General features: G+C 39.9%; 2 protein-coding genes across 8 annotated transcripts; one reads left to right on the top strand and one right to left on the bottom strand.

The window, feature by feature from the left end:
• Positions 1-11,135: 11,135 nt before the first annotated feature.
• rassf9 (Ras association domain family member 9) lies at positions 11,136-51,957 on the bottom strand. Of its 7 annotated transcripts, none has more exons than XM_061924737.1 (5): positions 51,894-51,957; positions 49,363-49,437; positions 26,841-26,938; positions 24,419-24,526; positions 11,136-12,443 (listed from the first exon to the last, which is right to left on the bottom strand). In XM_061924737.1, exons 4-5 carry the CDS (start codon positions 24,463-24,465, stop codon positions 11,279-11,281), a joined length of 1,212 nt encoding a protein of 403 aa, XP_061780721.1. In that variant the 5' UTR covers positions 24,466-24,526; positions 26,841-26,938; positions 49,363-49,437; positions 51,894-51,957; the 3' UTR covers positions 11,136-11,278. The 7 variants fall into 7 exon arrangements, with proteins under 7 accessions (XP_061780721.1, XP_061780724.1, XP_061780722.1 ...); XM_061924740.1 differs by lacking the exon at positions 51,894-51,957 and adding an exon at positions 26,994-27,083 and having other exon boundaries at positions 49,363-49,427; XM_061924738.1 differs by lacking the exon at positions 51,894-51,957 and adding an exon at positions 28,667-28,833 and having other exon boundaries at positions 26,841-27,083; positions 49,363-49,418.
• On the top strand, positions 28,423-40,573 carry nts (neurotensin). The gene is made up of 4 exons (XM_061924742.1): positions 28,423-28,782; positions 29,925-29,992; positions 36,961-37,185; positions 39,588-40,573. Exons 1-4 carry the CDS (start codon positions 28,722-28,724, stop codon positions 39,729-39,731), a joined length of 498 nt encoding a protein of 165 aa, XP_061780726.1. The 5' UTR covers positions 28,423-28,721; the 3' UTR covers positions 39,732-40,573.
• Positions 51,958-72,089: the final 20,132 nt, after the last annotated feature.

A 72,089-nucleotide genomic window follows, 5' to 3' on the forward strand; every position in this document is an offset into this window, starting at 1 on the left:
GGACCTCAGCACCGAGCAAACGAGATGTCACCAATCTACCGTATTTTTCGGAGTATAAGTCGCACCGGCCGAAAATGCATAATAAAGAAGGAAAAAAACAAATATAAGTCGCACTTGAGTATAAGTCGCATTTTGTGGGGAAATGTATTTGATAAAAACCAACACCAAGAATAGACATTTGAAAGGCAATTTAAAATAAATAAAGAATAGTGAACATTATATGACGCATAAATAACCAACTGAGAACGTGCCTGGTATGTTAACGTAACATATTATGGTAAGAGTCATTCAAATAACTATAACATATAGAACATGCTATACGTTTACCAAACAATCTTGTCACTCCCGATCGCTAAATCCCATGAAATCTTATACGTCTAGTCTCTTACGTGAATTAGCTAAATAATATTATTTGATATTTTACGGTAATGTGTTAATAATTTCACACAGAAGTCGCTCCTGAGTATAAGTCGCACCCCCGGCCAAACTGTGAAAAAAACTGCGACTTATAGTCCGAAAAATAGGGTAAGTATGTGGACATGAAGACTACTCGATGAGCGACAAACATCTTCTAAGACAAACTGAACAGTCCGGTTGCAATCGATTGAATGTCCTAAGAACAAAATGTAAAACCAAAACCTGGGCCCAAACATTCATTTATTTATGAGTTGTATTTATACATGCATGAACACACACACACACATACATACATACATACATACAAACATACACACATACAGTACATACGTACACACATGCATACATACAAACTTACATACATTCAAACATACATACATACACACATAAGTACATACGTACATACTGTATATACATGCATACATACAAACATACGTACGTACGTACATACATACATACATACATACATACACAAATAGAAACATACGTATATACAAACATATGCGTACATACATACATACAAACATATGTACATACATGCACACATACATACTGTACAAACATACGTACATACATAAATACATACATACATACATACACAAATAGAAACATACGTACATACAAACATACGTACATACATACACACATACAAACATACATACATACAAACATATGTACATACATACACGCATACATACATACATACAAACATACATACATACGTATATACACAAATAGAAACATACATACATGTGTACATATATACATACATTCAAACGTGCATACACAAATAGAAACATACGGACATACACAAATAGAAACATACGTACATACTGTACACAAATAGAAACGTACGTACATACATACACGCATACAAACATACATACAAACATATGTACGTACATACACGCATACAAACATACATACATACAAACATATGTACATACTTACACGCATACATACATACAAACATACATACATACATACATACGTATATACACAAATAGAAACATGCATGTGTACATGTATACATACATACATACGTACATACACAAATAGAAACATACGTACATACACAAATAGAAACCTAAGTATATTCACAAATAGAAACATACGTACATACATACATAGAAACATACATACACGCATACAAACATACATACAAACATATGTACATAGATACACACATACATACATACATACATACATACATACATACATACATACGTATATACACAAATAGAAACATACGTACATACATACATACATAGAAACATACGTACATACATACACGCATACAAACATACATACAAACATATGTACATACATACAAACATACTTGCGTACATACATACATACATACATACGTACATACACAAATAGAAACATACACACGTGTACATATATACATACATACATACATACATACATACACAAATGGAAACATACATACATACACAAATAGAAACATACGTACATACATACATAGAAACATACATACATACACAAATTAAAAAACATACATAAAAACATACGTACATACAAACATACATACAAACATATGTACATACATACAAACATACGTACGTACGTACATACATACATACGTACATACACAAATAGAAACATACACATGTGTACATATATACATACATACATACACAAATAGAAACATACATACATAAACAAATAGAAACATACGTACATACATACATAGAAACATACATACATACACAAATAGAAACATACATACATAGAAACATACGTACATACAAACATATGGTGAATATGTTGACACTCACTGATCCCTCAGGTCAATAACCACCACAACTCCTGAGTTTGCCTTCTCAAAGAATGTTTGCCTTACTGGGCTAATGAACCCTCTCTGACCAGAGACCACAGGGGGGTCACCTTGGTCCGGGTACGTGGACGTTTTCCTAAAACACAACTTGGGTTCTGGCCTTTTGTTCAATCTGGTGAACTCTTTGCAAGACGAAATCGTGACCCCCGCCATGCGAATAGTTCACGCTGAAGAGACACGTCTACCTAAGTGTCTCATCATCAGCATCTGGCGCTAACGACAGTCTCAACTTGACTCACTAAGCTGTTTTGAAAATGGCTTTCCTTCAAATTGCTGCTGTAAGAGCCACCTCCGGCGCTCTGAGATCCTGGAGTGTTTCCATCACGAAACCAAACCTCCGACTGCACAACACGTTTACATTTAGACTTGGTTTGCTAAGTGAGGTGGGTGAAAATGTCATTTTGATTGTTGTAGTCCACTAAAGTGACCCAGCAGACCACCTACTGGTCTGGGGTGGAACAGCATCGTTTAGTGTTCTGGGGACCGAATCAGGCGTACATGTTTTGTAGGGCTGTAAATTTTTGGGTACCACATGGTTCGATTGGGTAAACGATTAAATTCTCGGTTTAAAAACAATACTTTTAGTAACATTGGGTGCCAGTTCTATGATGAACTACATGCCTCCATTAAATAGATAAACAGCCCTGATACATTTCTATATTACTTCAAAGAAAACTGGTTTGGTTTAACAAAATTCTACCTAGAATTTTTAGAATCTATTAAGAATCGTTCCAAATAAGAATCGCGATTGATTCGGACTTGACGCAGGTTTGCAGTGATGTGCATGATGAGTATTTTTGGACGGATACGTATTTTGCAATGTAAGGCACACATTTTGTGTTTGATGAAATGACTCTTGGAAGTGCTGCCAAATAGCCCGCAGGCTCTCGAACGTGCCTCAGCTTGTGCCGCTCTGTGAGACGCGTCTTCATGCTCGGCAACCATCGGACGTCTTGGCGGGTCCTGTCGGACAGGAGCTGTGCTGACGGACGACCACGAGGTTTCCCGCTGCTGGCGTGCAAAGTCATGTTTTTGCTGACCCACGACTGACCCTCCACAATAAGAGCGTCAGCCTCCTAACAGTTACCGGTGTAAGAGCTTTGAGGATCTTCACCGCCGCCGAGAGGAGGAGGAGGAAGAAGAAGGGGGTTAAGATATTTTCATCCCGTGAAATTGATACCTTCCCCCAGCGTGGCCCCCCGTCTGCCCGCAGCACAAAGACCAGTCTGTCAGTCGCGCGTTTGACAAGAAGACAACACTTTGGGAGTTAAAATGCCTTCAATAATCATTCATGAAAAGAACACTTGCCTCACATTATCACTTTTATTTTGGTTTCGTTGTTTCAATTACGTCTAAATTACAAGCTAAATCGGAGTCAGAATAAGGTAAAAAAAGGTCAATAATAGATAAGAGAAGGTAAAAAAGGGAAAAGAAGGTGAATGAATGTTAAAAAAAGTAAACTGAAGGTGATTAAAATGTAATAAAAAGTGAATAAAAGGGAAAAGAAGGTAAATGGAAGGTTGAAAAAGGTAAATAGAATGTAAACCTTTACAAAAAACTAAGAAAAAAAAAGTTAAAACAAGGTAAACAAAAGTAAATTAATGGTAAAACAAGGTAAATGGAAGGCAAATAAAAAGGTAAAATAGGGTTGATATAAAGTAAAGAAAAGGTAAAGAAAGTTAAATAGAAGCTCAAGTAATGCAAATAGAAGGTAAAAGAAGGCAATTAAAAGGTAAATAAAAAGCAAATAGAAAGTACAGGAAGGTAAAATAGATAAATAGGAGGTACACATTTACAAAAAGGAAAAAGAAGGCGAATAAAATGTAAAAAAGTTAAAATAGGGTAAATAAAAAGGCAAATAGTAGGTTAGGGATTCGAAATAGAAAGTAAATAAAAGGTAAAATTATTTAAAGTAGAAACTAAATATATAAGGTTGATATAAAGTAAAGAAAGGGTAAAGAAAATTAAATAGAAGCTAAAGTAATGTAAATAGAAGGTAAAGGAAGGTGAATAAAAGGTAAAAGAAGGCAAGTAAAAGGTAAATAGAAGGTAGAGGAAGGTAAAATAGATAAATAGAAGATACACATTTGCAAAAAGGAAAAAGAAGGTGATTAAACGTTTAAAAAAAGTCAAAATAAGGTAAATAAAAGGCAAATAGAAGGTTAGGGAGTCTGAACATAAGGTAAATAAAAGGTAATAGAAGGTAAAATAATATAAAACAGAAACTAAATTTATAAGGTTGATATAAAGTAAAGAAAAGGTAAACAAAGTTAAATAGAAGCTAAAGTAATGTAAATAGAAGGTAAATGAAGGTGAATAACATGTAAAAGAAGGCAAGTAAAAGGTAAATAAAAAGTAAATAGAAGGTACAGGAAGGCAAAATAAATAAATAGAAGGTACACATTTACAAAAAGGTAAAAGGTGAATAAAAGTTAAAATAGGGTAAATAAAAGGCAAATAGAAGGTTAAGGAGTCTGAATAAAAGGTAATATAAGGTAAATAAATGGTAAATGGAAGGTAAATATAAAAGGTAAATAGAATGTAAGGGAGTTTATGAATTATCTTCCATCCATCCATCCATCTTCTTCCGCTTATCTGAGGTCGGGTCACGGGGGCAGCAGCTTAAGCAGGGAAGCCCAGACTTCCCTCTCCCCAGCCACTTCGTCCAGCTCCTCCCGGGGGATCCCGAGGCGTTCCCAGGCCAGCCGGGAGAGATAGTCTTCCCAGCGTGTCCTGGGTCTTCCCCGTGGCCTCCTACCGGTCGGACGTGCCCGAAACACCTTCCTAGGGAGGCGTTCGGGTGGCATCCTGACCAGATGCCCGAACCACCTCATCTGGCTCCTCTCGATGTGGAGGAGCAGCGGCTTTACTTTGAGCTCCTCCCGAATGACAGAGCTTCTCACCCTATCTCTAAGGGAGAGCCCCGCCACTCGGCGGAGGAAACTCATTTCGGCCGCTTGTACCCGTGATCTTGTCCTTTCGGTCATGACCCAAAGCTCATGACCATAGGTGAGGATGGGAACGTAGATCGACCGGTAAATCGAGAGCTTTGCCTTCCGGCTCAGCTCCTTCTTCACCACAACGGATGAATTATCTTTGTTTTAACTATTTTCTTTAAAACACACATTGAGATTAAAAGTGTTTTATTTGATCTCTCAATCGAACAAACTAATCGATAGATTACTAAAATAATTGTTAGCTGCAGCCTTATACTGTATGTATCTTATTTATATGACGTTTTGCCAACGTATACATTAATGTTGATCTTAATTAATTTTTATATTTGTCAAACTTAACTTTTAGAGTTTTTTGGGGGGGAAATCTTACTTTACTTTCTTGCCTTTTCAACTTGTCACCAACTCAATACAAAGTTTACCAACTTAAAAAACCCAAAAACAAAGATCACAAAACTTAATTGGAAAATGTTGCTTAATTTAATTATTTTTAAACAGTGTGCACCCTATTTATTAGACGCACCTGTCTCACACCTTGTGTGTTGGCAGTGATGCATCAAACAACGCGCTTCCAAAATATCAAAAATGACCCTTAAGCGCCTCCTTGATAAGTAAAACAAAAATTAGCCCCTCCCACCAGATTCACGTGTCGTCACAAAAACCGGTGGAGACGTCCTTAATGACAGGACGCACGTAAAAGCCCCAAGGACCCATATTTGAAAACAAACAGGAAGTCGGCCATTTTCAGGCCAAAAAACAGAGTCGTACTTAAACGAGCTCCTCCAAGGGACTTGGTTTAAATGAACCGCGATTAAAACGACAGATACTAAACGGATAGGCCATGATAAACTGCGAAATAATTTAGCCTATAACACAGGATGTGGGCGTGGCTTTGGCGCCAAACTTTGATCTGATGGTTCGCCACGAAACTTTTAACATTTCTAACTCAGCTCCACAAGTTCCGATCTTAAAAATAATTGGTACAAATGATAAGGATGACACATTGAAGTTCTAGATGGCTCAGCACATATTCGTACCCATTCGCAGTGGGCAGAGCCTGGCGGGGAAAAATCTAACCATCAGCCATCAATTGTCATTACTTGACTGATATACAACTTTTTTATCGTCGGGAACTGATCATGACTAGCATTGTTATGTTTTTAAAGGGGAACATTATCACAATTTCAGAATGGTTTATTATATTTTTCAAAGTTTTTTTCAAAATGTTACCCATCACGCAATATCCCTAAAAAAAGCTTCAAAGTGCCTGATTTTAACCATCGTTATAAACACCCGTCCATTTTCCTGTGACGTCACATAGTGAAGCCAACACAAACAAACATGGCGGAAAGAACAGCAAGCTATAGCGACATTAGCTCGGATTCAGACTCGGATTTCAGCGGCTTAAGCGATTCAACAGATTATGCATGTATTGAAACGGATGGTTGTAGTGTGGAGGCAGGTAGTGAAAACGAAATTGAAGAAGAAACTGAAGCTATTGAGCCATATCGGTTTGAACCGTATGCAAGCGAAAACGACGAAAACGACACGACAGCCAGCGACACGGGAGAAAGCGAGGACGAATTCGGCGATCGCCTTCTAACCAACGATTGGTATGTGTTTGTTTGGCATTAAAGGAAACTAACAACTATGAACTAGGTTTACAGCATATGAAATACAATTGGCAACAACATGCACTTTGAGAGTGCAGACAGCCCAATTTTCATCAATTAATATATTCTGTAGACATACCCTCATCCGTGCTCTTTTCCTGAAAGCTGATCTGTCCAGTTTTGGAGTTGATGTCAGCAGGCCAGGGAAGCTAGGGTCAATATTCTTCTCTTGATCATCTTGGGACGGTGTGAGCCAAGATATCCAGGGGGTTTAGCTCGCTCGTCTGCGGGAACAAACTGCCGCCATTGCTTGCCGTGCTACCGAGGTCCGGCAGATTCAATGGGGGTCTGGCGGCAGATTTCTTTGACTTTATCGTTGAAAATGCATCTGCTTTGAGTGTCGCAGGATATCCACACATTCTTGCCATCTCTGTCGGAGCATAGCTTTCGTCGGTAAAGTGTGCGGAACAAACGTCCAATTTCTTGCCACTTTCGCATCTTTAGGCCACTGGTGCAACTTGAATCCGTCCCTGTTCGTGTTGTTACACCCTCCGACAACACACCGACGAGGCATGATGTCTCCAAGGTACGGAAAACAGTCGAAAAAAACGGAAAATAACAGAGCTGATTTGACTCGGTGTTTGAGAAAATGGCGGATTGCTTCCCGATGTGACGTCATCGCTCCGAGAGCGAATATTAGAAAGGCGTTTAATTCGCCAAAATTCACCCATTTAGAGTTCGGAAATCGGTTAAAAAAATATATGGTCTTTTTTCTGCAACATCAAGGTATATATTGACGCTTACATAGGTCTGGTGAGAATGTTCCCCTTTAAGTAGAACTTCAAAAATAAGAAATAGGAGATAGAAACGTTTTGAGCAGGCACTTTATTGACAATAACGGTCTGATAGCAGAAGGTAGAACAAACCTTCCAGAAATGAGAGGGTTGGTGGTCCCAACCCCACTTTCTCAGTCCCAGTGACTGCTGTTGTGTCCTTGGGCAAGACTTCTTGATGTGTGAATGTGAATGAATATTCAGTGGTGGTCAGAAAGGCCATTGGTGCAAAATGGCAGCTATGTTTTCGTCAGTGTCTTCCAGGGCGGCCGTGGTTACAAATATATCTTACCATCAATGTGTGTATTTTATTATTATTTATGGAGGGCCCATAGGATCTATATCTTAACTTTTTGTCAAGATACTGCGTCCAACTTCAGCTTTTGATTCACAAGCAGGCCCATAATAATAATACATAAAGAATAAGTATGAGGAATAATAAGATGGGCCGCATTGATTTGCATACGCCAGCAGGCCCATAAAAATACAGTTTTTTTTTTTTTTTACAAAAGTAGTAAAAAATGCAAAATATAAATGGCATGTAATATAAACATGTAGGGATGTAACACACTTAGTTTTAAGTTTTACAAAAATACATAAATACAATAAATTAATAGCCACACAAAATACTTTCTTGGCAGAAGAAATATTTCACATAATAATATTGTCTACTTAAGAACCATTTTATTTTCATTTGAGTGTTTGAATTAGTTTATCTTCCTCGAGGGGTGCACAAGCAAACTTGATTCACATTCGAATCGCGATTTATTTTCATCCCAACTCCATGAATTGATTAACGTGGACCCCGACTTAAACAAGTTGAAAAACTTATTCGGGTGTTACCATTTAGTGGAATATGTACTGTACTGTGCAATCAACTAATAAAAGTCTCAATCAATCAATCATAATTTAAAAAAAAATCGATATATATATTTTTAAATATATATATATATATATATATATAGGTAATTATTATTAATACTTTCTTTTAAAGAATAATAAAAACAATTTAAAGCCGTTTTGAGGCCATTTTCATGCAACCAGAAGCTTTTCTTACCTGTAACCTGTTTTAAAAAAAAAATTGCATTACAACTGTAACCAAATTATCATAACAAAATAATGCATTGCGAAAATCGGTTTAAAATCGAGAATATATTCTGAATCGAATCATTACAAAAAAACCCTAATTTTTTAATGATACATAAACAAACGTGTGTTGGGTGCATAACATCCGGTTTATGTGACGTCACGCAGATTCACTTCCCGTTGTCGTATTGCTTCGAGTATCGATCAATGTCTATGTCTAAGAGCAAAGGTTGTAGGTTTAATGTACACAATTCAACATCATAGTTACTCAGACTGTAATGTTTTTTACACGTTTATATGCGGGTACGTCCATACTTGCCAACCTTGAGACCTCAGATTTCGGGAGGTGGGGGGGCGTGGTTAAGAGGAGAGGAGTATATTTACAGCTAGAATTCACCAAGTCAAGTATTTCATATATATATATATATATATATATATATATATATATATATATATATATATATATATATATATATATATATGAAATACTTGACTTTCAGTGAATTTTAGCTATATATACAAGTATATATATATTTATTTTATATATATATATATATATATATATATATATATATATATATATATATATATATATATATATATATAAATAAGAGAAATACTTGAATTTCAGTGTCCATTTATTTACACATATACACACACATAACACTCATCTACTCATTGTTGAGTTAAGGTTTGAATTGTCCATCCTTGTTCTATTCTCTGTCACTATTTTTCTAACCATGCTGAACACCCTCTCTGATGATGCATTCTGCTTCGTCTCCTTGTTGTGTGCTGCACTCTCTAAAAGCCTTAGATGTAATTGTCACATATGCATGTACACTAGATGGCAGTATTGCCCTGTTTAAGAGTGTCACAACATTGCTGTTTACGGCAGGCGAACTGCTTTACGGTAGATGAAAACGTGACTGCTGTTGTTGTGTGTTGTTGCCGCGCTGGGAGGACATTAATGAAACTGCCTAACAATAAACCCACATAAGAAACCAAGAACTCGCCCTCAATCATTCTACAGTTATAACGTGATTGGGCAGGCACGCTGTTTATATTGTGGGAAAGCAGACGTGAAAACAGGCTGTCGACACGTCACTCAGGTCCGCCTGAATTTCGGGAGATTTTTGGGAGAAAATTTGTCCCGGGAGGTTTTCGGGAGAGGCGCTGAATTTCGGGAGTCTCCCGGGAGGGTTGGCAAGTATGGGTATGTCGTTTTTTTTAATGAAGAATTACGTTAACATCTCTTGTTTTCGTGTCAGTATTGAAGATAGCTAGCGCTAGCTTGCTTCTCCAGGAAATGAGCAGAGTTTATATAAAAGTTTTATCAAATATGATTTTACGATCATTTTGATTTAAAACGGTAATATTAACCGTTTAACATAATACAGTTTATCGTTAAAACCCTAGTGCTATCCATCTGGTGGTCATCTATAACGATATATTTGTTGTATATTTACAAACATATAAATAGTGAGTTTTAATATAAAACACTTCATAAGTAAAGTAACCAAGATTGTGATTTCGAGTGCTAATATTGCATATTTCAAGGATACAAAATTGTTCAAAACTGGTGATTAATTAGTGACTGTTCTTCTCCTGACTCAATGTTCTTTAAAGGGGTCATGTTATATTTTTTTCTACATTTAAGACACTTCCTTGTGGTCCACATACAATGTAATGGTGATTCTTTGGTCCAAATGTTGCGTAGATCATCTTCAAGCATTTGTGGGCCGTCTTATTTACGTGCCAAAGTCCTCCTCCAGGCCACACCCACTCACTGCGTCTCCACCCCGTCAGCCATGTTGTAGATGTTGGTATTTCCATATGGAGTCTACTGACATATATAAGTTAGAACTATACGCTACTTTGTATTAGAAATGGCAACAGCTGAGTCTAGCCCCATCCTACCTTGCTGATTGTATTGTACCATATGTCCTGGACAGAAATCTGCGTTCTAAGAACTGCGGCTTATTAGTGATTCCCAGAGCCCCAAAAAAGTCTGCGGGCTATAGAGCGTTTTCGATACTCCAGTACTCTGGAATGTTCTAGCGGTAACAGTTGGAGATGCTACCTCAGTAGAAGCATTTAAGTCCCATTTTATCAATGAATGTTGTCATTCATCCAGGTCTTTGTAATCTCAACTGGACTGTTTGGTTTGTCTTAGAAGACGTTTCGCCTCTCATCGGAGTAGTCTTGATTAAGCCCTTAATCACTCGTGATCAAGGGCTATAAAAATAACCTCTGATTGATTGATTGATGTACGAGCCAGTCTGCCCCTTCAAGAGGATTGAGGAACAAGTAGGAGCTTATTGACTACAATGTTAGACTACAACCGGATAAAATATCCGACGAATCTCCATGGTTTGATTTAACATTTTCAGGATTTAATGCGGATTCCAAATACACACAAACAGGAACCAACAGGTAAGAAAAGTTGGTTTTGCACAATATGACCCCTTCAATGTTTGTTTTGCATAGAGTCGAAAACGCTGTCAAGTCCTTTTGTCAGACGTCCGTGTCCAGTGGAGGATGAAAGTTTTGGCCGGGTGACAGCGAGTCCTGACTGTGTGTGGAACTAATGCCAGTGTCAGAGTCCGTGTCCGTCACGTCGGCGAGGGACAAGCCCTGCTTGACCATTGCCGCCCGAGTCTCCATTTTCACGGCAACAGGCGCCTCCTCTGCGGCTTCGCCCATTTGCAGCGAGCCGAGCTGAGTGGCCAGCTGCCGGCACTCCTGATCTCTGGAGAGCAGAGAGGTCTCGGACCGATGAAGCTGCTTATCCACTTCCGCCGCTTGCCCACAAAGGGCCAAGCCCGCCAAGACGCTGCGTCTCAGCTCCGCCTGCATCCTCTCCAGATCGGCCAGCAGAGACTGGTCGGTCTCACGGTAGGTCCAGGAAGAAGCCTTCGCTTCTTCCCGCTCGCCTGCCATCCTCAGCTCTGCATCGATGTCGTGACTCAGCTGCGTGATGACGGCCTGGTGCCTCTGAAGCTGAAGCTCCAGCTGGTGGACGTCTTCACTGGCGTGCAGGAGCTCATCAAGCTGCTCTGGGTTTAAAGTGGATCCACAGTCCTCAAAAAACTCTTCTCCTTCTTTCTGCACCTGAAGCTGCGTTGTCTGAAAATCCAGATCCCTCATTCGCTGGATCTGCTCCTGGATGGTGTGGTCCTGGTCCAGAATGATCTGCACCATGTCCTGGATCTCCACTTTGCCGTCCTTGTGAATCTTCTCCAGCTTCCTGAAGACTTTCTTCACCACACGCTTCTGCTTGTCCACAGGCAGCGTCTGAAGGTTCTTCACGCTTCTCACAGCCTTGCTGCTGCTTCTGCTCTTTGGACCCTTCATGGCCCGCGTGGGCACGAAGTCGCTGGTTTTGACCAGAACAAATTGGATGAAGGGTCTCTGGTCGCCCCAAGCGTTCCACAGCCTCAGAATCCTGGTGAGTGGCGGCAAGGCTCTTTCGAAACCCTTCCAGCGCTCTAGCAGACAGAAGTCTTTGGACTCTCCATGCAGGAGCCGCTTGCTCTCTGCAATGGATCTGTGATCGTCTAGTAATGCCTGAATGATGTCAGCACAGGTGGTGTGTTTGGTCACCCCACAGACGACCTTCTCTTCCTTGCAGACCGTCACCTGAATCTCCTTCCCCGTCACGACCTCGCAGTCTTTGGTCCTGAAACACCAGAACGTGAAACATCAAAGTCTACATACAGTTTTACCTCCCTCAAGGAGGTTTGTCAGGAACTTTTACAGGCTACAGACATTTTCTTCTACATTGCATTGACCTTCACTTCTACTAAGACGTTGGTCCAAGAGGTCATCGAGCAGGAAACGACCTTCCCTCATTGCGTCTCGACATTATTACATTCTTACTCATCAGTGATGACCGCCGCATGCGGTTTAAACCCCGAGAACATCATTACCTTTTTCATCTGGACCATCAAAACCGACCAATATCCATTTTTCCCCACGAGCCTAATAGAGCAGCGCTAATGTCGCCGAGCTAATACACGCTAATCCAATAAGCAGATGACATTTGCAGACACTTCAACTATTGTTTGCTAGCGACACAAAAGACAAAATGTTTCTTAGGCCGCGGTTAACCTCCTTTAAATGTCAGACGATGACAGACTTTCATTTTAGGCTCTAATTAATACGAGAGAAAAAAACAACATTTTATTAAATGCATGATACACATTTTTGTACAATATCAAAACAAGTAAAAGTGATCTTTTGCTATAGTGTGCACTTGGTAGTGCACTATACAGAGAAATGTGTATTATTATGCAAACAAAACAAACAAGATCTGGAACAAAACCCCCCCAAAACTAATGGATTTGAATTTTATTTCAATATTTTTCTGGTTCTAAATCTTTTTTGGGGGTTTCAAATCTTTTTCTGAAATGCAATTTTTTGGGAGCGTTGAAAATCCTTTTTTGATTGCAAAATTTTTGGGGGGGTTGAAAATATTTTTGGTGGGGTTGCAAATCTTTATTTGGATTGCACATTTTTAAGGGGGGGTTGCAAATCTTTATGTGGGTTGTAAATCTTTTTTTTGGATTGCAAAACTATTCTTTTTGGTTAAAATTTTTTTCTTGGTTTCAAATTCTTTTGAGGGATGGGGGTTGCAAATTCTTTTTGAGGTTACGAATCGCTTTTTTCTGGGGTTGTAAACCTTTTTTTGTGAAGGGGTTGCAAAACATTTCTTGTTTGCAAATCTTTTTTGGGGGGGTTGCAAATCTTTTTCTGGATTGCAATTTTTTGGGGGCGTTGAACATCTTTTTATGGATTGCAAATATTTTTTCGGGTTTCAAATCTTTTTGGTGGAGTTGCAAATATTTTTTCTAGGCGGTTGCTAAATTGGCCCTAGTGTGTGAATGTGAGTGTGAATGTTGTCTGTCTATCTGTGTTGGCCCTGCGATTAGGTGGCGACTTGTCCAGGGTGTACACCGCCTTCCGCCCGATTGTAGCTGAGATAGGCTCCAGCGCCCCCCGCGACCCCAAAGGGAATAAGTGGTAGAAAATGGATGGATGGATGGGTTGCAAATCTTTTTGGGGTTGCAAAACTCTTTAGTTTAAAATTTGTTCTTGATTTCAAATCTTTTTGGAAGTGGCAAATCGTTTTTTTTTTCAGGTTGCAAATGTTTTTTTGGAGGGTTGCAAATTTTTTTGGCAGAATTTTTTTTTTACAGGGGTTGTAAAATATTTTTGGGGATTTAAAAAAAATGTTTTAGTCACAAATGTGTTGGGTTGTAAAATCTATTTTGGGGGTTGCAAAACTTTTTTGGTCGCAACTTTTTTTTTTTTGGGTTGTAAATAACGTATTTTTCGGATTATAAATCGCACCGGCCGAAAATGCATAATAAAGAAGGAAAACAACATATATAAATCACACTAGAGTATAAGTCGCATTTTTTGGGGAAATTTATTTGATAAAATCCAACACCAAGAATAGACATTTGAAAGGCAATTTAAATAAATAAAGAATAGTGAACATTGGGCTGTTAAGTGTACGTTATATGACGCAAATTAATTTATATTCATCTCCTTGTTAACTACCTGGGCGTAATTTCACACATAAATCGCTCCAGAGTATAAATCACACCCCCGGCCAAACTATGAAAAAAACTGCGATTTATAATCGAAAAATACGGTACTTTGTTTGGGTTAGTGTACTCCAGTAAATCAGCAATATCAGTGGTCCGTTAATTTATCAAAGTGCGGTTAACTTTAAACAGGCATGTCCGATATCAGCAATAAAGGAAATATATTTCGAATATCAGCTTTAATCTAATATTTTCGATATAATGTCCGAAAAAAGCATTCCTGTAATCTATTTACTTGTGCAAACCTGAACAGTCAATAAGCACACAATTTGTTCCATTTTACGAAAGTCATTTACAAAAAAGTAGACATGCTACGAACTAACAGCTACACAACAGCTAAGCACACACTATCACACAAGATAGACATATCTATACATCTAAATAGTACAATTCAATGTAGTACTATTGTAGTAGCACACACATAGTAGTAGTTAGTGAGTACATAGTCAGTTGTGTGCTGTTTGGCCTAACATAAATCACGATTATAGATTAATACAAGTTAATTTGAATCTACTTTCCATAAAGTATTCATCATATTATATTCATGTCTTATCAGGCTCCAGTGTTGCTTGTTTTTACGTTAAAGCCTTTATCCCATCAGAATTCAGCAAGCTTGTTGCCAGCGCTGTATGAATTCTGCCGGATAGACAGTTGATAGACAGTTGCGATAGCCAATCAGATCACGAGTTGTTGACAGTAGCCCATCTAGGTAGCCTTACGCTAAACATGACTGTGATCGATATTTTCACTTGTCACTCCCAAGTGAGAATCCAATCACAAGTTCTCATAGTCATTCACATCGACGTCCCACTGGGGTGAGTTTTTCCTTGCCCTTACGTGGGCTCTGTACCGAGGATGTCGTTGTGGCTTGTGCAGCCCTTTGAGACACTTGTGATTCAGGGCTATATAAATAAACATTGATTGATTGACAAGTTGCAATTTGCGAAAAGCAGGAAGGGGCAACGGAGCCACACCCGGCCAACAGGGAAATCATCGGTTCTCACTCTCAAATATTACATTTTTTTATTTTTCCACATGTAATATGTTCTTTACAATTATTTTAATTCTGACAGTACCACGTAAGGTATGTTTTAAATGCTGATTCATTGATTTTTAAATGTGCCGAATAATGGTATGTAGTACACTGTTGAGGTAATTCAATGTCCAGTAGTCCACAAGTCTGTTTCTGTATAGTATTTCTCCAGCCGTGGTCATGTGCTGACATAAATGATGGTATTTTGAGGGGTATTTATTAAAGTCGGACTAAGTAGGACATCACAGAAGGCCTAGGTGGGAAAACCACAGCCCGCCACTGTACATAGTTGATTTACTAAGAACTAGGAATGTAATACTATTTAACTGCTAAGCTAGGTCGCATGCACACAGAACTAATTAAATGTACATATTTGTAATATGTACGTGACGTGTATGTCGTTCTCACACGTGTAAGTTCCAGACAAGTCAACTTAAAGGTAACTTTACTGTAAATAAATGTAGTATTCATTGAAGTGTTTCTAGAATCAGACAACCACAGACGACTATTTATCTTGGAGGCGCCGTGTGCGTGTGTGTGTGTGTGTGTGTGTGTTCACTTGTTAGGATGAAACACAACCAACCCTCTGAAGTGTTCAGTTTCCCACATGGACGCAAAGCAAAGTGGTGAACAAGTGGTGAGGAATGTCACGGGGAAACAACGATGTCCGTTAATGATTACGCGGAGCCTCAAAAGTGAGATCAGCCAAGTAAAAAGTGGAGATAAACTCTCCACAAACAAATGATGCACGACTCGGACGTTCAGCAACACCAACAAGGGGACTTTAAGAACTTTTCACAAGGCTTAGAAAAGCAGTGAAAAGAAATTTCTAGTTATTATGAACAGTCTAAATTTGTCTTATTCTACTTTATTCCTTTTCTTTAGACACAGCGATGAATAAACCCAGCAACATCCATTTTTAATGATACACGTTTTGTGGAGTAATCATAAATAGATAATATTTTTGCACTAACAAGGAGTGAAGAAAGAAAATAATATATACTGTATATTTTTTTGTTTACACGTTTCTCCCTTTTGGCACTTAGGGGCACGGCCCAGCAACTCGCCTCCTTTCTGATTGGTCCCTTTAACGGGAGATAGGATGCACTTACCGTGCCAAAGACGCAAAAAAATGCATACTTCAAGGAGTATTTTCATATATGAGATATTTGTTAATATATATTATAAATAAAAAAACATTAAAAATAACGCCGGCAGATGAAAAGTCGCAATTCAATTTGATCAGCCCCTTAAGTCATCCAGCAGCTCTAAAACTATAAAAGGGTGTTGCTGAAAAGACAATGTGTCTAATATTTTGAATGTGCTGATAGACACAGAAAATTCTCTGTCAATCGTGTGTCAATTTGCGCGTACTCCTCAGATATGCTAAATACAACGCTAAATAGTGAGGAGTGTTGATAAATCATATTGCGCGTGCTAAATATTTATATTTGCATTTTCTCCTCCCAGTATGGTGTGGGCGTTTTGAAGATCAGCAATCCACTTTGCACATGGCGAGTAGATCCGCTTTGCAAGTGTTTTTTTTTTTTTTGTGTCCTGTCCAGCTTCTCAGGCAAATCATATAGTTGATGTAGATGCCCATGTCGGCTGTTCAGATTTACTTTACAAAAGAGAAGTGTAGGATACTTCTCTTGTTGCCTTATTTGTATTTGACTTTATTAAATGTATTTATATTATCATTTATTGCAGCCGGGCCGGAGCAGGAGGGGATAGAAAGAGAGAAAAAAAGAAGACAGAGGGGGAAATTGTGGGGACAAGAGGGGGATTAGACAGAGAGACAAAAACAACAACAGCAAACAACAACAACAACAACAATAGAGCAACATCAGCAAATATGACATGTACAAATATGATGGTAAAAGTAATAGCAAATAAGCAGTTAGCGAAAAATAAAAAATAATACAGAAATGACAATGAGCATTATTACACTACAAATGGATCAATACAAATACCAATAGAAATAGCGCTATTGATAATGAACAATACCAATAATTTACCTTTATTATCAACAATACAGTTGTTTAAATGCAACAATACATATACGTAATGATAACTTGAGATACGAAAGAATGCAGAAAAATGGAGGGGGAGAAAGAGAAGCAACCTACATTAACCTTGTAGATTGTTATAGTCACAATAGGTTAAGCTTTGTCAGTGTGCCATGTGTTACACCCAGTTTACCCTAGGGCAACAACGTTAATATATGTTTGATGAAACGTGATTATGTGCATGAGTGTAAGTATGCATATGTACTTGTATATGTACAGAATGTGTATATGTGTTTGTACAATGAATGTATATGTACAGAATGTGTATATGTGTTTGTACAGTGAATGTATATGTACAGTATGTGTATGTGTATGTTTGTATATTGAATGTGCGTGTGGATGTACGAACATTAGGTAGGTAAATATGTACTGTATTTGTGTATGCATGTGGGAGCGTAGGTACCTATGTACGTATGTGAGCATATGTGAATTTGCATGTACAATACATTCGACTCCCAGAGTGCGTGGGAGCCAGAGCACGGCCCCATCATCTTTGCAAGTGTTTTAGTACACGTCTTTAAATTGGCCGGCGAGACCCGCGGGAGGATAGCGTTCATTTTAAAAGTCTTATCACTTTGTCGCCACCTAGTGTGTGCGCGAAATGAGTCCGCGCGCGCAGATAGGTGACAGTTTTTACGTGCGAATATATGGACATAATAGGTTTATTAACCACTGTTACATTTTTATAAATAAGCATTTATGCAAATTAATGTGCAGCTGTTACTCCTTCTGTCTTATTTATGCGCTAATTTATTTAAGTTTCAGCGTTTTTCCAGTCACTCTGCACTGCAGATGGCTTAATTGTGTTACAATTATTTCAAATTAATGGTCATGTTGGATTTATCCGCATTAAAGCGTTCATTTTGACAGCACTAATTTTGTGATATTAATATCCGGGTTGATTTGTTCCTTTTTCTTCGAGATGTCCGATAATGGCTTTTTTGACGATATCCGATATTCCGATATTGTCCAACTCTTAATTACCGATTCCGATAACCATATCGATACCGATATATACAGTCGTGGAATTAACACATTATTATGCCTAATTTTGTTGTGAAGCCCCGCTGGATGGCATTCATAATAATAATAATAATAATGGATTAGATTTTATATTGCGCTTTTCTAATATTAGATACTCAAAGCGCTCACAGAAACAATGTAACAAGGTTTTCCAAAATAAATCAACTCAAGTTATGGAAAAAAATGCCAACATGGCACTACCATATTTATTATTGAAGTCACAAAGTGCATTCTTTTTTTTAACATGCCTCAAAACAGCAGCTTGGAATTTGGGACATGCTCTCCCTGAGAGAGCATGAGGAGGTTGAGGTGGGTGGGGTTGGGGGGCGGGGTTGAGTTGGGTTGGTAAGGGGCAGCGGGGGGTGTATATTGTAGCATCCCGGAAGAGTTACTGCTGCAAGGGGTTCTGGGTATTTGTTCTGTTGTGTTTATGTTGTGTTACGGTGCGGATGTTCTCCCGAAATGTGCTTGCCATTCTTGTTTGGTGTGGGCTCACAGTGTGGCGCATATTTGTAACAGTGTTAAAGTTGTTTATATGGCCACCCTCAGTGTGACCTGTATGGCTGTTGACCAAGTATGCATTGCATTCACTTGTGTGTGTGAAAAGCCGTAGATATTATGTGACTGGGCCGGCACGCAAAGGCAGTGCCTTTAAGGTTTATTGGCGCTCTGTACTTCTCACTACGTCCGTGTACACAGCAGCGTTTTAAAAAGTCATAAATTTTACTTTTTGAAACCGATACCGATAATTTCCGATATTACATTTTAAATCATTTAACATACCTACTTTTTCTGCATCAGCAGGTCATGAGCACGTTGGCCCCAAGATTAGAGAGCCGAAACATGAGCGGTGTCTCCAACATTATAAATCAGGAGTGTCCAAACTTTTTGACTTGGGGGGGCCGAACTGGGCCACAAAAATGTGGTCTACCTATACATATATATGTGTACAATACATATATGTATATTAATACAATTAGATATATAATTAATGTAACTGGATTTAAAGAGTATGTGAAAGTTCGACTCCGACCTTGTTTACTTCCGTGACGACCTTCTTAAAGTTTTGTAAACAATCAGAAATATCAAGCAGCTAAAATGTACCAAACATGAGTATATGTGAAGAGTGTTTTGCATTTTTCCCATCATGCATTGTAATGATGTAATGAGTGTAATTTAGAATTTTTTTTTTATGGTGAATGGGTGTTTTTTTTAAAAATACGTCATGTCTGTTGACATTTTGTGTTGGTTGGATTTTTATTTTCTTTTTTTTTCTCGCACAATGACTAGGGGAGGTTGTTTGTATTTGGGTCATATAAGTCAATGCTGCACACCACAATGTTCAGAGTATAATTAGAAAAAACCTAATACCAGCATTAAAATAATTAAAAGTTAAAGTACCACTGATTGTCACACACACACTGGGAGGTGAGGGGAGCAGTGGGCAGCAGCGGTGGCCGCGCCTGGGAATCATTTTTGGTGATTTAACCCCCAATTCCAACCTTTGAACTTGAACTTTTTAATGAATAAAATCTCCCTGCGGGCAAGATACCTTATGACTCATGACGTCTGGCGGGCTAATTTGAATATGTCGTTCATTTGAATATGTCAGCGGCCCGCACTTGTAAAAAGCATAACAATAATAATGATCAGGGTTGGGCGATAAAATGATATCAGTATATATCAAGACAGGCACGCAATAGATAACAAAAAACGTATTTGATAAAACGTTCGATCATTTTTTTTCTTCGTCACAGGAAACTAGAAGTTGCGTAGCCACACAGTACCGCACCTCCTTAGCTGCGCTTACCCTTTAGAGTACAGCTGTGACTTCCTGGCAGTAAACCTGCAGGAAATAGTTCTTATCAGCATTCTTTTTGTTTACATTTTCACACTTTATTAAGCATTTCTTACATATTCCTTATTTTTGCACCTTCATTTTAAGATGTTATTGTTAAGTGTTCAATGATATTTTACTATTTTGTTGACAATGTTTGTTTCCCATGCTTGTGTTGACATTTCCTTTCCGCCTTGATAGCTGAGGGCATTATAATCAAGGAAGGTTATGCTTCAAATAAAATATATTTTCCCCCTGGTCCTTATTTTCCACCGGTCATAAAACATGTCAATAAATATCTTTATGGACCGATACAAAACACTTTTATCGTGATACGGATTTCAGCCATATTGCCCAGCCCTAATAATAATAATAACATATAGTAGGCAGCTGATCAGGAAGAGAGTACAGTGAGTGAGGGAAACACCTGTGTTTGTCCTCCCATCACAATCACCAACATCCTGTAGCACATAATCACACACACTGGTCCGAGGGAAGCGAGACAGGAAGTAGAAGAATGTCCCTCACTCTGGGCGTCCACCTATTTGTTCTTCATTCTAATTGCGACGTGTACTTTACTTTACATATAATGAGTAGAAACAAAGGCTTTCAAACAGCAATTTGAATCAAGACTATTTGCTTCTTCCTACTCCTTTTTCAGATAGGAACTGAAATGCAATGTGATGTTCCTTGAAGTAACTTGATAAGACGATAAAACGCTACGAACACATAAAAATGCCACGAAGACTGACTAACTTCCATTTTGTACCATGAACTTGCAGCGTTTTCCTGTTGCATTTGTTTTGAAGGCGTTTGTGGTTATTATTAGTGCACCCAGATTATTTTGTTCGAAGGCTGTCAAACATGATGAGAGGTGACTAAAATTGAAGTTTTATAACTTATTCGACAAAACAAGAGTACTGTTTTTCCAGACTATAGAGCGCACCGGTATATACACTGCAAAAACTGAAATCTAAGTAAGATTAAATATCTCAAATAAGGGTGATATTTGCTTATTTTCTGTCTAATAAGATCATTCTTTCCACTAAGCAGATTTTATGTCAGTCTTTTACTTGTTTTAAGGGTTTTGGTCCTAAATTATCTCAGTAAGATATTACAGCTTGTTGCTGAGATTGTATGACCTATATTGAGTAAAAAAATGCTTGAAACTAGAATATCAACTGTTGCAAAGCTGTGTCATCAACACTCACAAGTATAAGTTAAAATTAAAGTACCAATGATTGTCACACACACTAGGTGTGGTGAAATTTGTCCTCTGCATTTGGCCCATCCCCTTGTTGAACCCCTGGGAGGTGAGGGGAGCAGTGGGCAGCAGCGGTGCCGCGCCCGGGAATAATTTTTGGTGATTTAACCCCCAATTCCAACCTTTGATGCTGAGTGCCAAGCAGGGAGGTAATGGGTTCCATTTTTATAGTCTTTGGTATGACACGGCCGGGGTTTGAACTCACAACCTACCGATCTGAGGTCGGACACTCTAACCACTAGGCCACTGAGTAGAAAATAAACCTACTTTTTTAAAGTAATAATTTCTTATTTCAAGCATGAAAAAAAAAATCATGATTTTGACACAATTGTGTCTCATAATTAAGACAGATGACAGTCAAATGGACTTTGCTGTTTTATTTTCAATGAAACAATAGAAGATATGTACTTATATAGTAGTACAGTTGGCACTGTACAATAAACTGACAGTTAATATTTAAACATTTAACATTTCAAACAATTTTGAACAGAAATAGTTCATGCACATTCAGATAAATTCCTCAAAATTACAATTAAAAACATTTTGCCGGTGGCCGGGCTGTATTATATGCGCACTAATTGACTTAAAGAGCACGCACTTGGCGCGATGGTGTCATGTTGTTGATGGAAAAATGCATTTTTAGACAATATGATTTGCCTGAGCGGCTTGTAGACCCCGAGAGTAACAAGCTTGTTGCCTTTCCATTAAGAACAATAAATTAGTTTTTACTATAAGTTTGCTGGTTTCAAGAAATGTAATGCCGAGCGCATATCATTATGTCAAGATAATGGCACTAGCATTTACTTAATATAAGAATATTTTTCAACATGTTGAGCAAAAATGTCTCTTTTTTTTTTTTTCTACCAAGAAAAGTGCACTTTGTGCACACAGTGAGAGAATACTTATTTTAAGGTATTTTTGGGTTCATTGAGGTTAGCTAAATTGACTTGTTTTGGAAATTCTTGACAAGCCAAATTTTGTTTTTCTATTGGCAGTTAATTTTGCTTAGTTCAAATAAAATACCCCTAATTTTTGTATTTATTTTTCTTGTTTTTAAACACTGACTTTTTGCAGTGTATGTAAATATTTTTCTATATATTAGCCGCGACGGACTATAAGGCGCAGATAATATAAATTAGTTATTTACACAGAATAATTATTTACATACCTTAATTGTTTCCAGGCGGTGTGTGTGTAACACGGCAGTAAAACGGCTCATCAAACAAAACAGAAGTCATCGTCATGGACCCGCTAGCTCTCCAATCAGCTAAACAGACTCAATAACTCCACGGTGACGTTTTGGTGAACTTACTGAGGAATTTGTGAAATTGAAACAATACAAAAAAGAACGCAGTTGTAAGTTAATAATACTAACACAGACACTTGTAAACTTCTTGGCGTATTAGCTAACGCTAATGACGCTAGCTGCTTGACATTAAGATAACACGTACAAATATGCTCGAAAACACTCCTACAGACGTCACACATGGGACGGTTCAGTAAGTATGCATTGTTTTAGTTATATTGTAAAACTTACACGACGAGTAGAGACACTATGGATGGTTATAGTTCCGGTTCAAGGCACATTTTTAACCCGCAGCACCTGCAGTGAGCGAACTCGGCCAAAAAGTGGCGCCATAGCACAAACATCGGTGTCGGTGTTAAACACAAAACATTATGATTGTTGGTGAAGAAAAATCCTTAAATTAGCCGCACTGTTTTATAAGCCAGAGGGTTCAAAGCCTAAGAAAAATGTAGCGGTCTACAGTCCGGAATTTACGGTAGTTCCACAGCGCCAAATATGATATAATAACCTTTATTATTGAAAATGGATGTTGCTGGGTTTATTCCTTTTATCCATTAAAAATAAATAAAGTAAAGACATATTGATTCATAACTAAAAAAAAAAAAAAAATCCCTGGAATTTGAGGCTAGAAAATACCGTCCGTACAAACAATCCCAGCGCTGAAAGGAGAGCCAAGCTATCTAAATGTAAATGGTCGCCCCTATTCTCATGCATTTGTCCACTTTGGTTGAGTGTTCTTGGCAGTGATTGAAACTGAAAGTTAACTTGCCATTCTCCACCACTCTTACTTCATGACATCATTAGTAATAACTCGTGTGTGTTTGTGTGAGCTCATCGTGTGTGTGTGTGTGTGTTTCTCTTTAAGCAGAACATAGGCCGAAGTTAGTCATCACTAAAAAGTTCCTATCCTGCCAAATAGGACGAAAACATTCCTTTAACATTTTTGAACCATTTCTGCATTCATCATATCTTCTGTGACGGACACTTGAGATCATCCTGCAGCCCAGACAGGATGTTCATGTTGGCACTTCCTGCTAAATGTAGTCTGCAGTTATTTGTAACATTTACAATCATCCGGAAATATTAATGATGTAAACAAATCAAACAAGTCTTGAGTTTCCAATCATTTCTACAACTCTTATTTGTTTGTGATAGAGTGAAATGTAGAAATGATTGGAAACTTAAGACAGCCATGATATTATGTTCTTTACAAGTGTATGTAAACTTTTAAAAACCACCACTGTATGTAAAAATATTTGGTATTTTTTAAATACATAATAAATATTTAAAACAAATATGTAATACGTGTCTTCTGGCAAATGTTGAAGACTAGATGATTAATGAGGCAGACAATAAAATATGTTGTGACCCACTTGTGCTCACTTTTGGACAAATGTACGCCGCTTTAAAGCTGAGAAGTAGCTGACACACACACACACACACCATACACACACAAACATATACACACACACACGCAAACCGATGAGCTCCAAAAGTGTCCTTCTCTTACCTGCTTTTCAGGCGAGCTTTCAGGAAGTTCCTCCCAAAGGGCGCCATGGTGGTGAGCAGCAGAAGGTCCACAAGCCTCACTGCAGCAGCACCACAAGCACTTTATGTTCTGCAGAAGAAGGAAAAAGTTGGTGCGTTGTCCCACCAGGAACTTTGGAGGAGGAGGAGTAAGAGGAAAAGTGCATTCAGTGGTGCAACACTGCCCCCATGCACCTGCACGACTATCTGAGGTACTGCAACTACTGCCCTCAATCATGTGCTCTGTACAAATCAATGTTTATTTATATAGCCCTAAATCACAATCACTGAGGATTAAACAGACACTTAAATTAATTCAAATAAGGACTTTAATAAGGAACCACTTTCTTGTTTAGTTTAAAAAAAAAAAAATTCTCTCCTTTTTTTCCCACATTTTTTTTGTCACTTTTTCATCATTATCATCAGGCTGCTGTGCTAAAATGAAACGGACCATGGCAAAAATAAAACAAAATGAAATGAGATTAAACAAACTTGGTGATAGAAAATATAAAAATTGACATAAACTCTTAATTATATATACTGTAATAAAGCAAAAAATGATTGCTAATTTTGTGTAGGCGATCATTTAATATAATGTTTAACCACTGCTTTATATCAGTGGTTCTTAACCATAGCGCCCTCTAGAGGGGTGGCCAAAAAGCATCCGTTTCTCAGCTGTGGCCCATACCAGGGATTGGCCCCTCGCGTGACCACGGAGCGCCATGTTGGGGACCAACCCTGAAACCGAGCGAGCCACACTCTCTTCGCACGCGGCGGGACTCAGTTGCAGTACACTTTTCCGCCACAATCTCAAACTAACAGACAAGTCTGGCGCTAAAGCTACAGAGAAGGTTCTCAAGCGCAAAAATGATGACTAAAGCTGTGTCGCAGTATTTTCATTCGAACACAAAAATCCACTGAGTTTTATTTAGGAAAGTTATATCATTTATCATTACTATTTATTTTTAATTAGTTTTATGACTCCCTTTTTTTGCAGTATATTTGATTAATTATTTATTTTTTTAATCAGCCTGATCTAAGCCTTGATAATAATATTTGTGATCAACACATTTTTTCGTATTATTTGGCAAGGTTGTTAGATATTTTTATTGAATACATTTTTTTTTACACAGTGAAATACCACTGTTGTTTTTTTTTTACCGCTAAAAAAGTAGCGACTGAGCTGATACTTTCGTACCGTAAAATCTACGTTGATTGTTTTTGCGGTGCATTACTGCAAATAGAAAAATGGGGATTTTATGGTCAATTTCTGGCGACTGAGCTGCCAGGTTTTTATAGTGAAATGTTCTTCAATGATTGTGCAGCTTGAAAATATCTATTACATTTGGTAGCCACCCGTTGGCGGGCCAAAAAAAATGACACGACGGGCCAAATTTGGCCCGCGGGCCCCACTTTGGGCACCCCTGCTCCAAATCATATTTTTTCATCATCATTAATTTTTTATTATATTTTTTAAATACAGTAAGACATCTGTATTGAATGTTGCTTGGCAGAATTTGTGTATTTTTGCTCCATTCCTGTGAGAATCCTGCGTGAGACTGAAGCATCACGGCAAACTCATTTAAGTTTAGAAGAAAATCTATTCGCACGCGGGCCGGACTGGTAAAATCAAGGCGTGATCATTTAAAAATAAAGACACATTTTAAATTGTTTTCTTTGGCCAAAAATAGAGCATGCACATACTGAAAATGTAAGTAATGCAAATAATCAATATGTCTAATAATTTTGTTAAGCTGAAAAAGATTTATTCAAGAATAATATGTCTAATAATGCCTGTATTAATGTATCTTTGCTTTTGTAAGATTTGCAAACACAAACATTTGTTTTTTACTCAATATGACAATAATGTTCTTAGAATCCTGAGATAATGCGAAAAAAGCAATAAAAACTCTATCCAAGCATAACTCAACCAAAACCTGCAATATGTCTAATAATGCCTGTATTAATCTGTGAGTTTTACTACAAACATGTGCTTTTGTAAGGTTTGCAAACACAAACATTTTTTTTTACTCAATATGACAGTAATGTTCTTAGAATCTTAGCAAAACATTTCAAAAATTGGTGCAGTTTCAAAAACACCACGAAGAACACAACAAAGTTAGACTTGGCTTCAGTGTTTGTACAAAGCTATTCAAGTTAGGGCACTTCCTGTTTACCATTAGACGTGTTTGGAAAAGCAAACGATTGTTTCGTCAAACCGCCGCATTGGCGACATCCGCAACTGCCACAACACATTATTATCATCATTCAAATATTACAATTAGATTATAATCAAAACAAATTAAAGGTAATTGTAGAGGTTGCCCTCTAGTGGGTTCTTCGGACCACCACACACTGCTAGGAGAGCCGGGAATACCGGGTATAACACCGTTTTATTTGCATACATTTTGATAGGGTTCTGCTTTCCAGCAAAGTGTCTTTTCCTCCTGCGTCCGCTCATCAGCACCTCAGACTCCCCCAACTTGTCTTGTGCCGGCTGCTCCTAATAAAGGCGACAGGTGATTAGATAACAAGGCCCAGCCGGGCAATCTACTCACCTGTCGCTGTCTTCGAGGCCGGTCCTTGCACACCCGGTTCCGCGGCAGGCCCTCCACAGTAACATAACTACAAACTTAACCAACGTGAACCTGGTAGATTTAAGCATAAAATAAAATAAACAAGCATTGACAAAGATAAACCCTTCTGGAGGAAAGTTCTGTGGTCAGATGAAACAAAAATGTAGCTGTTTGGCCACAATACCCAGCAATATGTTTGGAGGAGAAAAAGTGAGGCCTTTAATCCCAGGAACACCATTCCTACCGTCAAGCATGGCGGTGGTAGTGTTTTGCTGCTAATGGAGCTGGTGCTTTACAGAGAGTAAATGGGACAAATTCTTCAGGACAACCTAAAATCATCAGCCCGGAGGTTGGGTCTTGGGCGCAGTTGGGTGTTCCAACAGGACAATGACCCCAAACACATGTCAAAAGTGGTAAAGGAATGGCTAAATCAGGCTAGAATTAAGGTTTTAGAATGGCCTTCCCAAAGTCCTGACTTAAACATGTGGACAATGCTGAGGAAACAAGTCCATGTCAGAAAACCAACACATTTAGCTGAACTGCACCAATTTTGTCAAGAGAAGTGATCAAAAATTCAAGCAGAAGCTTGTGGATGGCTACCAAAAGTGCCTTATTGTAGTGAAACTTGCCAAGGGACATGTAAGCAAATATTAACATTGCTGTATGTATACTTTTGACCCAGCACATTTGCTCACATTTTCAGTAGACTCATAATAAATTCATAAAAGAACCAAACTTCATGAATGTTTTTTTGTGAGAACTAATCACTCTATCACAAAAAAAATAAGCGTTGTAGAAATGATTGGAAACTCAAGACAGCCATGACATTATGTTCTTTACAAGTGTATGTAAACTTTTGACCACGACCTTATGTAGAAAGACATATTTTTACAATGGAGTTCAGGGTGCGCATCGTGCCGCCGGCAAATTGCGGAACGCAAACTACTTCGAGAGTGACGGTCATGTTGAGTTAAGTCCTTGCCAATCCAGCGGGCGCTTAAGTCCTCTTTGTACAGCGTGACGTGGGTTACACTTGAATTGCTATTGCGACATCCGGTGGACACGTTTAGAACAGCAGCTTCTTTCATAAAAACAAACAAACTGCAGCTCGTTTGGCTTTGCTGAATTAAAGAGTGGGACTATCCAGCACTAGCCGCAGTGTGCTCAGACAACCACCGGGGAGCATCTGCGAGCAGATAATACCGCATCATCTCTTTCTGTTTGGGACTTATCAGGTGGGTGGTGCCTTCTTCAGTCACGGTTCGAGCGAACGAGGAGGCGAAAACGCGTCAGAGTGCAGCGATGACGACGACGATTGCGATGCTGAGGACGTACGCGCCTCACCCCGCCGTCCCCTTTGCGTCCACTCCATCATCAGCCGTGCGCACTCTTGGACGCGATGAAGGCGGTGACGGCAGAGTGACGTCTGCCGACACAAGTTGGGTGAAGACATGGCTGCAGGAGGGGGCGGGGGCGATGCAGTGACATCACGTCAGCGACTATAAAGTGCGGGAATGGAGGCGGCTGCAGCTCACATCTTCTCAGCAGCAGGGAGGTCTTCTCGCCACGCGTCCGACCTTTCGCCCTATGGACTAACCGCTCCCGCTCAGGCCGGGTCACGCAAAAGTGTGGGATTTGTCTTTTTTTCCCCTCACCGCTCGCTTTAGTCGTCTGCCTTTTTTTTTCTTTTTCCCATCTCCCCTGAGCGAGATGCAGATTCACTTGGCGTGCGTGCTCCTGCTGGGCTTCACCTGCGGTGGACTCTGCGCAGGTAAGACGGAGGAAAGTTGCTTCATTTGAAGGTCACCATCAATAGACGCCGCTGAATAACGGAAGATACACGATTTATTTTAGCGAGTAGATGTATATTAGGTCAGGGTTCTTCTCTGTGCATCTTTGTTACTGGACACTTCATTAGGTACACAGAAAACTCTTAACAGTCAATCAGTCAAACTTGAGCTATGACAAAAAAAAATGTTAAAAAGGAAGAAAAAACACCTACGCGCACACAATATTGACGATTAAAAAAAACAACAAACATGGCATTGAGGAAGGAGGAAAATTGCACCTTTTAAAATGAATTCAAATCAAAAAATATATTTTAAGTAAATGTAAAAAAATCAAATATAAATAATACACTACTAAATGTATAAAAGCAAGCGTTGTGGTAATAATAGTAGTAATAATAGCAGTGAATACAAAAGAAAATAACAAAATACAAAAAAAAAATTCTTGAGAGTTTAACATGAGAAACAGCAAACCAGCGGTTTGTAACATGTTGCTTGCCTATTGAGAAAATTAATAAATTTATATATTTGCAGTATGTTTTAAAACATTATTTTACTATTATTATTGGCATTATTATTATTATAATTGTTATTATTATTATGACTAATGTTATTATACATTTTGTCATTATTATCATTGTCATCAATATTATTAATATAGCATTACTTTTATTATTAGAATTGTCAATGATAGTATTAGACAACTTTTATCCTGTTAAACTGTAAGTAGGCTAGATTTAATTTTTGAATACTATAAAAATCAAGACTAAGATTAATAATTCCGTGTAACATTTGAGTGAGGCCCCGAGGTTTGAAAAGTTAAAAAACCTCTAAGCTAAAATTTTATTTATGAGCGCGCTATTCACTAAATAGTAGCTGAGAGTTCATTTGTATGTTTCAGTTGCCTTTTTAGCTCCGTAATTGTACAATTATTGTTAAAATATCATTTTTCTCGCACTTTTTCTATTGGCTCTCATTAGATTGTGCCTAATGAAGTGTCTTTTCTGCTACGTTGAGCTTTTTCTGTTTCAGTCCTGCTGCTTCAAATCACAACATAAACACAACTAAAAAGTCACTTTTGACTTAAAAAAAAGGTTTTCATTGTGCTTTGTTTCTACTCTCCAAGGTCAAGACGTGGACCAGGAGCAGCGAGCGATAGAAGAGGAGCTCCTCAGCAGCTTGTTTGCGTCCAAGGTACAAAACTACTGGCCGTCTTGCATTCTTCGCTATAGTCGCTTTTTTTTTCCAGAAGAATCAAAATGTAGTCAATGTAGTGACTAAGTTGCCAACACTAATCAGTTTGTACGGAGTTGTAGCGACAAGCTACAATAACAATGAGTTATTACATGAGCAAGGACAATTATATCTGTGGCGGTCCAAATGTATCAGTAGCGGGATACCACATCAATGAATGGACGTATGGGAAACATTGTCATGTAACACGGGAGGGCCCGAGTCAGGCCTCGTTATTGTGGCGGGACCTCGGCTTCCTGTCACATGGGACGGTCTGGGACGGGCCCGGACTTGAAGTGGTCACGAGTGGAGAGTCGGTGTGGTCCGAAGGGACTAGAGTGACACATGGATCTGTCTCCTGGGCGCGGAGATGTGTGAAATGTGACGCGTCACCGGGCTCCATGACGACAATGTGAACGCGAGGCGAGTGCGGTGATTGGAGGATAACCCGGTGGAGTCGATATTAGTCTTGGATCGGCACCATTGTTAGTGACATTTTGGGTTGTGTTCAAAGACCTTGTGTTAGGGATGGGCAATAAAACGTATGTACATGTATGTATACATGTATACATACATGTATGTATGTATACATACATGTATGTATGTATGTATACATACATACATACATACGTGTATGTACTGGATACATACAGGTACATACATACATACACACACATGCATGTATACATACATACATGTATATATATATATATATATATACACACACACATGTAAACATACACACATATATATATATATATATATATATATATATATATATATATATATATATATATATATATATATATATATATATATATATATATATACACACACAGGTAAAAGCCAGTAAATTAGAATATTTTGAAAAGCTTGATTTATTTCAGTAATTGCATTCAAAAGGTGTAACTTGTACATTATATTTATTCATTGCACACAGACTGATGCATTCAAATGTTTATTTCATTTAATTTTGATGATTTGAAGTGGCAACAAATGAAAATCCAAAATTCCGTGTGTCACAAAATTAGAATATTACTTAAGGCTAATACAAAAAAGGGATTTTTAGAAATGTTGGCCAACTGAAAAGTATGAAAATGAAAAATATGAGCATGTACAATACTCAATACTTGGTTGGAGCTCCTTTTGCCTCAATTACTGCGTTAATGCGGCGTGGCATGGAGTCGATGAGTTTCTGGCACTGCTCAGGTGTTATGAGAGCCCAGGTTGCTCTGATAGTGGCCTTCAACTCTTCTGCGTTTTTGGGTCTGGCATTTTGCATCTTCCTTTTCACAATACCCCACAGATTTTCTATGGGGCTAAGGTCAGGGGAGTTGGCGGGCCAATTTAGAACAGAAATACCATGGTCCGTACACCAGGCACGGGTAGATTTTGCGCTGTGTGCAGGCGCCAAGTCCTGTTGGAACTTGAAATCTCCATCTCCATAGAGCAGGTCAGCAGCAGGAAGCATGAAGTGCTCTAAAACTTGCTAGTAGACGGCTGCGTTGACCCTGGATCTCAGGAAACAGAGTGGACCGACACCAGCAGATGACATGGCACCCCAAACCATCACTGATGGTGGAAACTTTACACTAGACTTCAGGCAACGTGGATCCTGTGCCTCTCCTGTCTTCCTCCAGACTCTGGGACCTCGATTTCCAAAGGAAATGCAAAATTTGCATGGTTGGGTGATGGTTTGGGGTGCCATGTCATCTGCTGGTGTCGGTCCACTCGGTTTCCTGAGATCCAGGGTCAACGCAGCCGTCTACCAGCAAGTTTTAGAGCACTTCATGCTTCCTGCTGCTGACCTGCTCTATGGAGATGGAGATTTCAAGTTCCAACAGGACTTGGCGCCTGCACACAGCGCAAAATCTACCCGTGCCTGGTGTACGGACCATGGTATTTCTGTTCTAAATTGGCCCGCCAACTCCCCTGACCTTAGCCCCATAGTAAATCTGTGGGCTATTGTGAAAAGGAAGATGCAGAATGCCAGACCCAAAAACGCAGAAGAGTTGAAGGCCACTATCAGAGCAACCTGGGCTCTCATAACACCTGAGCAGTGCCAGAAACTCATCGACTCCATGCCACGCCGCATTAACGCAGTAATTGAGGCAAAAGGAGCTCCAACCAAGTATTGAGTATTGTACATGCTCATATTTTTCATTTTCATACTTTTCAGTTGGCCAACATTTCTAAAAATCCCTTTTTTGTATTAGCCTTAAGTAATATTCTAATTTTGTGACACACGGAATTTTGGATTTTCATTTGTTGCCACTTCAAATCATCAAAATTAAATGAAATAAACATTTGAATGCATCAGTCTGTGTGCAATGAATAAATATAATGTACAAGTTACACCTTTTGAATGCAATTACTGAAATAAATCAATTTTTTCAAAATATTCTAATTTACTGGCTTTTACCTGTATATACATACAAACCCCGTTTCCATATGAGTTGGGAAATTGTGTTAGATGTAAATATAAACGGCATACAATGATTTGAAAATCATTTTCAACCCATATTCAGTTGAATATGCTACAAAGACAACATATTTGATGTTCCAACTGATAAACTTTTTTTTTTTTTTTTTTGCAAATAATCATTAACTTTGGAATTTGATGCCAGCAACACGTGCCAAAGAAGTTGGGAAAGGTGGCAATAAATACTGATAAAGTTGAGGAATGCTCATCAAACACTTATTTGGAACATCCCACAGGTGTGCAGGCTAATTGGGAACAGGTGGGTGCCATGATTGGGTATAAAAACAGCTTCCCAAAAAATGCTCAGTCTTTCACAAGAAAGGGTGGGGCGAGGTACAGCCCTTTGTCCACAACTGCGTGAGCAAATAGTCAAACAGTTTAAGAACAACGTTTCTCAAAGTGCAATTGCAATAAATTTAGGGATTTCAACAACTACGGTCCATAATATCATCAAAAGGTTCAGAGAATCTGGAGAAATTACTCCGCGTAAGCGGCATGGCCGGAAACCAACATTGAATGACCGTGACCTTCGATCCCTCAGACGGCACTGTATCAAAAACCGACATCAATCTCTAAAGGACATCACCACATGGGCTCAGGAACACTTCAGAAAACCACTGTCACTAAATACAGTTTGTCGCTACATCTGTAAGTGCAAGTTAAAGCTCTACTATGCAAAGCCAAAGCCATTTATCAACAACATCCAGAAACGCCGCCAGCTTCTCTGGGCCCGAGATCATCTAAGATGGACTCATGCAAAGTGGAAAAGTATTCTGTGGTCTAACGAGTCCACATTTCAAATTGTTTTTGGAAATATTCGACATCGTGTCATCCGGACCAAAGGGGAAGCGAACCATCCAGACTGTTATCGACGCAAAGTTCAAAAGCCAGCATCTGTGATGGTATGGGGGTGCATTAGTGCCCAAGGCATTGGTAACTTACACATCTGTGGAGGCATTAATGCTGAAAGGTACATACAGGTTTTGGAACAACATATGCTGCCATCTAAGCGCCGTCTTTTTCATGGACGCCCCTGCTTATTTCAGCAAGACAATGCCAAGCCACATTCAGCACGTGTTACAACAGCGTGGCTTCGCAAAAAAAGAGTGCGGGTACTTTCCTGGCCCGCCTGCAGTCCAGACCTGTCTCCCATCGAAAATGTGTGGCGCATTATGAAGCGTAAAATACGACAGCGGAGACCCCGGACTGTTGAACGACTGAAGCTCTACATAAAACAAGGATGGGAAATAATTCCACTTTCAAAGCTGCAACAATTAGTTTCCTCAGTTCCCAATCGTTTATTGAGTGTTGTTAAAAGAAAAGGTGATGTAACACAGTGGTGAACATGCCCTTTCCCAACTACTTTGGCACGTGTTGCAGCCATGAAATGCTAAGTTAATTATTATTTGCAAAAAAAAAAAAAGTTTATGAGTTTGAACATCAAATATGTTGTCTTTGTAGTGCATTCAACTGAATATGGGTTGAAAAGGATTTGCAAATCATTGTATTCCGTTTATATTTACATCTAACACAATTTCCCAACTCATATGGAAACGGGGTTTGTATGTATGTATACATGTATACATGTATACATACATGTATGTATACATGTGTACATACATGTATACATGCATACATGTATACATACATACATGTAAACATGTATACATACATGTGTACATATATATATACATATACAAATATATATATGTATATATAAAGATGAATAAAACTTTCATATATGAATGTTTTATCTATATCGTACATATAGTATATACATACAGATAAAACGTTCATATATATATATATATATATATATATAGAACGTTTTATCGGACCTTTGTTCATGCAACCAACCATGCTTCGCAACTTCCGGTTTCTTATAACGAAGAAGATACAAAACAACAACATATGTATATATATATATATATATATATATAATTGTTTTCCCTTTGTTATAAGAAATAGGAAGTATGGAAGCAAGGTTGGTTGCATGAACAAAGGCACTCGCTATCGCTAACGCAGGAAGTGATCACTGATCAGTGACACGCTGACAGCCAATCAGGTAACAGTATCAACGATCCATCAGGTTTGGTTGTCCGGCAGTTGATTCTTTGCATGGAGTGAGAAGAGAAAGTCAAAATGAAGAAATTGTGGGCAAAAGAGGAAAAGTCACCTGGACAGTATGATGTTTTTGGGGATTTTTTATTTCAAACGGACCACAAACTACCTTTTTACTGCAGGCCAAAGTGGCCCAAATCAGATTTTTTTTTTCTAAATTTGATTTTTTCCAGCTGACTGTTGACATTGCAAGTACAATGTGATCTTTATCAGACTCCACTATAGAAGTGCACAGGGCCCAATGTGGCCCCAATGTGGCCTCCATGTCACTTGCATGCGCAGTTTGATAAAGTGACAACAAAGGAATCTGTCCGCGTCCCGTAAATCGACAAGGAACTACTACTACAAAATAAAATAAAAATGTGTGATTTTTTTTTAACGTGAAAATAAAGTAATATAATGTATGAATACATATATATACTGTAGTGTAAAATATTTGGGAGGGTTCTAATCTATTAATGGCTGTTAAGTAGAGGAGACACGGACATCACATCTACTTTAGCTTTATTTTTCAACTCACTTACGTAAACAATGTACGAAAAATGTACGCAAATACGCCACGGCGTCAATTCCAGTCCTTCATTGATCGCTATTTCTTCGGAATCAAAATATACATCCGTACATGTAGCCTATTATTTGCGCACTATCGACTAGTGATGCACCAAAAATTTGTCTGCCGAAAAAAATACTTTGCTGACAGAAACCGGATGTTGTGATAACGTAGCGACTTCTGCTGGCGGGCACGCGAATGACGTCGCTCGCCAAAAGATGACCAAAAAAGTCGCATTCAGGACACATTTCTATTTAGACTGAAGTCACATTTGAAAAGATCCGGGTTCAGACTAAGACCAGATTTGAAGAACTTTAGGGAGTTTAAACTGATTCGATTTCTTTCACTTGAGGGGGAAAAAAAATCAGATTTGGTGTGCAGTGTAAAGCAATGTGGTTTGTAAATGAGGCAAGGCGCTCGTCCCCACCAAGACCGCTAATACCACACCGCCTTCGCCGCGCTCACCCTTTAGAGCACAGCCGTAACGTCCTGGCGCTAAACCTGCAGAATAAAGTTCTTCTCAGCTCTCTCTGTTTACATGTTTAATTAATTCATCCTCTGCTTAAAAGACGTAACCTCGATTCTGACTTTGTGCTAAACTACCAGCCGGTGTCGCACCTCCCCTTTATCTCTAAAATCCTCAAAAAAACCACCTTATTTTTTCACCTTCATATTAAGAGCTTATTGTTTGATTTTAGTTGACATCGAGTGTTTTCCATGCTTTTGTTGACATTTCCTTTCTGTTTTGAGAGCTGAGAGCATAAACATAAGAGGAAAGTTATATTTAAAATAATATTTGCATTTTATATATTTTTTTCCCCTGGTTCTTATTTTCCACAGGTCATGAAAAATATCGATAATTATCGTTATCTTTTCGCCGAAGCCCTATTTTGTGGTGTTTCTTGGTTCTTCATGAGGTTCCTCACAGACAATACCTCTAAAGTACAGTGGATCGTATCCCATCCGTCCATCCATTTCTCTACCGCTTGTCCCTTTTTCGGGGTGGCGGGGGGTTCTGGAGACTATCTCGGCTGCATTCGGGCGGAAGGCGGCGCACACCCTGGACAAGTCGCCACCTCATCGCTGGGCCAACACAGATAGACAACATTCACACACTAGGGCCAATTTTAGTATTGCCAATCAACCTATCCCCAGGTGCATGTCTTTGGAGGTGGGAGGAAGTCGGAGTACAACCCACGCAGTCACAGGGAGAACATGCAAACTCCATCCAGAAAGATCCCTTTGTGTCTTCAGGCACATCCACTAACCCCTGTTCCACCGTGCTGCCCGTGGATTGTATCCCAATGCAGAAAGAAAAGCAAAAGGACACATCTTGAAAAATCCCCTAAAAGCTAATTTTTTTGGATACTCTCAATATACTTCATTAAATCGGGTGGGAATTTGTTACGTCTTGATGAAGACGTACCAAAGTCTCAATCTTATTGTAGCCATAGCGATATGTCACGACTCCATTCTCATGCTTCTCTGGCGTTGACCCCATCCGTTCCTGGGGGGGACGTCGTCATGGAGACACATGATGCACCACGGACTCCTTCATTATTGTCCCTTCATGTTGAGTGGCGACTTGACGTTCAGTGATGCCTTCACGTCTCCGTGTTGACAATTTCGTCGTGCGATCAACGGTAGACGCGAGGTTGTTGCCGTGCTCCCATAAGATGTCGCCATGGTGATGTCTCTCCATCTCATGGTCCCTCGCAATTGTTTCCACCGGCTCACGGAGCTAAACGTTCATAATTCATGCATTCGATTCCGCAGCTGCAGCAGAGCCGGCAGAGCGCCCCCTACTGGCGCCTGTCGCTGGACAACCTGTGCGGGCTGCTGAGCGGGCTGCGGCAGGAAGCGTGGAGGAGCGGCGAGGAGGAGGAGGAGGAGGAGGAGGCGGAGGGAGAGGAGCAGCCGAGGGAGCGCGGCGTCCAGAGGCCGGAGGAGCTTTACAGGCTGCAGCACATCTGCAGAGCGCTGCAGAGCCAGGAGGGCCGGGTGGGTCGCAGAGACTTGATGTTCACTTCATGCTGAACTTGCATTGGAAAAGCGTGCAAAGTGACGAAAAAAAAAGTAAAAAAAAAAGTGGTACTTTACCAGGCACTAATTCCGACTTTTATCACTATTGCTGATCACTCCAGCAGCACTGAGAGCGGACGGAGCCAAACGACCTCTAGGTAATGTTGCAATTTTCAAGCAATCGACTCAAAAAAAAATGCTCCGACGCAAATAAAGTAAGGCTCCACTTGAAGTCAAGTGAATTATATTTATATAGCGCTTTTCTCTAGTGACTCAAAGCGCTTTACATAGTGAAACCCAATAACTAAGCTACATTTAAAGCAGTGTGGGTGGCACTGGGAGCAGGTGGGTAAAGTGTCTTGCCCGAGGACACAACGGCAGTGACTAGGATAGCGGGAATCGAACCTGGAACCCTCAAGTTGCTGGCACGGCCACTCTACCAACCGAGCTATACCGTCCCTCCAAAATGCTAATATACATTGGCTTTGCTATTGACATGATACTGGTTAGCATTAGCGATTTCACATGGCGTTTTCAACACCTCGGAATTTGTGGATGTAAGCTACAACTAAGACGCACGTGACAATCAAACAGCTGGTGCGTAATCAGCACAATACTTACAGTGTTAACACTTTTTAGGGCGCAACAAGAGACTAGACAGCAAAGACTGAACAGACTCGCCCTGTACAATACTGCCATCTAACGTCTTGGACTTGCAACTGTAGCAGAGACTCAGAAATGTGAAAGAAAAACAAGATATAGCAGCTGGACAGCATCATAATCAGCTCATTTTAAAATGTTCTGATAAAGTGTGAGATTTTATTATTTAAAAAAAAAATCACATTTATTAACATGCACAACATTTGATACCGTTGAGTACCGGCAGTTGGTACTGTATCGGTTCAAATATGAACAGTATCCATCCTTAGTACCGAATGAATTCTGTCAATACTGCTGGATAACAAATAAAATATTTCTAGACCTTTGTTGCAAGTGACATCAAACCGGTCGCAGACTCGGCACCGGCTCAAACACTTGCCGGGGAAACAACCACTCAAGCAGCACTGACAGTGGGATTGTCTCTATAAAGAACGTTGTCATTTCCCATGCCAGCAAAGCAAGCATGCCCGATAGTTGAAAACGCACAGTAAGGCTCAAATTTTCAAAACGCGCTAGCTCGATGCTACTTTAAAATGAATGTACCATCGACATGCAACTGGTTAGCATTAGCAGTTTTACATGGCGATTTCAACACCTCCAAATGTGTTAATGAAAACTACAACTAAGACGCACGTTGCAATTAAACAGCTGGTGTGTAATAAGTAGGGATGGGCACAGTTCACATTTGAACTGATACGGAAGCAACTCAACGCTACCAGTTTCCGGTACTTTTTTGTGTGTTGATTATAAAATATATTGCAATATTTATTGATAATGTATTTATTAACTGATTATAAACAATTGTTATATCTTGTTTGATTATCACATTTCTGAGTATATTTTATACTCCGTTTTAATCACCACAAACTATAGTGTATAGTTTGTGGTGATTTGCCTAGTCAGTTCAGTTTTTGCTGAATCTAGCCTTTTGTTGCGCCCTAAAAAGTGTTAACACTGTAAGTATTGTACTTATTACGCACCGGCTGTTTGAATAGAACCTACATCTTAGTTGTAGTTTTCATCAACAAATTTGGAGGTGCTAAAATTGCTAAATGCTAATCAGTAGCATGTCAATAGCAAAGCCAATGTGTGTTAGCATTTTTCGAAAAGTGGAGCCTCACTTTACTCACGCCGGAGCGATTTTTGAATCAATTGCTTTGACTACCTAGAGGTAGTTTGGATGAGTCCGCTCTCAGTGCTGCTGGAGAGGTCGCCAAGTGCCGAAGCGCAAAGAGTCGGCAGCCCAGGTACCGTAACACGGCACCGTTGTAAAGGCCAAAAGAGTACTGGAGTTGGTATCCATCTCTAGTAATAAGTACAGTACTTTGAGTATAAACACTTTGTAGGATTTAACAAAAGACAGACCTAACATTCAACTTAACGGCAAAGACTACTTCCTGACTACCGCAACACACCTTAGTTTTACCACTACTGCCATCTAATGTCTTGGAATTGCAACTGCATGCAAAGTTTATGATATAATACTTGCAAATGGTAGCAATGTTTAATGTCTGCTTCTTTCGCAAGATGTCACTTTTCTCAGCATGTTTAGAAAAACTATGTTCCCGTGACCAGGAGTGGATTTCACAAAAAACAAAAGTGAAAGTAGAATTTCCGAGATAATTACCATCTTTGTATTTCCAAACTTTAAGCGTCCGAGGTCTCAAAGGACAACGTTTTAATGACCCGCCACTGTCCGTGTGTCCCTTTCGTCCTGACAGCTTCGCCACGGTTCCCTGGAGTACGCGCCCGAGAACGGCGAGGCTCTGCTGAAGCGGAAGTCCCCCTACATCCTGAAGAGACAGACGTCTCACAGACCCAAGTCCCGGAGGCCGTACATCTTGAAACGAAGTGCAATTTACTGACATCCACACGCCCTCGGAGGCCTCACGAGGGGGTGATACCTTCCCTTCTTTCTCCCGCCTCCCTTGCCGATCTTTTCGCCCTTTTGACCCAATCCAACCTTTGCCTCGTCGGCCACGCCGCCATTGCTCCTCTCAAGTGTCGCTAGGTCCTTAAAATAAAATGTTCGCATCACACTGAAGGAGAAGCTATATTTATTTACAACAGAGGTGTCCACACTACGGCCCGCGGGTCAAGAGCGTCTTCAATTTGGCCCCGCGAGACAGCACAAGTTCAATAAACAACTTCACTGGGTTATTTATAAATATCCACTGGTCTGATTGCTGCCATTTAATTGACATCTGATAGCCAGCAAAAGTCCATTAATTGTAGCACAGCATTCAATTATATGAACCAATCCAAACAACCTTCCCTAGTCATGGTGCAAAAAAACAAAAAAAAAAACACAACCAACACAAAATGTCAACAGACATGGTCACACATAACGTGTTCACTGAACTTTGTGGATATTAAACAAATGTCCATGCACCATAAAAAATACACCCATTTGAATCCATTACATAGCACAATTTAAAAAATGCATAACACTCTCCATGTCATGTCTGTGTGATCATGTTTTGTTTCATTCATGTTCGGTTTTGTTTTTGGACTTTTTGTTTTGTTTTGTCACCATAGCAACCATTAGTTTTCACCTGTCACGTCATGCACCCGTTTCACGTTTTGAGTCACGCACCTGTTTTCGTTAATCATGTCTATAGTATTTAAGTTCATTGTTTTCAGTTTGTCGTTCTGACGACATCCCCGTATTCATACCCCTGTCACACTCTGTCTACCTCTGCGCACTTAATGCCACAGTTAGTGTTTTTGTTTAATTGTTCACAGTTTTTTGCCCCCGTGCAAGTCTTTTTGTTTCGTTAGTCAAGTTTGTACATCCGCCTTGAGCGCACTTTTTGTTCCTTTGAGTGTTATAAATAAATATGTATTCACCTTCACGCCACATCTGGTCCAATTCACTTGCACCTCGGGAGAACAAACCAAGCCATAGTCCTAGTCATGACAGAAAAAGTCCAAAAACAAAACCGAACATGAATGAAACAAAACATGATCACACAGACATGACACTCCACACTTATCCATGTTTGGCGCATTTTAGCTGCTTGATATTTCTGATTAAAAAACCTTAAGGAGGTTGTCACCAAGTAAGAAGTCACACTTTCACACACTCTATATAAACATATACACATATACATACTGTATATATACACATATACATATACATATATATATAGTATATATGTTTCAGCCCCCAAAAAGTTTGGACACCCCTGATTTCCATTCTTTGGTCCCGGCACACTTCACAGTCTGCCTTTGGGGGGTTAGTGTCCATCATTAAAGGATTGATGTTCGAAAAGCCGTGGTCGTTGTCATTCCTCTCTTCATCTTACATTCACCGCTGACGCGCTGGCATATGATACAAGTCTTTGTTTTTCCACGTGAAACCGTGACGCCCACGGTGAAATCGCTTTGAAACGACCCGACTCGAGGGCGCTGCAAGAAGAGCGCTTTTCAACCGCCTCGCTTCATTTCTGCGTGAAAAAGGACAGCCTTGAAAGAACTCATACAGAGCGGCTGCTGGCTGGTGGACCTTGGATTTGTTTGAGGTTTGACTTTGTTCTCCCGACACAAAACAATTGGCTCTTTATGCTCTTAAATGTCATTGCACAAGTACAATTAAATCAAATTTTCGCCCGTACAAGATTAGACAAACAAATAGAACAGGAACGGGGATGGGTCGCCACTTAACGACGGCAGACACTGGGGGGAGGATGAGTAAAAAAAGTAAACTTTAGACTGGAGCCAAGAAAAAAACTTGATAGCCGATAAGCACACAAACATTTTACACAGAAACCACAGGACTTGCAACAGGAGGGGAGGGGGCAGGCATCCGGTCCGAAGCTGCCAGCCACTAGGGGTGCTGCACTGTTTTCCGCCATACCACATGGGGTGAAGTGGTGGCAATGGAGTGGGGTGTGGGTATGTGTGCAAACGTAGCCATGGTCCGTGGTGTGTGTTAAGTCTGTAGGCCTGGAGTCACTCCGCAAGCGGTGGCAAAGGAACAGAGTTTATCTTTCCAGGACCCGAGGGAGTCTTCAAGTAATGACCTTGCTACGTCGCAGCCAAGGAAAACAAGATTAGAATGGTTGTGATTGCGCGAGCGAAAACAAATTTAAACTTTTCACTCTTGTCTATTTCTGGTCCTCAAATTCATCCTGCAGGGCAGACGGTCCGATGTTGTCCAAACTTTTTGAGTGTCCAATCATTTGTGGCAGCTTTGTGGTCCCTTGAATGGTTGCCAGCATATTCCAATTTTTCGAGACATCAGGGCAACGCTTAATCCAATCAACAGATGTCCTGTTAACACGGTATCGAATAGGTGGATATCGTCAACGTCCTCGACTGGAAGGGTCGCCAGGCACGCGGTACCCCTCGTCTCCCAAGAGTCTGTCGTGTGTCCAACAACAACCGTTCCACAGGACCAGGTTCCCCTGAACCCGAGATCTTGTCAATTTTGTTGAGAGGAGAGTTAATCAATTCCGTTGTTGAGATTTTGGAGGGAAGAGTGGATCGTGAGATCGACAGGCGGATCGGTGCGGCGTCTTCAGTAATGCGGACGCTGTATCGATCCGTTGTGGTGAAGAAGGAGTTGAGCTGGAAGGCAAAGCTCTCGATTTACCGGTCGATCTACGTTCCCATCCTCACCTATGGTCATGAGCTTTGGGTCATGACCGAAAGGACAAGATCACGGGTACAAGCGGCCGAAATGAGTTTGCTCCGCCGGGTGGCGGGGCTCTCCCTTAGAGATAGGGTGAGAAGCTCTGCCATCCGGGGGGAGCTCAAAGTAAAGCCGCTGCTCCTCCACATCGAGAGGAGCCAGATGAGGTGGTTCGGACATCTGGTCAGGATGCCACCCGAAGTTGTTTAGGGCACGTCCGACGGTAGGAGGCCGCGGGGAAGACCCAGGACACGTTGGGAAGACTATATATCCCGGCTGGCCTGGGAACGCCTCGGGATCCCCCGGGAGGAGCTGGACGAAGTGGCTGGGGAGAGGGAAGTCTGGGCTTCCCTGCTTAGGCTGCTGCCCCCGCGACCTGACCTCGAATAAGCGGAAGAAGGTGGAAGATTTTGGAGAGCAGTGCAAAAAGAGGCAACGAGAAAGTAAAACAAGACAGGACGAGACAACGAGGCAAGCAGGGAAAAAGAGAAAAAAATGGATGGATCACTAACAGGAGCCAATTCTTCCATTTTCATGCAACTTAAAACTGTACAAGCAATGTTTAAACCAGTGGTCCTCAACCTTTTTGTAACTGCGTAACATGTGCAACGCGTGAAAATTTGTCCCACGGACCGGGTGGTAAAAAAATACAATCATGTGTGCTTACGGACTGTATACCTGCAGACTGTATTGATCTATATTGATATATAATAAGGATGTCCGATAATGGCTTTTTGCCGATATTCCGATATTGTCCAACTCTTTAATTACCGATACCGATATCAACCGATATATGCAGTCGTGGAATTAACACATTATTATGCCTAATTTGGACAACCAGGTATGATGAAGATGAGGTACTTTTTTTTTTTTTAATTAATAAAATAAGATAAATAAATTAAGAACATTTTCTTGAATAAAAAATAAAGTAAAACAATATAAAAACAGCTACATAGAAACTAGTAATTAATGAAAATGAGTAAAATTAACTGTTAAAGGTTAGTACTATTAGTGGACCAGCAGCACGCACAATCATGTGTGCTTACGGACTGTATTCCTGCAGACTGTATTGATATATATTGATATATAATGTAGGAACCAGAATATTAATAACAGAAAGAAACAACCCTTTTGTGTGAATGAGTGTAAATGTTTTTTTTTGGGTTGGTGCACTAAGTGTAAGTGTATTTTGTGTTTTTTATGTTGATTTAATAAAAAAAAATAAAAAATAAAAAATGTAATTTTTTTTTTAAATTTCTTGTGCGGCCCGGTACCAATCGATCCACGGACTGGTGGTTGGGGACCACTGGTTTAAACCATTTAAAGCCTGAACTACTAAACAATTGACAGAAAATTCCAATTATTTAAAACTGGAGCTTTTATTGGTCCTTCTAAACCAGTGGTTCTTAACCTGGGTTCGATGGAACCCTAGGGGTTTGGTGAGTCGGGTTCAGGGGTTCGGCAGAGGTCTAGACACACCCGACTCATCGTGTAAATAAAAACTTCTCCCTATCGGCGTATTACGGATATGGCAACAGCAGAAGTCAGATTGATTTGCAGGTGTGTAATTTGTTGTGAGTTTATGCACTGTGTTGGTTTTGTTGTTTGAACAAGGTGATGTTCATGCACGGTTCATTTTGTGCACCAGTAAAAAAACATGGTAACACTTTAGTATGGGGAATATATTCACCATTAGTTAGTTGCTTATTAACATGAAAATGAGTAACATATTGGCTCTTAACTAGTCATTATTAAGTACTTATTAATGCCTTATTCGGCATGGCCTTATTATAACCCTAACCCTCTAACCCTGACCCTAACCCTAACCAAATAACTCTAAATTAAGTCTTTGTTACTTAGAATATGTTCCCCTAGTGTCCAAATAACTCTAAATTAAGTCTTTGTTACTTAGAATATGTTTCCCATACTAAAGTGTTACCAAAAACATATAACTTTGTCTTGAATTTGAAAAAATAAAATAAAAATATGTTCACTAAAGAAGGGTTCGGTGAATGCGCATATGAAACTGGTGGGGTTCGGTACCTCCAACAAGGTTAAGAACCACTGTTCCAAACCAATGTTTCTTAACCTAAGGACCATTGTTGGACCGCTAAAAAAATATGTATTGCTTAGTTGTGTTCCGTAAGGGGCCGCAGCGGTACTCAGTTGTAATACACATTTCCACCACTTCAGTCAGTATTGACAATATCGCATACTTGCCAACCTTGAGACCTCCGATTTCGGGAGGTGGGGGTGGGGGGCGTGGTCGGGGGTGGGATGGGGGGCGTGGTTAAGATATATATATATAAAAAATATTTGACTTTCAGTGAATTCTAGCTATATATATATTTATATATATATATATATATATATATATATATATATATATATATATATATATATATATATATATATATATATATATATATATATATATATATATATATATATATATATATATTTATTATATAAATATATATATATATATATATATTTATTATATTATATATAATAAATTATTATTTATTTACCGGTATATATATATATATAAATAAATAAAAGAAATACTTGAATTTCAGTGTTCATTTATTTACACATAAACACACACATAACACTCATCTACTAATTGTTGAGTTAAGGGTTGAATTGTCCATCCTTGTTCTATTCTCTGTCACTATTTCAGAACACACACACATTATACAAATATACATTATAAAATCAATAAGAAAACGGGAGCTCTAATTTGGGAGTCTGAATTAGGATCAGAAGTTCCTATATAAACATTGCGTACTCAAGTCGCCATTTTGTATTGATTACTGCAGCTGTGCACTGGATTCATTCACAAACACAAACTACAACTCACAAACACTTTAGAGTTAGGCTCCACCATCAGAATGTGTACTTAAACTTATAAAGATCACATGGATATTATTCAGTGAGTTGATTCACCAAAACTAACCTGTTATACAGGAGGAAAAAGCACACAGGACGTTTCAATTGTTCACAGACTGGTCGCGCTCATCAGAATGACAAGACACTTCCGGTCTGCAGGTGATAGCATTCATTTGGGAAGAAACGCCCTACTGCCCCCTACTGACCAATGTGAATACTGATAAATGTGGAATGACAGCTCCAAAAACGAATTCAAACCACAAAATAAAATAAATAAATCAACACAAAAATGTGACACATTATGGGTGGGTCACATATGCATGTACAGTAGATGGCAGTATTGTCCTGTTTAAAAGTGTCACAACATTGCTGTTTACGGCAGACAAACTGCTTTACGTAGACGAAATGCTGTTGTTGTGTGTTGTTACCGGCTGGGAGGACGTTAATGAAACTGCCGTACAATAAACCCACATAAGAAACCAAGAACTCGCCCTCGATCATTAGCTGTTTAAATTGTGGGAAAGCGGACGTGTGAACAGGTTGTCAACACGTCACTCAGGTCCGCATGGAGCTGGAGGGGGTGTGGCCTCCAGCTCCACCTGAATTTCGGGAGATTTTCGGGAGAAAATTTGTCCCGGGAGGTTTTCGGGAGAGGCGCTGAATTTCGGGAGTATTTTCCGGGAGGGTTGGCAAGTATGCAATATCGAACAAACAGAAGAAGTCTGGAGCTTAAGTCAGAGGGAAAATTATTCAGCGCAAAAATTATGACTAAAGTGGTGAAGTTGTATTTTCAATTGCATTTTATTTTATTGACAGTTTATTTAAGAATCATATATATGATTTTAGTTTGACTGTATTCATTTTAGAACTGCTTCATTGTAAACCCATTTGTGTGTTGCTCGAAGGTATTTATAATCCATGAAATGCAATATAATGTTTCAAATTTGATGCACACATTTTCAAAACAGATTCACGATAAAATACAAAACCAAAATCCAGTGAAGTTGGCACGTTGTGTAAAATGTAAATAAAAACAGAAAAAAATGATTTGCAAATCTTTTTCCAACTTATATTCAATTGAATAGACTGCAAAGACAAGATATTTAATGTTTGAACTGAGAAACGTAATATTTTTTTGCAAATCATCAATCACAGGGGCATTTTTACCACTGTGTTACATGGCCTTTCCTTTTAACAACACTCAGTAAACGTTTGGGAACTGAAGAGACCAATTTTTGAAGCTTTTCAGGTGGAATTCTTTCCCATTCTTGCTTGATGTACAGCTTAAGTTGTTCAACAGTCCGGGGCTCCGTTGTCGTATTTTGCACTTCATAATGCGCCACACATTTTCAATGGGAGACAGGTCTGGACTACAGGCAGGCCAGTCTAGTACCCGCACTATTTTACTACAAAGCCACGCTGTTGTAACTAGTGCAGAATGTGGTTTGGCATTATCTTGCTGAAATAAGCAGGGGCGTCCATGAAAAAAGACGTTGCTTGGACGGCAACATATGTTGCTCCAAAACCTGTATGTACCTTTCAGCATTAATGGTGCCATCACAATGTGGTGATATCCTTTACACACTGATGTCGCTTTTCGATGCAGTATCGCCTGAGGGATCGAAGGTCACGGGCATTCAATGTTGGTATACGTGCAGTGATTTCTCCAGATTCTCTGAACCTTTTGAGGATATTACGAACCGTAGATGGTGAAATCCCTAAATTCCTTGCAATAGCTGGTTGAGAAACGTTGTTCTTAAACTGTTGGACAATTTGCTCACACATTTGTTCACCAAGTGGTGACCCTCACCCCAACCTTGTTTGTGAATGACTGCTTTTATACCCAATCATGGTTCCCAATTAGCCTGTTCACCTGTGGGATGTTCCAAATAAGTGTTTGATGAGCATTCCTCAACTTTCTCAGACTTTTTTTGCCACTTGTGCCAGCTTTTTTGAAACATGTTGCAGGCATCAAATTCCAAATTAGCTAATACTTGCCAAAAATAAAGCTCCTTTCAGTGTATTCAATTGAATACAGGTTGAAGAGGATTTGCAAATCATTGTATTCTGTTTTTATTTACCATTTACGCAGCGTGCCAACTTCACTGGTTTTGGGTTTTGTATGTTATGAAATATTAAATAATATTATATTGCATCAACGGATCAACTGTTTATACTGATATGTCAGCAAAAATTTTTTTTTACCTTATCTCTGGGAAATTTAACAAAGTTTCTCTTAAAAAAATCAGCTTTGTGGCAATCTTACAGGATCACTGGACAGTTCTCTAATAAGTCAATTACTGCCCTCATGTGGATTGTATATTTAATGCATGCATCTGATCTGCTACGTCAGGTTTTTAGGGTAAAAAAACATGTATACTTGCAAACTTTTGTTATATTACGGGTTTATTCCAAAATTCAGTGGTGTGCCGTCAGGGCCAGCAAGGCCTTCTCTGCTGGCCTAACATAACCAGAAATCATGATTATAATTAAATAACTTATATATATATATATATAAAAATAAAAGTATTCATATTCTCTTCATGTCATATTATGCTTCTTCCAGCGCTGTTGTTTTTAGGTTATAGAGTTTTTATCCAACCAGAATTCAGCTAGTTTATGTTACCATGCTGTACCAAATCTGCCTGAGTTTTCAGAATCAACAATGCAGGCGTCTGTGCCCTGTAAGAGAACGGGCACATACAGTTGATAGACAGTTGCAATAGCCAATCAGATCACGAGTTGTTGTCAGTAAGGCCTTCTAGCTGGCCTAAGGCAGACATATATTGTGATGTTATGAGCTAGGTAACATAAGAACTTTATTACCCAGCATGCCACAGTAGTGAAGAGCATGCGCAGTAGTCCCGTTTAGACAATGTCGACAACGAGATGTTTTTGATGAGCACCTTGTGGAGTAAACTTTAAGAAGTCAGCCAACACAAACATAATTTTATGATTAGACAAGACAACACATATATTTGCAAGGCCATTTTCAAGAAGGCTATTTAAAGAGAAACTACGTCTTGTGAGACAAAGTCGGCCAAACCCGGAAGCTCGAATGGGTTCTACAAATTGCGAGTTCAGATATTTTATTTCTTAATTTTTTCTCGTTTAACATGTTTTTTGCAATTTTAATTTTGACAGTACCACATAAGATGTTTTAATTGCTAATGCAGGTTTATTGATTTTTAAATGCGCCAGAAAATAACCCGTTTTGTACACTGTTGATGTGTTTCAATGCACAGTAGGGCATGAATGTGTTCCTGTGAAGTATTTCTCCAGCAATGGTCATGTGGTGACATCAATGATGGTATTTTGAGAGGACATCACTGAAGGCCTAGGTGGGAAACGCACGGCCCGCCACTAGTTAAATGCATGTTTTGCCCTCAAATTTCTACAGACAATACCCCATAATTAAAATAAAAACATTTTTTCTGTTTAATTTTGCAAATGTATTAAAAATAAAAAAAATTAAATATACATACCGTATTTTTCAGGCTAGAAGTCGCAGTTTTTTTCATAGTTTATGAAAGTTGCCTAATGTTTTTTTCCTTCTTTATTATGCATTTTCGGCAGGTGCGACTTATACTCCGGTGCGACTTATACTCCGAAAATACGGTAAGTATTAAGACCCTTACCTCTATACTTTGTTGATGTACCTTTGGCAGCAATTACAACCTCAAATCTTTTTGAATACAATGCCACAGGCTTGGCACACCTATCATAGGGCCGTGTGGCCCATTCCTCTTCGCAGCACCTCTCAAACTCCATCAGGTTGGATGGTAAGCGTTGTTTTTTAGAGATCGTCATCATGGGGTATTGTGCGTCGAATTTTGAGGACAAACAAATGACTTATAACATTTTGGAAAAAGGCTGTAACATAACAAAATGTGGAAAAGTTAAAGCGCTGTCAATACTTTCCGCATGCACTGTATTTCACCAGCTGGTATGGCATTGTGAAGGCGTACCTAATGAAGTGGCTTGGCTGAGGTGCGGTGTCCCGTGCAGCCAGCAGATGGCGGTGTTGTCTAAGTCATGCAGCGCTATGTAGAGTCGGCAAAGGGGGAAAAAAAAATTAAAATTGGGGGAAATTACTCTTTAATTTCAACATAATCAATTTGTCAGCCTTAGCCAACTGAGCACATTTCAAAGCTAACATCCAAGGCACTTAATTCAAGCGTGCGCAATTATTGTAACCTTGCCAAACCATAATGAGGACAATTAAAATAAAACAACATCTTTTGAAAGGAGCTCAGTTTTTTCCGCCGAATGCATCGCTTTACCATTCGGACACATTCTGCACGTTTTTATGAGGCTGCAGCGATAATCATCATTAGCTCTGTGACATGGAGCGTGATAGCGAAAAGGTTAAACTGCTCTCCAGTGCGATAATGTTTGCGTTTGGCCTTTGAGCAGCGACACATCCATGCTTTAGCGCCGTTCAAGCACACTCGCTAAAAGGAAAACGGCACGTTTTTTTTTTAAATCGCGCCCATCACCCACACACGTCTTTCTCTTTTCTGCGCATTCTAGAGTAAAAAAAACTGCTAGCAAAAGGCAGCTAACAATGCAGGTAAAGGGAATTCACCTATTCTGCCTATAAAGACCTCTAAAAACATTCCAAACCATATATACATATACGTATATATACAGTGGGGCAAAAAAGTATTTAGTCAGCCACCAATTGTGCAAGTTCTCCCACTAAAAATGATGACAGAGGTCTGTAATTTTTTATCATAGGTACACTTCAACTGTGAAAGACAGAATGTGAAAAAAAAATCCAGGAATTCACATTGTAGGATTTTTAAAGAATTTATTTGTAAATTATGGTGGAAAATAAGTATTTGGTCAATAACAAAAATTCAACACAATACTTTGTAATATAACCTTTGTTGGCAATAACAGAGGTCAAACGATTACTATAGGTCTTTACCAGGTTTGCACACACAGTAGCTGGTATTTTGGCCCATTCCTCCATGCAGATCTTCTCGAGAGCAGTGATGTTTTGGGGCTGTCGCCGAGCAACACAGACTTTCAACTCCCTCCACAGATTTTCTATGGGGTTGAGGTCTGGAGACTGGCTAGGCCACTCCAGGACTTTCAAATGCTTCTTACGGAGCCACTCCTTCGTTGCCCGGGCGGTATGTTTGGGATCATTGTCATGCTGGAAGACCCAGCCACGTTTCATCTTCAAAGCTCTCACTGATGGAAGGAGGTTTTGGCTCAAAATCTCACGATACATGGCCCCATTCATTCTTTTCTTAACACGGATCAGTCGGCCTGTCCCCTTAGCAGAAAAACAGCCCCAAAGCATGATGTTTCCACCTCCATGCTTCACAGTAGGTATGGTGTTCTTGGGATGCAACTCAGTATTCTTCTTCCTCCAAACACGACGAGTTGAGTTTATACCAAAAAGTTCTATTTTGGTTTCATCTGACCACATGACATTCTCCCAATCTTTGCTGTATCATCCATGTGCTCTCTGGCAAACTTCAGACGGGCCTGGACATGCACTGGCTTAAGCAGGGGGACACGTCTGGCACTGCAGGATTTGATTCCCTGTCGGCGTAGTGTGTTACTGATGGTAACCTTTGCTACTTTGGTCCCAGCTCTCTGCAGGTCATTCACCAGGTCCCCCCGTGTGGTTCTGGGATTTTTGCTCACTGTTCTCATGATCATTTTGACCCCACGGGATGAGATCTTGCGTGGAGCCCCAGATCGAGGGAGATTATCAGTGGTCTTGTATGTCTTCCATTTTCTGATAATTGCTCCCACAGTTGATTTTTTCACACCAAGCTGCTTGCCTATTGTAGATTCACTCTTCACAGTCTGGTGCAGGTCTACAATTCTTTTCCTGGTGTCCTTTGACAGCTCTTTGGTCTTGGCCATAGTGGAGTTTGGAGTCTGACTGTTTGAGGCTGTGGACAGGTGTCTTTTATACAGAGCGAGTTCAAACAGGTGCCATTAATACAGGTAACGAGTGGAAGACAGAAGAGCTTCTTAAAGAAGAAGTTACAGGTCTGTGAGAGCCAGAGATCTTCCTTGTTTGAAGTGACCAAATACTTATTTTCCACCATAATTTACAAATAAATTCTTTAAAATTCCTACAATGTGAATTCCTGGATTTTTTTTTCACATTCTGTCTCTCACAGTTGAAGTGTACCTATGATGAAAATTACAGACCTCTGTCATAATTTTAAGTGGGAGAACTTGCACAATCGGTGGCTGACTAAATACTTTTTTGCCCCACTGTATATACACACATATATATGTGTACAGCTCCACTAATGGACATTGGAGTGCTACTTTCAAAGGCAAAATTAAAGTATTGCTAGAAACATAATTTTATATGGGACTTTATTGTATTATATGTATAGTACATGTTCCAAAAAGCATAAAACACCACCAGAATTAGATATTACAAGTCAAAGTGATGAAGCTTAGTTCGTTTTTGTTAGAAAACGACACACAAGACGACAGCATTTTCAACACAACTCACCACAGCATTGCCAGGGGCAGAATGACGAGGAAGGGGAGGAGCTACAGAATCTACAGGAAACTACGGAAGCCTGGCAGGGTACGCCATGACAGGAAGTAGTCAAATAAAATAACAATAAATAAAAAAATACAAATAACTATTCAAGATAGAATTCACACAAAAGCAATACTTAAATAACCAAAATAAAAACATTCAGAAATATCAATAAATTAATAAAGGACAGTACATTAATAATATATTATAATATATATTATATTGTAATATATTATTAAAAAAATATGTGTCATCATGCTTTTGTATTGTCACAATACACGACAATATAATAATAATAATAATAATAATAATAATAATAATAAAATCTCCATCGTCAGCCGAGTGGACATCATTTATTTCTTCGGTAGAGAGCAAGGGTAGCCTCCTCCCTGCGAGCAAAGTGCTGTATCACAATGCCAGAAAAGTAGTTCCTCCGTGTTAGCTCCCACAACAGCAAAGGTCACATGTAAATTAAGTGTTCTTGGATGATGTTTTTTTACAGTGCTTTATAGGCGCAATAGTAGCATACACATTACCTGTGTAGTTAGCCGCCTCTTGCTAGCAGTTTTTTTTTTTTTTTTAACTTTCTTGTATCCACAGAAAAGGGAAATAAACGCCTGTTCTTATTGATTGTGGATGATGGTAGAAAGTCCCCCAAAAAGTGGCACTTCACTCTTTAAATAATTCCGAGCCATTTTTAATACTTTTATTAAAGCGAGCCACCTCCAGGCGCCAAAAGTTATTGACTTCCATGTTGAAATACGGAGACTTCTCGGAACTCTTCAAGCCTTCAAAAAGACAAACTTGACAAAGTCAGACGGAATTGCTGCTCTTTTTTATTTTTTTTCCATCTCAGAAAGTTAGTTTTCAAAGAAGTGTGTTTTTCTTTTTCTTTTTTCTCCTTTTCTCGACTGAAAAGCCTGCGGTTTATCTTCAAAAGGGGCGGGGGAGATGGAGGTACTGATCATGGTTCTCGTAAAGGTTATTTAACATCTCGAGGAAATGTAAGAGTAGGATTGTGTCTTTTGTACCGACCAATTATTGTGCATCATTACTTAAATAGTTCTAATAGTGCCGACTCTCCCTGCCCTTTCTCCGCTTTGAACAGGATTCTTCTACTCATTGAAGGTAGAAAAGCGCTATACAAGTACAACCCATTCCTCCTTTTGATGGCGTGAAACAAGAAGCGAGCGAGACATTTAAAACCCTCATCTTCAACAAATGATAGCCTCGTTTCTTAACAGGTCTTTCACCGATAAAAACCACACGCATTTTGGAACGGAGGACCCTGAAAGTCACCAGACAGAACTAGAAATGACCTTGGGGTGAAAAACTAATAAATTTTTTTTTGCCTTTGACTAAGTCAGGGGTCTATGGTTCTTTAGCGCCGCCCTTGTGGCTCCCTGGAGCTTTTTAAAAATTGTATAAAAATGGGAAAAAAATTCAAACGCAAAAAAACTGTTTGTAAAAATTCACTGTAAAATATCAGTGCAAAAAATTCTGTGTATAAAAATTTTGTTAAAAAAAACTGCAAAAACTCACTTCATGAAGCAACTGAATTTTTTACACAGATTTTTTTTTTTAAACACTGCATTTTAAAACAGTGAATTGTTTTAGACATATTTTTACACACTGATTTTTTTTTAGTTTTTTGCATTGAATTTTTACAAACACAAATTTTGCTTACATTTTTGTTTTCAATGAAATCGTCAGCATAACTTGAAGTAAAAAAAAAAATCAGGTCACAAAATTCAAACGCAAAACTACAGTAGTAAAAATTGACTGTAAAAAATTAGCGCAAAAAAATTGAGCGTATAAAAATGTTGTTAAAAAAATCTGCAAAAACTCACTTCATAAAGCAACTGAATTTTTTACATTGATTTTTCTTTAAAACACTGCATTTAAAAACTGTGAATAGTTTTAGACATAAATTTTCCACAAATATTTTTGTTGTTTTTTTTGCACTGAATTTTTACGGACACAAATTTTGCTCACATTTTTGTTTTCAATGAAATTGTCAGCATAATTTGAAGTAAAAAAAAAAATCAGGTTACAAAATTCAAACGCAAAACAACAGTAGTAAAAATTGACTGTAAAAAATGAGCGCAAAAAATTGAGCGTATAAAAATGCTGTTAAAAAAATCTGCAAAAACTCACTTCATGAAGCAACTGAAATTTTTACTTTGATTTTTTTTTTAAAACACTGCATTTAAAAACAGTGAATTGTTTTAGACATCATTTTTACACAAATATTTTTGTTGTTTTTTTGCACTGAATTTTTACGGACACAAATGTTGCTCCCATTTTTGTTTTCAATGGCATTGTCAGCATAATTTGAAGTAAAAATAAAATAAAATCAGGTCACAAAATTCAAACGCAAAACAACAGTAGTAAAAATGAACTGTAAAAAATAAGCGCAAAAAATTGAGTGTGTAAAAAATGTGTGTTAATAAAATCTGCATAAAACTCACTTTATAAAGGAACAGAATTTTTTACACAGATTCTTTTTAAAAAAAAACACTGCATTTTAAAACAATGAATTGTTTTAGACATCATTTTTACACACTGATTTTTTTTTAAAGTTTTTTTGCACTGAGTTTTTACAGACACAAATTTTTCTCACATTTTTGTTTTCAATGAAATCGTCAGCATAATTTGAAGTAAAAATAATAAATAAATCAGGCCACAAAAAACAGTTTGTAAAAAATTGATTGTAAAAAAATCAGCACAAAAAATTCAGTGTTTAAAAATGTTCTTAAAAGAATCTGCAAAAACTCACTTCACGAGGCAACTGAATTTTTTTACACTGATTTTTTTAAACACTGCATTTTAAAACAGCGAATTGTTTTGGACATAATTTTTACACACTGATTTTTTTTTTTTTTGCACTGAATTTTTACGGACACAAATGTTGCGCATACTTTTGTTTTCAACGAAATTGTCAGCATAATTTGAAGTAAAGCAAAAAAAAAAAAAAACAGGTCACAAAATTCAAACGCAAAAAAACAGTTTGTAAAAATTAACTGTAAAAAATCAGCGCAAAAACTTCTGTGTATAAAAATGTTTTTAAAAAAACCTGCATAAACTCACCTCATAAAACAACTGAATTTTTTTACACTGATTTTTTTAAATACTGCATTTTAAAACAGTGAATTGTTTTAGACATAATTTGTACACAAATATTTTTTTTGTTTTTTTTGCACTGAATTTTAAGGACACAAATGTTGCTCACATTTTTGTTTTCATTGAAATTGTCACCATAATTTGAATTAAAAAAAAAAATCAGGTCACAAAATTCAAACGCAAAAAAACTGTAAAAATTATCTGTAAAAAAATCAGAGCAAAAAATTGAGTGCATAAAAATGTTGTTAAAAAAATCTGCAAAAACTAATGGAACAACTGAATTTTTTTACACTGATTTTTTTAAACATTGCATTTTAAAACAGTGAATTGTTTTAGACATAATTTTTACACAGTGAAAAAATTAGCTACATACATTCAGTGTCCAAAAAAAGCTTCGCAATGAACACAAATGAAGCTCCATATGATAGGCGACACGCATCACACCTGTTTGGTGACCCTTCGGAAGAAAACTGCAGACGACAGTTGAAACTTGCCAAGATAAAATACTGCATCTAGTGCACCGAAATCTTGCCTTATTGGAAGTAAAGTCTCGTCTCCATTCCAGTTTCCACAAACCGCTGGGCAGTCATCCATCACACGACCATCCATCAAGTCTGTCATTTCAGCAAATTAGCACGGCGCCACAGCAGATGTCCATCAACCCAACGACTCCTGTGACCCCCCCGAAACAAACAAAAAAAGTCCAGGATGCCTGCACACGTCCGCATGGCCATTCATTGGACTCCATTCAAAAGTTTGCATGGACATCTGCCACAACTTCACCTCGGCCTGGCCCGCCTCCAGTCGCACGCCTCTCCGATTTAGCTCCAATTTGGAGCCCGCTGGATGCTGGCGGACGCTCTAAAACGTCCCGACGGGACGCCGATAAGCGTCCTCGCGCCTGCGAAAGAAAGAGTCCGCCTCGTACGGACGGATCAAGATAACGACTTGTGAAGGAACGAGATTAGCTGCCTTTGTGAGGAGTCTGATTGTGCGGACGGAGCGGCGGAATGACAAGTGCAACCTTGTCGCTGGGACTAGCTGAGCCACTAATTAGCCCGCGCGGACGGCATTGACAGGACCAGTCACATATGGGCGTTATTATCCCGAGTGGTAGATAGTATTCGCCATGTTCGCACCGGGCCCAATTGGATCAGTTTGACATGGCTTCTACCGTCAGAAGTGACTAATCGGCACTATAGACTTTGGAAACTGACCAGAATTTCAGGGTAATATGCTGTAAATGTCCTTGGACCATCTCAATCAATCAAAATCCTTTATTTAATTAGGTTAAAATCTCTTTTCCAAGAGTGACCTGGTCAAGAATGCAGCAAAAACAAAGTTACGGAAATACCTTGAAGAACAACAAAAACAGCAGCTGTCACACACCACAATTAAAAATAAATTATTTACATATATTAACATAAAAACATTTGATAGGTCAAAACAATGTATAACATGTTTCAGTGAAAACAACTTAAAAACAACTACAATGCACAAAAGAAACATTTTCCAGATCTTTTAAAATGGCTTGAAATTCCCCCAAAGGGATCAGTTCAGGTAACCTCAGATACTTCTGTAAGTTCTTCCAAGACCACAGAGCAGCATATCGGAACACTCCCCCCCCCCAAGATTTGTGTTGTCTCCAGGAACAAACATGCTAAGTAGGATCTGCGACCTAAAGCTTTTCCTAAAGTTTTTCATTGTGAGATTTAAAAGACAAGTTAACCTTAAAAACAACCCCTGACCATTTAAAGTTCAAACTTATGAGCAGTTAATATTTTTGGAATGTTTAAAGGCAACTTTTTGCCATTTGAAAATAACACTATCTTATGTATGTTTTCATTTCGCACGAGTTTTAGCTGAGTCAACTGGGACTGAACAACATCAAAAGCTGGGACAGAACAACATCAAAAGCTGACTGCAGGAGCTCAAAGGTTGCTCAAAAGTGTTTCAGTAAAAACAACTTGAAAACAAGTACAACGCACAAAAGAAACACTTTCCAGATCCTTTAAAACGGTTTGAAATTCCCCCAAAGGGATCAGTTCAGGTAACCTCAGATACTTCTGTAAGTTCTTCCAAGACCACGGAGCAGCATATCGGAACAATTTCCCCCCCAAGATTTGTGTTGGCTCCAGGAACAAACATGCTAAGTATGATCTGCGACCTAAAGCTTTTCCTAAAGTTTTTCATTGTGAGATTTAAAAGACAAGTTAACCTTAAAAACAACCCCTGAGTACTTACATGTCGTGATCATTTAAAGTTCAACCTTATGAGCAGTTAATATTTTTGGTATGTTTAAAGGCAACTTTTTGCCATTTGAAAATAACACTATCTTAGGTGTGTTTTCATTTCGCACGAGTTTTAGCTGAGTCAACTGGGACTGAACAACATCAAAAGCTGGGACAGAACAACATCAAAAGCTGACTGCAGGAGCTCAAAGGTTGCTCAAAAGTGTTTCAGTAAAAACACCTTAAAAACGAGTACAATGCACAAAAGAAACATTTTCCAGATCCTTTAAAATGGCTTGAAATTCCCCCAAAGGGATCAGTTCAGGTAACCTCAGATACTTCTGTAAGTTCTTCCAAGACCACGGAGCAGCATATCGGTACACTTTTTCCCCCAAGATTTGTGTTGGCTCCAGGAACAAACATGCTAAGTATGATCTGCGACCTAAAGCTTTTCCTAAAGTTTTTGGTGCCAATACCTCAGTAGGCTTTAACAGTTCATGCTCATAAACTTAGATTGGTCAGATCTAGTCTTAAACTTAACTTGGTCCGATCTAGTCTAGCGGCTGGTGCCAATACCTCAGTAGGCTTCATCAGTTCATGCTCATAGACTTATTTTTATTATTATTATTATTTTTTTTGTCCTGTCCAGCTTCTCAGGCAAATCATATAGTTGATGTAGATGCCCATGTCGGCTGTTCAGATTTACTTTACAAAAGAGAAGTGTAGGATACTTCTCTTGTTGCCTTATTTGTATTTGACTTTATTAAATGTATTGATATTATCATTTAGTGCAGCCGGGCCGGAGCAGGAGGGGATAGAAAGAGAAAAAAAAAGAAGACAGAGGGGGAAATTGTGGGGACAAGAGGGGGATTAGACAGAGACAAAAACAACAACAGCAAACAACAACAACAACAACAATAGAGCAACATCAGCAAATATGACATGTACAAATATGATGGTAAAAGTAATAGCAAATAAGCAGTTAGCGAAAAATAAAAAATAATACAGAAATGACAATGAGCATTATTACACTACAAATGGATCAATACAAATACCAATAGAAATAGCGCTATTGATAATGAACAATACCAATAATTTACCTTTATTTACAACAATACAGTTGTTTAAATGCAACAATACATATACGTAATGATAACTTGAGATACGAAAGAATGCAGAAAATGGAGGGGGAGAAAGAGAAGCAACCTACATTAACCTTGTAGATTGTTATAGTCACAATAGGTTAAGCTTTGTCAGTGTGCCATGTGTTACACCCAGTTTACCCTAGGGCAACAACGTTAATATATGTTTGATGAAACGTGATTATGTGCATGAGTGTAACTATGCATATGTACTTGTATATGTACAGAATGTGTATATGTGTTTGTACAATGAATGTATATGTACAGAATGTGTATATGTGTTTGTACAGTGAATGTATATGTACAGTATGTGTATGTGTATGTTTGTATATTGAATGTGCGTGTGGATGTACGAACATTAGGTAGGTAAATATGTACTGTATTTGTGTATGTATGTGGGAGCGTAGGTACCTATGTACGTATGTGAGCATATGTGAATTTGCATGTACAATACATTCGACTCCCAGAGTGCGTGGGAGCCAGAGCACGGCCCCATCACCCCCGAGAGCCCAACCCACAAACAGGAGGCGTGGTGCCCAGGGAACCAGGGACCACCGCCCCCACGCAGCCAAGCCGGCCAGCGACAGGAACCCCAGAGCCCGACCCACCGTACCGCCCACAAGGGCCAGCAGCAGGCCGCAGACAGACGCACCCGGCAGAGGACAGGGCACGAGAAAAGCAGGGGACAGCCAGACCCCAAGCCAGCGAGAGACCACACCCCACACGGGCAGAAAGGCGAGACGCCCCGCCCGAGGGACCCAGAGACTCCCCGCAACCGGACGGGAAGACCGCCCCCACTCCACCGGCAACCGGGCCCCGACGAGCCCACCCCCCACCCCCGGAGAGCGCGGCGAGGCCAGCCCCCGGCCACCCCACCCAAACCGGCCGCCGCAGGACCACCCAGGCACAGGGCCACGGGAACCACCCACCCCACCCGCAGGGACCCCAACGATGGAGATGGAACAACCAGCAACCGCCCCGCCGAGCCCCCCCCCTGAGGGAGGGGAAAATTAAAAAATAATATTAATAAAATATATTAAAAAATAAATAAATAAATAAATAAATAAATTAATTAATTAAAAAAAAAAAGAATTAAAAGAAGATCACAGACATGCTGACAAACAAGGTCACTACCCCAGCAACTGGCCGACTCGCAGCACCTCGGAATACCTTGCAGCACCAAGCTACCACAATAGACGCTTCATCAGTTCATGCTCATAGACTTAAATTGGTCGGATCTAGTCTCAGATTTAGATTGGTCAGATCTAGTCTAGGGGGTAGTGCCAATAACTCAGTGGGCTTCATCAGTTCATGCTCATAGACTTAGATTGGTCGGATCTGGTCTTAGACTTAGATTGATCCGTTCTAATCTAGCGGCTGGTGCCAATACCTCAGTAAGCTTCATCAGTTCATGCTCACAGACTTAGCTTGGTCGGATTTAGTCTTAGACTTAAATTGGCCCGTTCTAATCTAGCAGCTGGTGCCAATACCTCAGTAAGCTTCATCAGTTCATGCTCATAGACTTAGCTTGGTTGAATTTAGTCTTAGACTTAGATAGGTCAGATCTAGTCTAGCGGGTGGTGCCAATACCTCAGTAGGCTTCATCAGTTCATGCTCATAGACTTAGATTGGTCGGATCTAGTCTTAGACTTAGATTGGTCAGATCCAGTCTAGCGGCTGGTGGCAATACCTCAGTAGGCTTTATCAGTTCATGCTTGTAGACTTAGATTGGTCAGATCTGCTCTAGCGGGTAGTGCCAATACCTCGGTAAGCTTCATCAGTTCATGCTCATAGACTTAGATTGGTCATATCTAGTCTAGCGGCTGGTGGCAATACCTCAGTAGGCTTTATCAGTTCATGCTTGTAGACTTAGATTGGTCGGATCTGCTCTAGCGGGTAGTGCCAATACCTCAGTAGGCTTCATCAGTTCATGCTCATAGACTTAGATTGGTCGGATCTAGTCTTAGACTTAGATTGGTCACAGCAAGTCTAGCGGCTGATGCCAATACTTCAGAAGGCTTCATCAGTTCATGCTCATAGACCTTGATTGGTCGGATTTAGTCTTAGACTTAAATTGGCCCGTTCTAATCTAGCAGCTGGTGCCAATACCTCAGTAAGCTTCATCAGTTCATGCTCATAGACTTAGCTTGGTTGAATTTAGTCTTAGACTTAGATAGGTCAGATCTAGTCTAGCGGGTGGTGCCAATACCTCAGTAGGCTTCATCAGTTCATGCTCATAGACTTAGATTGGTCGGATCTAGTCTTAGACTTAGATTGGTCAGATCCAGTCTAGCGGCTGGTGGCAATACCTCAGTAGGCTTTATCAGTTCATGCTTGTAGACTTAGATTGGTCAGATCTGCTCTAGCGGGTAGTGCCAATACCTCGGTAAGCTTCATCAGTTCATGCTCATAGACTTAGATTGGTCATATCTAGTCTAGCGGCTGGTGGCAATACCTCAGTAGGCTTTATCAGTTCATGCTTGTAGACTTAGATTGGTCGGATCTGCTCTAGCGGGTAGTGCCAATACCTCAGTAGGCTTCATCAGTTCATGCTCATAGACTTAGATTGGTCGGATCTAGTCTTAGACTTAGATTGGTCACAGCAAGTCGAGCGGCTGGTGCTAATACCTCAGTAGGCTTCATCAGTTCATGCTCATAGACTTAGATTGGTCAGATCTAGTCTTGCAAGTAGTGCCAATACCTCAGTAGGCTTCATCAGTTAATGCTCATAGACTTAGATTGGTCGGACCTAGTCTAGCGGCTGGTGCCAATACCTCAGTAGGCTTAATCAGTTCATGCTCATAGACTTAGATTGGTCAGATCTAGTCTTAGACTTAAATTGGTCAGCTCTAGTCTTAGATTGGTCAGATCTAGTCTAGTGGCTGGTGCCAATACCTCAGTAGGCGTCATCAGTTCATGCTCAAAGACTTAGATTGGTCAGATCTAATCTTAGACTTAGATTGATCAGATCTAGTCTAGCGGCTGGTGGCAATACCTCAGTCGGCTTCATCAGTTCATGCTTGTAGCCTTAGATTGGTCAGATCTAGTCTTAGATTGGTCAGATCTAGTCTAGCGGCTGGTGCCAATACCTCAGTAGGCTTAATCAGTTCATGCTCATAGACTTAAATTGGTCGGATCTAGTCTCAGATTTAGATTGGTCAGATCTAGTCTAGCGGGTAGTGCCAATACCTCAGTAGGTTTCATCAGTTCATGCTCATATACTTAGCTTGGTTGGATTTAGTTTTAGACTTAAATTGGTCCGTTCTAATCTAGCGGCTTGTGCCAATACCTCAGTAAGCTTCATCAGTTCATGCTCATAGACTTAGCTTGGTCGGATTTAGTCTTAGACTTAGATTGGTCAGATCTAGTCTACCGAGTGGTGCCAATACCTCAGTAGGCTTCATCAGTTCATGCTCATAGACTTAGATTGGTCGGATCTAGTCTTAGACTTAGATTGGTCAGATCTAGTCTAGCGAGTGGTGCCAATACCTCAGTGGGCTTCATCAGTTCATGCTCATAGACGGAGATTGGTCGGATCTAGTCTTAGACTTAGATTGGTCAGCTCTAGTCTAGCGGCTGGTGGCAATACCTCAGTAGGCTTCATCAGTTCATGCTTGGAGACTAAGATTGGTCAGATCTACTCTAGCGGGTAGTGCCAATACCTCAGTAAGCTTCATCAGTTCATGCTCATAGACTTCGATTGGTCAGATCTAATCTAGCGAGTTGTGCCAATACCTCAGGAGGCTTCATCAGTTCATGCTCATAGACTTAGATTGGTCGGATCTAGTCTTAGACTTAGATTGGTCACAGTAAGTCTAGCGGCTGATGCCAATACTTCAGAAGGCTTCATCAGTTCATGCTCATAGACGTAGATTGGTCGGATCTAGTCTTAGACATAGATTGGTCAGAGCTAGTCTAGCGGCTGGTGCCAATAACTCAGAAGCCTTTATCAGTTCATGCTCATAGACCTTGATTGGTCGGATCTAGTCTTAGACTTAGATTGGTCACAGCTAGTCTAGCGGCTGGTGCTAATACCTCAGTAGGCTTCATCAGTTAATGCTCATAGACATAGATTGGTCAGATCTAGTCTTGCGAGTAGTGCCAATACCTCAGTAGGCTTCATCAGTTAATGCTCATAGACTTCGATTGGTCAGATCTAGTCTTGCGAGTAGTGCCAATACCTCAGTAGGCTTCATCAGTTAATGCTCTTAGACTTAGATTGGTCGGATCTAGTCTCGCGGCTGGTGCCAATACCTCAGTAAGCTTAATCAGTTCATGCTCTTGGACTTAGATTGGTCAGATCTAGTCTTAGACTTAGATTGGTCAGATCTAGTCTTAGATTGGTCAGATCTAGTCTAGTGGCTGGTTCCAATACCTCAGTAGGCTTAATCAGTTCATGCTCATAGACTTAGATTGGTTCAGATCTAGTCTTAGACTTAGATTGGTCAGATCTACTCTTAGATTGGTCAGACCTAGTCTAGCGGCTGGTGTCAAAACCTCAGTAGGCTTCATCAGTTCATGCTCATAGACTTTGATTGGTCAGATCTTAAAAAGTTTAGAGACTTGTATTAGACATTCTTGTCTAATTGTTAAATTCTACAGAAGAACATTTATGTCTTATATTTATCGTCCAAATTTTATTTAATTTTTTTCTACGCCGTGTACCTCTTATGACCTCACCGTAGGCTTTGTAAAGCCACGTGTACTAGTGGTTCGCGGGCTCCACCTAGCGGTACGCCAAATATTTACTAAATTAAATTCGTAAACACAGTGTTACCGTTCAAACCGTGTGTAATGTTGCAGTGCTCCAAAAATACTAAACACACCTGGTAAATAAAACCTCTGTCTCGTTTTTAATGAACACGTAGACCTACTACGCTACTGTATTTTACTGTTGGTCATCATGGTGGTACTTGGTGGTACTCGCAACAAAGTAAAAGAAGATTTAGCGACCTGAAGACACCTCTTTGAAATCAGGAAGTGTGGAGAAGATACGCACAGGGTCCAGCTTGAACCCTCTCCCATAAATCCTCTTGATTATTCGCAAAGTTAATTAGACGCTCGCCCTCCCCGCCCCGCTCCCTCGCTCCTTGATCCTCTGGTAATTGTCCGTGTTGACACGGCGGCGCTGTCCTCCGCGGCGTCTTGAGAGAGCGAAAACAAAAGGAGTCATCTTGCGTGATGGAAATCCCCCCTCAATTAGATTCCCCCTTCGACAAAGCCGACGTTGTCACCGAGCACACACGCGCCGACTTTTGTGGTTAACCCGATAAATTCGCCACGCCGGCGGCGCGTCGCCATGGTGACGTCCAACCGAGCCGCTCGGCAAAAGAGGCAAAAAGGCGGTGGGCTGGGGGAATATCGCCCGTGTGAAGGTGAGGAGTTTCTGCCGGTGTTTCCTGTCCATGGAATTAGTCCTCGGAGGAGAATTTAAGGCCTATAGTTTAAAATGTGTTATGGCTCGACGAGCGCAAGGTCGGGTCGTGGATGCAACTCCATAAATAAACCAGTAAATAAAAGGCTTTAATAACACCGCACAGTATTGCATGGATGCCGCTGCATTGACTTTGTCCGTTGAGATTAAAAAGATTACTAAATCAGACTCTACCGGTTTGAACCTAGACCAGCATTCTGATATTAACATCATATTTGCCAACCCTCCCGATTTTTCCGGGAGACTCCCGAATTTCAGTGCCCCTCCCGAAATTCTCCCGGGGCAACCATTCTCCCGAATTACTCCCGATTTTCAACCGGACAACAATATTAAGGGCGTGCCGTGATGGCACTGCCTTTAGCGTCCTCTACAACCTGTCGACGCGTCCGCGTTTTCACCTTACAAACAGCGTGCCGGCCCAGTCACATGTTGTATGCGGCTTCTGCATACACACGAAATTGACTGCAAGACATACTTGATCAACAGCCATACAGGTCACACTGAGGGTGGCCGTATAAACAACTTTAACACTGTAACAAATATGTGCCACACTGTGAACCCACACCAAACAAGAATGACAAACACATCCGCACCGTAACACAACATAAACACAACAGAACAAATACCCAGAATCCCATGCATCCCTAACTCTTCCGGGCTACAATATACACCCCCGCTACCACCAAACCCCGCCCTCCCCAACACCGCCCACCTCAACCCCGCCCCCCACACCTCAACCCCCCCCCAATTTTCCGAATTCGAAGGTCTCAAGGTTGGCAAGTATGATTAGCATGTTAGCTATTTTGCTAATATTTGACCTGGGTGTCAAATATTTTGTTACTTTGACGAATGACACCGGCTAGCATGCTAATGTTAGTATGCTAGCTTTTTTGTAGGTAATTTACTAGATGTACGCCTAAGTCATGTTTTGGTTCTTGATGCATGCTAACATGTGTCTTAATGAAATTAAACAATGGATGTCCGCTAACATTTTGCAAATCAACGCCAAGAAAACGGAAATGCTAGACACCGACACCTATTTAATAGTACAAACCCCGTTTCCATATGAGTTGGGAAATTGTGTTGGATGTAAATATAAACGAAATACAATGATTTGCAAATCCCTTTCAACCCATATTCAGTTGAATGCACTACAAAGACAACATATTTGATGTTCAAACTCATAAACTTTATTTTATTTTTTTGCAAATAATAATTAACTTAAAATTTCATGGCTGCAACACGTGCCAAAGTAGTTGGGAAAGGGCATGTTCACCACTGTGTTACATGGCCTTTCCTTTTAACAACACTCAGTAAACGTTTGGGAACTGAGGAGACACATTTTTTAAGCTTCTCAGTTGGAATTCTTTCCCATTCTTGCTTGATGTACAGCTTAAGTTGTTCAACAGTCCGGGGGTCTCCGTTGTGATATTTTAGGCTTCATAATGCGCCACACATTTTCAATGAGAGACAGGTCTGGACTACGGGCAGGCCAGTCTAGAACCCGCACTCTTTTACTATGAAGGCACGTTGATGTAACACGTGGCTTGGTATTGTCTTGCTGAAATAAGCAGGGGCGTCCATGGTAACGTTGCTTGGATGGCAACATATGTTGCTCCAAAACCTGTATGTACCTTTCAGCATTAATGGCGCCTTCACAGATGTGTAAGTTACCCATGTCTTGGGCACTAATACACCCCCATACCATCACAGATGCTGGCTTTTCAACTTTGCGCCTATAACAATCCGAATGGTTCTTTTCCTCTTTGATCCAGAGGACACGACATCCACAGTTTCCAAAAACAATTTGAAATGTGGACTCGTCAGACCACAGAACAATTTTCCACTTTGTATCAGTCCATCTTAGATGAGCTCAGGCCCAGCGAAGCCAACGGCGTTTCTGGGTGTTGTTGATAAACGGTTTTCGCCTTGCATAGGAGAGTTTTAACTTGCACTTACAGATGTAGCGACCAAATTGTAGTTACTGACAGTGGGTTTCTGAAGTGTTCCTGAGCCCATGTGGTTATATCCTTTACACACGGATGTCGCTTGTTGATGCAGTACAGCCTGAGGGATCGAAGGTCACGGGCTTAGCTGCTTACGTGCAGTGATTTCTCCAGATTCTCTGGACCCTTTGATGATATTACGGACCGTAGATGGTGAAATCCCTAAATTCCTTGCAATAGCTGGTTGAGAAAGGTTTTTCTTAAACTTGCTCACGCATTTGTTGACAAAGTGGTGACCCTTGCCCCATCCTTGTTTGTGAATGACTGAGCATTTCATAGAATCTACTTTTATACCCAATCATGGCACCCACCGGTTCCCAATTTGCCTGTTCACCTGTGGGATGTTCCAAATAAAAAGTTTGATGAGCATTCCTCAACTTTATCAGTATTTATTACCACCTTTCCCAACTTCTTTGTCACGTGTTGCTGGCATCAAATTCTAAAGTTAATGATTATTTGCAAAAAAAAAAAAAGTTTATCAGTTTGAACATCAAATATGTTGTCTTTGTAGCATATTCAACTGAATATGGGTTGAAAATGATTTGCAAATCATTGTATTCCGTTTGTATTTACATCTAACACAATTTCCCAACTCATATGGAAACGGGGTTTGTATATACAGTATATATATATATATAATAATAATAATACCTGGGATTTATATAGCGCTTTTCTAAGTACCCAAAGTCACTTTACATGTAGAACCCATCATTCATTCACACCTGGTGGTGGTAAGCTACTTTCATAGCCACAGCTGCCCTGGGGTAGACTGATGGAAGCGTGGCTGCAATTTGCGCCAACGGCCCCTCCGACCACCACCTATCATTCATCATTCAATTCACCGGTGTGAGTGGCACCAGGGGCAAAGGGTGAAGTGTCCCGCCCAAGGACACAACGGCAGCGATTTTTGGATGGTAAGAGGCGGGGAGCGAACCTGCAACCCTCAGGTTTCTGGCACGGTTGCTTTACCCACTACGCCATGCCGCCCCATATATATATATATATATGTATATATATGTATTGACCTAATAGGAAAAAAAACTGTTCTTGCTTATTGAAAGTAGTTTATTGAAGACGCTATTAAGACAGCAATCTAATTCAAACTGGTTGTGTTGCACGTTCAGATTCAGTTCTGTTATTATTGTGAAGTCGCCTCCTTTAGCGGACTGGGCTGCAGCATCAGCGTGTTGATAGCAAACATGGTGTTGTGTTTTTTCACACGCACGAGGCCCTGCTGTAGAGGAAGTGCTTTGAGGGATTAAAAAAACAAGATGTGACAGCCCAACACGCTACAGTACGTCATCTCCCCGGGCCGACAAGATACATATTTACACGCCGCGGAGGCCCCTGCCCGTACGTCCTCACCTCGCTCGCCCCGGAGAGCGCGTTGGATTCCCAGCGACAGATGGCCCGCTCTGTGGTGCGCTGCCACGTTAGGCGTCAGTAATTGTCGCGCGAGAGCGCTAGATTGTATCTTTGCCTGCCCGCGCTAATTAAAATGACTCACTCGCCTCCCGATGGCGGCGTGGCGAAGGCGGTTATCACTCGGGCAGCCTCCTGGCCCGAGAGTTGAAGGCTTTTTTTCGTTGAACAAACGGGTGTCCGGCCGGGCCGCTTTTTAGCAAAAACGCTGCAGGGAGATTGAAGTTTTTAAGCGGTACACGCAGGACCGGCTGACATTAATCTTTAATTAGAGTCTTTACAGTGTCGGGCAACATGGCTGCAGCAAAGATGCAAACAGTGCGCAGCCAGGGACCAACCACAGACCTTGGACTGGGCTCGTTTTGTCTCATAAAAGTCAAAGCTGTGTTGATCTGTCAAGGCTTTAGTTTGCTTCTCGGCGCTGCGAGGAAGGTCTAGAAATTGAACTTTTTTTCCCTTCAAATACAAACCCCGTTTCCATATGAGTTGGGAAATTGTGTTATATGTAAATATAAACGGAATACAATGATTTGCAAATCATTTTCAACCCATATTCAGTTGAATATGCTACAAAGACAACATATTTGATGTTCAAACTGATAAACATTTTTTTTCTTGGAACTAATCATTAACTTTAGAATTTGATGCCAGCAACACGTGACAAAGAAGTTGGGAAAGGTGGCAAAAAATACTGATAAAGTTGAGGAATGCTCATCAAACACTTATTTGGAACATCCCACAGGTGAACAGGCAAATTGGGAACAGGTGGGTGCCATGATTGGGTATAAAGGTAGATGCCATGAAATGCTCAGTCATTCACAAACAAGGATGGGGCGAGGGTCACCACTTTGTCAACAAATGCGTGAGCAAATTGTTGAACAGTTTAAGAAAAACCTTTCTCTAGCAGCTATTTCAAGGAATTTAGGGATTTCACCATCTACGGTCCGTAATATCATCAAAGGGTTCAGAGAATCTGGAGAAATCACTGCACGTAAGCAGCTAAGCCCGTGACCTTCGATCCCTCAGGCTGTACTGCATCAACAAGCGACATCAGTGTGTAAAGGATATCACCACATGGGCTCAGGAACACTTGAGAAACCCACTGTCAGTAACTACAGTTGGTCGCTACATCTGTAAGTGCGAGTTAAAACTCTCCTATGCAAGGCGAAAACCGTTTATCAACAACACCCAGAAACGCCGTCGGCTTCGCTGGGCCTGAGCTCATCTAAGATGGACTGATGCGAAGTGGAAAAGTGTTCTGTGGTCTGACGAGTCCACATTTCAAATTGTTTTTGGAAACTGTGGACGTCGTGTCCTCCAGACCAAAGAGGAAAAGAACCATCCGGATTATTATAGGCGCAAAGTTGTAAAGCCAGCATCTGTGATGGTATGGGGGTGTATTAGTGCCCAATACATGGGTAACTTACACAGCTGTGAAGGCGCCAGAAAGGTACATACAGGTTTTGGAGCAACATATGTTGCCATCCAAGCAACGTTACCATGGACGCCCCTGCTTATTTCAGCAAGACAATGCCAAGTCACGTGTTACATCAACGTGGCTTCATAGTAAAAGAGTGCGGGTACTAGACTGGCCTGCCTGTAGTCCAGACCTGTCTCCCATTGAAAATGTGTGGTGCATTATGAAGCCTAAAATACCAAAACGGAGACCCCGGACTGTTGAACAACTTAAGCTGTACATCAAGCAAGAATGGGAAAGAATTCCACCTGAGAAGCTTAAAAAATGTGTCTCCTCAGTTCCCAAACGTTTACTGAGTGTTGTTAAAAGGAAAGGCCATGTAACACAGTGGTGAACATGCCCTTTCCCAACTACTTTGTCACGTGTTGCAGCCATGATATTCTAAGTTAATTGTTATTTGCAATAAAGTTTGAACATCAAATATCTTGTCTTTGTAGTGCATTCAATTGAATATGGGTTGAAAATGATTTGCAAATCATTGTATTCCGTTTATATTTACATCTAACACAATTTCCCAACTCATATGGAAACGGGGTTTGTAATACGAGCGGAGGCTTGCTGCTGTCGGTGCACAAATTGAGGTCGACGTTCAGTTATTGTCAAGTTTGCACTTTTATATTAGCGACGTTGCACAGTTAGAGGTCAGAAGGACATAACCCCTGAGGTGGGAAAGGCTGACGTCTTTCAAGCAGAGTTCAGCGAGCGTCAAATGGCGATGTTAAGAAAAGAAGGCGAGGCAACGAATATGAACAGGAAGTCAGTAAAACGCCAATGTTGCCATACTTCAATTTGGCCCGTGAGACATCATGAGTAAGGAATCTGACAGCAGGGAGAATTCAATTCTATTCAAAATCTAGTGTGCATGCTGCTGCTTTTTTTTCGGCAATTCGTGGACAACATAAGCAAATCAGGCTTATGACCAATTATTATTCGGAGCATTTACCTATACGACCCGATGCAAACAACCTTCCCTAGTCATGGTGCAAAACAAAAAAAACATTTTAAAATCCAGTCTGCATGCTGCTGCTTTTCCGCCAATTTGTGGACAACATCAGTAAATCCGGCCTATGACCATTAATCATTCACAGCATTAACCTATACGACCCAATGCAAACAACCTTCCTTAGTCATGGAGCAAAACAAAAAAAATTCATTTTAAAATCTAGTGTGCATGCTGCTTCTTTTCCGCCAATTTGTGGACAACATCAGTAAATCATGCCTATGACCAATTATCATTCACAGCGTTCACCTATATGACCCCATGCAAACAACCTTCCCTAGTCATGGTGGAAAACAAAAAATCATTTTAAAATCCAGTGTGTATGCTGCTGCTTTGTCGCCAATTTGTGGACAACATCAGTAAATCAGGCCTATGATCAATTATCATTCGTAGCATTTACCTATATGACCCAATGCAAACAACCTTCCCTAGTCATGGTGCAAAACAATCATTTATTTTAAAATCCAGTGTGCATGCTGCTGCTTTGTCGCCAATTTGTGGACAACATAAGTAAATAAGGCCTATGACCAATTACCATTCACAGCATTCACCTGTATGACCCAATGCAAACAACCTTCCCTAGTCATGGTGCAAAACAAAAAATCATTTTAAAAACCAGTGTGAATGCTGCTACTTTGTCGCCAATTTGTGGACAACATAAGTAAATCAGGCCTATGATCAATTATCATTCATAGCATTTACCTATACGACCCAATGCAAACAACCTTCCCTAGTCATGGTGCAAAACAATCATTTATTTTAAAATCCAGTGTGCATGCTGCTGCTTTGTTGCCAATTTGTGGACAACATAAGTAAATAAGGCCTATGACCAATTACTATTCACAGCATTCACCTATATGACCCAATGCAAACAACCTTCCCTAGTCATGGTGCAAAACTAAAATAATTGGACACCCCTGCTCTAACTTGTTAACATAAATAAGTGCTTCACTTCTTTTTACACTTGTATGACACTGAAGAACGTGACTTTTATGATGATCACAGTTTGATCTTTGAACAGATACCGTACGCCTTCTGGGGATGGGTACCGAATCCGGTGCTTTTTTGGCACTGACCGAATCCCGCCTGTTCAGATAAAATTCAACGGTTCCATGTTTCGGTATCTGGGTTGCACGTGACGTCACGCTTTTTGACGTCTTTGCACTTTGGCTCTTTGAGATCACTCCAGCGGCACTGAGAGCGGACTTAGCCAAACTACGTCCAAGTAATGTTGCAATTATCTAATGCCAACTAAACAATTGACTCGGAAAATGCTCCAAATAAATAAATTAAGCAGGGCTCCGCTTATGCTAGCTTGATGCTAATATACATTGGCTTTGCTATTGACATGCTACTGATTAGCATTACCAAATTTAAAAGGCGATTTTAACACCTCCAAATGTGTTATTGAAAACTAAGACTACATTTACACTGCAGGCTTAAGTAGCCCAAATTGGCTGTTTTTAAGGTCTGATTATTTCCTTTAAACTCCAGTATAAAGGTGCACAGGCCCCCATGTGGCCCCAATGTGGCCTCGATGTCATTTGCATGCGCAGTTCCATAAAGTGAAAAGATGCACGTTACAATCAAACAGCTTGTGGGTAATACGTACAGTTCTTACAGTATAAACACTTTCTGTGGCGCAACAAAAACCAAAACAACACACCATGAACTATACACTACTGCCGTTTAACGTCTTGGACTTGTAACTGTAATTAATACCTGCAAATGATAATATGATGATATTGAAACAAGATACAGTATAATTCCTCTGTTGGCGCTTGGTAAAGGCGGTCACATTCCTCTCCCCTCCCTGTTTTCTCCCTGCTTGCTCTCTATATTTTGTCTTGTCTGTACTTTTAAGAGCTTCTTTTTCTGCGCTGTCCTCCGAAATCAAAATATTTAAACATGGAATTGATAAACTGGACTCTCGACTAAATTGACAAAATCTACTCGACGAGAAAAAGAAGTTCGGCGGAGCCTGGCTGCCCTGACGGAACGTTCGCTGCTGGGTACGTCAGTGCTTTCCGTCGAGGACATGGAAGTCATCTATCTACTTGGAACTCTGATTGCAGGGCATCTGCTGATTGGGTGTGACTTTGTATTGGTGTATCATCAAATTCGGAAGACGATGGCAGCCGATCAAAGTGCCCAAAGGCTGCCCGTCGCAATGGAAGGCATGGGTTGAGCTGTGGGAACACAGACTGGCGATTCCAGAACTGAATCGTAAGTTGGATCACATAATTGAAAGGCTTACTGAAATGCGAAAATGTATTAATTTGAGAGCCAGCATGGACGATTAGATCAGACCAGCAATTGAAATGTCTG

The sequence above is a fragment of the Nerophis lumbriciformis genome, linkage group LG29, assembly GCF_033978685.3.
Source record: "Nerophis lumbriciformis linkage group LG29, RoL_Nlum_v2.1, whole genome shotgun sequence".
In the NCBI taxonomy this organism is placed as follows: Eukaryota; Metazoa; Chordata; class Actinopteri; order Syngnathiformes; family Syngnathidae; genus Nerophis; species Nerophis lumbriciformis.

Excerpts from the sequence above, each read along its gene's own strand:
- rassf9 (XM_061924737.1), bottom strand. The coding sequence starts at position 24,465 with ATGGCGCCCTTTGGGAGGAACTTCCTGAAAGCTCGCCTGAAAAGCAG. Across the intron at positions 12,444-24,418 it reads AAAGCTCGCCTGAAAAGCAG|GACCAAAGACTGCGAGGTCG; the intron begins GTAAGAGAAGGA and ends CTGGTGTTTCAG.
- nts (XM_061924742.1), top strand. The coding sequence starts at position 28,722 with ATGCAGATTCACTTGGCGTGCGTGCTCCTGCTGGGCTTCACCTGCGGT. Across the intron at positions 29,993-36,960 it reads GCAGCTTGTTTGCGTCCAAG|CTGCAGCAGAGCCGGCAGAG; the intron begins GTACAAAACTAC and ends TCGATTCCGCAG. Across the intron at positions 37,186-39,587 it reads TGCAGAGCCAGGAGGGCCGG|CTTCGCCACGGTTCCCTGGA; the intron begins GTGGGTCGCAGA and ends TCGTCCTGACAG.